Source organism: Martes martes (assembly GCF_963455335.1).
Source record: "Martes martes genome assembly, chromosome: 16".
Classification (NCBI taxonomy): domain Eukaryota; kingdom Metazoa; phylum Chordata; class Mammalia; order Carnivora; family Mustelidae; genus Martes; species Martes martes.
Genome location: NC_137904.1, coordinates 4,106,217 through 4,173,844, shown reverse-complemented (window position 1 = coordinate 4,173,844; position 67,628 = coordinate 4,106,217).

The following is a 67,628-nucleotide window of genomic DNA, read 5'->3' as shown; positions in this document are numbered from 1 at the left end:
GCAAGGCTGCCAGCCGGGCCTCGGGTGGGGGGCCGTCCTAGAAGGGGGCCCCCGACCTCGGCCTCGGCGAAGCACACGCGAGCACGTGGGAAGCAGCTTCTGCGGGGACCGAGAGGCCGGACCCCCAGCAGAGCGAACACACACGGTCTGAGGCTGCGGGAGGCCTTCTGACAGCAGCCCCGCTTCGCTGAGCCGGGCGCCCGCCCGCAGTCGAGCCCAGCGGGGCCGGCGTTCAGCGGGCACCGTGCTGCACACCCGGCTCGCGGGGAGGTCGGGAGGGCGACGCCGGCCTGCAGGCCCACCTCTCTGGGGGCGCCCGGAGCGGGGAGGCCAGCCCGAAGCGGACGGGCGAAGGGCCGAGCCCCTGCCGTGGCATTGCTTCAGGAGGACGCATTGGCCCAGCAAGCCCCACTCCGTCCCGGGAGGAGAGAAGCGGCTGTGACCCGTTCGAAGCACGGAGCAAGGCGCCCGGCCCTCAGCTCTTGAACGCGCTTCCCGGAGGGGGCTCTGTCAGCTCCACAATCCCCTATAGCAGCAGGCCTTCTCTCGGGCGCGGAGAGCGATGCAGACACCCTGCCGGCTTGGGCCTCCACCGCAGGGACCTGCGCGTGCCGCCAGCACCCCCGGGCCGGCAGCGGCTTCGGGGAGCCCGGGGCGTCCCACGCCTGGGCCTGGCAACCGAAGGAGACCGCAGGTCCCTCCATTGCGAGCCCCAGCGTGCTCCGGGGAGAACGTCCGCCCAGGGAAAGACGAGTGCGAAGAGGGAAGCCGGGAGGAGAGAGGCAGGGCGCGCTTCGGGAGGCCCGGGCGCCCAGGCTGTGGGGCCGGCTTCTCCCGGGCCGGCGCCTGGCGTCCTCCGCGGGGAAGCGGTTGGCTGACTCGCCTTGGGTGGGGACGTGGTAGGTCAGGCCCCTCGACCTCCCTGTGAGAAACCAGGCAGGGTGGAATGCCATCCCCCGTCCCCGTCCACACACACGGCGCTCCCCGGAGAAGGATGCCTCCCCGGCGCTGAGCCTGTTCACCTCGAGTGAGCACCACAGCCTCACCGCCGGGAAGCAAGCCTGAGGCCGAGCGGCCTTCCGCGTGCAGGCCTCTTTGGCGAAGAGAGAGAGCTGGGCCGCGGCAGGGTGGGGCGGAAGCCTCAGCAAGGCTGCCAGCCGGGCCTCGGGTGGGGGGCCGTCCTAGAAGGGGGCCCCCGACCTCGGCCTCGGCGAAGCACACGCGAGCACGTGGGAAGCAGCTTCTGCGGGGACCGAGAGGCCGGACCCCCAGCAGAGCGAACACACACGGTCTGAGGCTGCGGGAGGCCTTCTGACAGCAGCCCCGCTTCGCTGAGCCGGGCGCCCGCCCGCAGTCGAGCCCAGCGGGGCCGGCGTTCAGCGGGCACCGTGCTGCACACCCGGCTCGCGGGGAGGTCGGGAGGGCGACGCCGGCCTGCAGGCCCACCTCTCTGGGGGCGCCCGGAGCGGGGAGGCCAGCCCGAAGCGGACGGGCGAAGGGCCGAGCCCCTGCCGTGGCATTGCTTCCGGAGGACGCATTGGCCCAGCAAGCCCCACTCCGTCCCGGGAGGAGAGAAGCGGCTGTGACCCGTTCGAAGCACGGAGCAAGGCGCCCGGCCCTCAGCTCTTGAACGCGCTTCCCGGAGGGGGCTCTGTCAGCTCCACATTCGCCTATAGCACCAGGCCTTCTCTCGGGCGAGGAGAGCGATGCAGAGACCCTGCCGGCTTGGGCCTCCACCGCAGGGACCTGCGCGTGCCGCCAGCACCCCCGGGCCGGCAGCGGCTTCGGGGAGCCCGGGGCGTCCCACGCCTGGGCCTGGCAACCGAAGGAGACCGCAGGTCCCTCCATTCCGAGCCCCAGCGTGCTCCGGGGAGAACGTCCGCCCAGGGAAAGACGAGTGCGAAGAGGGAAGCCGGGAGGAGAGAGGCAGGGCGCGCTTCGGGAGGCCCGGGCGCCCAGGCTGTGGGGCTGGCTTCTCCCGGGCCGGCGCCTGGCGTCCTCCGCGGGGAAGCGGTTGGCTGACTCGCCTTGGGTGGGGACGTGGTAGGTCAGGCCCCTCGACCTCCCTGTGAGAAACCAGGCAGGGTGGAATGCCATCCCCCGTCCCCGTCCACACACACGGCGCTCCCCGGAGAAGGATGCCTCCCCGGCGCTGAGCCTGTTCACCTCGAGTGAGCACCACAGCCTCACCGCCGGGAAGCAAGCCTGAGGCCGAGCGGCCTTCCGCGTGCAGGCCTCTTTGGCGAAGAGAGAGAGCTGGGCCGCGGCAGGGTGGGGCGGAAGCCTCAGCAAGGCTGCCAGCCGGGCCTCGGGTGGGGGGCCGTCCTAGAAGGGGGCCCCCGACCTCGGCCTCGGCGAAGCACACGCGAGCACGTGGGAAGCAGCTTCTGCGGGGACCGAGAGGCCGGACCCCCAGCAGAGCGAACACACACGGTCTGAGGCTGCGGGAGGCCTTCTGACAGCAGCCCCGCTTCGCTGAGCCAGGCGCCCGCCCGCAGTCGAGCCCAGCGGGGCCGGCGTTCAGCGGGCACCGTGCTGCACACCCGGCTCGCGGGGAGGTCGGGAGGGCGACGCCGGCCTGCAGGCCCACCTCTCTGGGGGCGCCCGGAGCGGGGAGGCCAGCCCGAAGCGGACGGGCGAAGGGCCGAGCCCCTGCCGTGGCATTGCTTCTGGAGGACGCATTGGCCCAGCAAGCCCCACTCCGTCCCGGGAGGAGAGAAGCGGCTGTGACCCGTTCGAAGCACGGAGCAAGGCGCCCGGCCCTCAGCTCTTGAACGCGCTTCCCGGAGGGGGCTCTGTCAGCTCCACATTCCCCTATAGCAGCAGGCCTTCTCTCGGGCGCGGAGAGCGATGCAGACACCCTGCCGGCTTGGGCCTCCACCGCAGGGACCTGCGCGTGCCGCCAGCACCCCCGGGCCGGCAGCGGCTTCGGGGAGCCCGGGGCGTCCCACGCCTGGGCCTGGCAACCGAAGGAGACCGCAGGTCCCTCCATTGCGAGCCCCAGCGTGCTCCGGGGAGAACGTCCGCCCAGGGAAAGACGAGTGCGAAGAGGGAAGCCGGGAGGAGAGAGGCAGGGCGCGCTTCGGGAGGCCCGGGCGCCCAGGCTGTGGGGCCGGCTTCTCCCGGGCCGGCGCCTGGCGTCCTCCGCGGGGAAGCGGTTGGCTGACTCGCCTTGGGTGGGGACGTGGTAGGTCAGGCCCCTCGACCTCCCTGTGAGAAACCAGGCAGGGTGGAATGCCATCCCCCGTCCCCGTCCACACACACGGCGCTCCCCGGAGAAGGATGCCTCCCCGGCGCTGAGCCTGTTCACCTCGAGTGAGCACCACAGCCTCACCGCCGGGAAGCAAGCCTGACGCCGAGCGGCCTTCCGCGTGCAGGCCTCTTTGGCGAAGAGAGAGAGCTGGGCCGCGGCAGGGTGGGGCGGAAGCCTCAGCAAGGCTGCCAGCCGGGCCTCGGGTGGGGGGCTGTCCTAGAAGGGGGCCCCCGACCTCGGCCTCGGCGAAGCACACGCGAGCACGTGGGAAGCAGCTTCTGCGGGGACCGAGAGGCCGGACCCCCAGCAGAGCGAACACACACGGTCTGAGGCTGCGGGAGGCCTTCTGACAGCAGCCCCGCTTCGCTGAGCCGGGCGCCCGCCCGCAGTCGAGCCCAGCGGGGCCGGCGTTCAGCGGGCACCGTGCTGCACACCCGGCTCGCGGGGAGGTCGGGAGGGCGACGCCGGCCTGCAGGCCCACCTCTCTGGGGGCGCCCGGAGCGGGGAGGCCAGCCCGAAGCGGACGGGCGAAGGGCCGAGCCCCTGCCGTGGCATTGCTTCAGGAGGACGCATTGGCCCAGCAAGCCCCACTCCGTCCCGGGAGGAGAGAAGCGGCTGTGACCCGTTCGAAGCACGGAGCAAGGCGCCCGGCCCTCAGCTCTTGAACGCGCTTCCCGGAGGGGGCTCTGTCAGCTCCACAATCCCCTATAGCAGCAGGCCTTCTCTCGGGCGCGGAGAGCGATGCAGACACCCTGCCGGCTTGGGCCTCCACCGCAGGGACCTGCGCGTGCCGCCAGCACCCCCGGGCCGGCAGCGGCTTCGGGGAGCCCGGGGCGTCCCACGCCTGGGCCTGGCAACCGAAGGAGACCGCAGGTCCCTCCATTGCGAGCCCCAGCGTGCTCCGGGGAGAACGTCCGCCCAGGGAAAGACGAGTGCGAAGAGGGAAGCCGGGAGGAGAGAGGCAGGGCGCGCTTCGGGAGGCCCGGGCGCCCAGGCTGTGGGGCCGGCTTCTCCCGGGCCGGCGCCTGGCGTCCTCCGCGGGGAAGCGGTTGGCTGACTCGCCTTGGGTGGGGACGTGGTAGGTCAGGCCCCTCGACCTCCCTGTGAGAAACCAGGCAGGGTGGAATGCCATCCCCCGTCCCCGTCCACACACACGGCGCTCCCCGGAGAAGGATGCCTCCCCGGCGCTGAGCCTGTTCACCTCGAGTGAGCACCACAGCCTCACCGCCGGGAAGCAAGCCTGACGCCGAGCGGCCTTCCGCGTGCAGGCCTCTTTGGCGAAGAGAGAGAGCTGGGCCGCGGCAGGGTGGGGCGGAAGCCTCAGCAAGGCTGCCAGCCGGGCCTCGGGTGGGGGGCCGTCCTAGAAGGGGGCCCCCGACCTCGGCCTCGGCGAAGCACACGCGAGCACGTGGGAAGCAGCTTCTGCGGGGACCGAGAGGCCGGACCCCCAGCAGAGCGAACACACACGGTCTGAGGCTGCGGGAGGCCTTCTGACAGCAGCCCCGCTTCGCTGAGCCGGGCGCCCGCCCGCAGTCGAGCCCAGCGGGGCCGGCGTTCAGCGGGCACCGTGCTGCACACCCGGCTCGCGGGGAGGTCGGGAGGGCGACGCCGGCCTGCAGGCCCACCTCTCTGGGGGCGCCCGGAGCGGGGAGGCCAGCCCGAAGCGGACGGGCGAAGGGCCGAGCCCCTGCCGTGGCATTGCTTCAGGAGGACGCATTGGCCCAGCAAGCCCCACTCCGTCCCGGGAGGAGAGAAGCGGCTGTGACCCGTTCGAAGCACGGAGCAAGGCGCCCGGCCCTCAGCTCTTGAACGCGCTTCCCGGAGGGGGCTCTGTCAGCTCCACAATCCCCTATAGCAGCAGGCCTTCTCTCGGGCGCGGAGAGCGATGCAGACACCCTGCCGGCTTGGGCCTCCACCGCAGGGACCTGCGCGTGCCGCCAGCACCCCCGGGCCGGCAGCGGCTTCGGGGAGCCCGGGGCGTCCCACGCCTGGGCCTGGCAACCGAAGGAGACCGCAGGTCCCTCCATTGCGAGCCCCAGCGTGCTCCGGGGAGAACGTCCGCCCAGGGAAAGACGAGTGCGAAGAGGGAAGCCGGGAGGAGAGAGGCAGGGCGCGCTTCGGGAGGCCCGGGCGCCCAGGCTGTGGGGCCGGCTTCTCCCGGGCCGGCGCCTGGCGTCCTCCGCGGGGAAGCGGTTGGCTGACTCGCCTTGGGTGGGGACGTGGTAGGTCAGGCCCCTCGACCTCCCTGTGAGAAACCAGGCAGGGTGGAATGCCATCCCCCGTCCCCGTCCACACACACGGCGCTCCCCGGAGAAGGATGCCTCCCCGGCGCTGAGCCTGTTCACCTCGAGTGAGCACCACAGCCTCACCGCCGGGAAGCAAGCCTGACGCCGAGCGGCCTTCCGCGTGCAGGCCTCTTTGGCGAAGAGAGAGAGCTGGGCCGCGGCAGGGTGGGGCGGAAGCCTCAGCAAGGCTGCCAGCCGGGCCTCGGGTGGGGGGCCGTCCTAGAAGGGGGCCCCCGACCTCGGCCTCGGCGAAGCACACGCGAGCACGTGGGAAGCAGCTTCTGCGGGGACCGAGAGGCCGGACCCCCAGCAGAGCGAACACACACGGTCTGAGGCTGCGGGAGGCCTTCTGACAGCAGCCCCGCTTCGCTGAGCCGGGCGCCCGCCCGCAGTCGAGCCCAGCGGGGCCGGCGTTCAGCGGGCACCGTGCTGCACACCCGGCTCGCGGGGAGGTCGGGAGGGCGACGCCGGCCTGCAGGCCCACCTCTCTGGGGGCGCCCGGAGCGGGGAGGCCAGCCCGAAGCGGACGGGCGAAGGGCCGAGCCCCTGCCGTGGCATTGCTTCAGGAGGACGCATTGGCCCAGCAAGCCCCACTCCGTCCCGGGAGGAGAGAAGCGGCTGTGACCCGTTCGAAGCACGGAGCAAGGCGCCCGGCCCTCAGCTCTTGAACGCGCTTCCCGGAGGGGGCTCTGTCAGCTCCACAATCCCCTATAGCAGCAGGCCTTCTCTCGGGCGCGGAGAGCGATGCAGACACCCTGCCGGCTTGGGCCTCCACCGCAGGGACCTGCGCGTGCCGCCAGCACCCCCGGGCCGGCAGCGGCTTCGGGGAGCCCGGGGCGTCCCACGCCTGGGCCTGGCAACCGAAGGAGACCGCAGGTCCCTCCATTGCGAGCCCCAGCGTGCTCCGGGGAGAACGTCCGCCCAGGGAAAGACGAGTGCGAAGAGGGAAGCCGGGAGGAGAGAGGCAGGGCGCGCTTCGGGAGGCCCGGGCGCCCAGGCTGTGGGGCCGGCTTCTCCCGGGCCGGCGCCTGGCGTCCTCCGCGGGGAAGCGGTTGGCTGACTCGCCTTGGGTGGGGACGTGGTAGGTCAGGCCCCTCGACCTCCCTGTGAGAAACCAGGCAGGGTGGAATGCCATCCCCCGTCCCCGTCCACACACACGGCGCTCCCCGGAGAAGGATGCCTCCCCGGCGCTGAGCCTGTTCACCTCGAGTGAGCACCACAGCCTCACCGCCGGGAAGCAAGCCTGACGCCGAGCGGCCTTCCGCGTGCAGGCCTCTTTGGCGAAGAGAGAGAGCTGGGCCGCGGCAGGGTGGGGCGGAAGCCTCAGCAAGGCTGCCAGCCGGGCCTCGGGTGGGGGGCCGTCCTAGAAGGGGGCCCCCGACCTCGGCCTCGGCGAAGCACACGCGAGCACGTGGGAAGCAGCTTCTGCGGGGACCGAGAGGCCGGACCCCCAGCAGAGCGAACACACACGGTCTGAGGCTGCGGGAGGCCTTCTGACAGCAGCCCCGCTTCGCTGAGCCGGGCGCCCGCCCGCAGTCGAGCCCAGCGGGGCCGGCGTTCAGCGGGCACCGTGCTGCACACCCGGCTCGCGGGGAGGTCGGGAGGGCGACGCCGGCCTGCAGGCCCACCTCTCTGGGGGCGCCCGGAGCGGGGAGGCCAGCCCGAAGCGGACGGGCGAAGGGCCGAGCCCCTGCCGTGGCATTGCTTCCGGAGGACGCATTGGCCCAGCAAGCCCCACTCCGTCCCGGGAGGAGAGAAGCGGCTGTGACCCGTTCGAAGCACGGAGCAAGGCGCCCGGCCCTCAGCTCTTGAACGCGCTTCCCGGAGGGGGCTCTGTCAGCTCCACATTCGCCTATAGCAGCAGGCCTTCTCTCGGGCGAGGAGAGCGATGCAGAGACCCTGCCGGCTTGGGCCTCCACCGCAGGGACCTGCGCGTGCCGCCAGCACCCCGGGCCGGCAGCGGCTTCGGGGAGCCCGGGGCGTCCCACGCCTGGGCCTGGCAACCGAAGGAGACCGCAGGTCCCTCCATTCCGAGCCCCAGCGTGCTCCGGGGAGAACGTCCGCCCAGGGAAAGACGAGTGCGAAGAGGGAAGCCGGGAGGAGAGAGGCAGGGCGCGCTTCGGGAGGCCCGGGCGCCCAGGCTGTGGGGCTGGCTTCTCCCGGGCCGGCGCCTGGCGTCCTCCGCGGGGAAGCGGTTGGCTGACTCGCCTTGGGTGGGGACGTGGTAGGTCAGGCCCCTCGACCTCCCTGTGAGAAACCAGGCAGGGTGGAATGCCATCCCCCGTCCCCGTCCACACACACGGCGCTCCCCGGAGAAGGATGCCTCCCCGGCGCTGAGCCTGTTCACCTCGAGTGAGCACCACAGCCTCACCGCCGGGAAGCAAGCCTGAGGCCGAGCGGCCTTCCGCGTGCAGGCCTCTTTGCCGAAGAGAGAGAGCTGGGCCGCGGCAGGGTGGGGCGGAAGCCTCAGCAAGGCTGCCAGCCGGGCCTCGGGTGGGGGGCCGTCCTAGAAGGGGGCCCCCGACCTCGGCCTCGGCGAAGCACACGCGAGCACGTGGGAAGCAGCTTCTGCGGGGACCGAGAGGCCGGACCCCCAGCAGAGCGAACACACACGGTCTGAGGCTGCGGGAGGCCTTCTGACAGCAGCCCCGCTTCGCTGAGCCGGGCGCCCGCCCGCAGTCGAGCCCAGCGGGGCCGGCGTTCAGCGGGCACCGTGCTGCACACCCGGCTCGCGGGGAGGTCGGGAGGGCGACGCCGGCCTGCAGGCCCACCTCTCTGGGGGCGCCCGGAGCGGGGAGGCCAGCCCGAAGCGGACGGGCGAAGGGCCGAGCCCCTGCCGTGGCATTGCTTCTGGAGGACGCATTGGCCCAGCAAGCCCCACTCCGTCCCGGGAGGAGAGAAGCGGCTGTGACCCGTTCGAAGCACGGAGCAAGGCGCCCGGCCCTCAGCTCTTGAACGCGCTTCCCGGAGGGGGCTCTGTCAGCTCCACATTCCCCTATAGCAGCAGGCCTTCTCTCGGGCGCGGAGAGCGATGCAGACACCCTGCCGGCTTGGGCCTCCACCGCAGGGACCTGCGCGTGCCGCCAGCACCCCCGGGCCGGCAGCGGCTTCGGGGAGCCCGGGGCGTCCCACGCCTGGGCCTGGCAACCGAAGGAGACCGCAGGTCCCTCCATTCCGAGCCCCAGCGTGCTCCGGGGAGAACGTCCGCCCAGGGAAAGACGAGTGCGAAGAGGGAAGCCGGGAGGAGAGAGGCAGGGCGCGCTTCGGGAGGCCCGGGCGCCCAGGCTGTGGGGCCGGCTTCTCCAGGGCCGGCGCCTCGCGTCCTCCGCGGGGAAGCGGTTGGCTGACTCGCCTTGGGTGGGGACGTGGTAGGTCAGGCCCCTCGACCTCCCTGTGAGAAACCAGGCAGGGTGGAATGCCATCCCCCGTCCCCGTCCACACACACGGCGCTCCCCGGAGAAGGATGCCTCCCCGGCGCTGAGCCTGTTCACCTCGAGTGAGCACCACAGCCTCACCGCCGGGAAGCAAGCCTGACGCCGAGCGGCCTTCCGCGTGCAGGCCTCTTTGGCGAAGAGAGAGAGCTGGGCCGCGGCAGGGTGGGACGGAAGCCTCAGCAAGGCTGCCAGCCGGGCCTCGGGTGGGGGGCCGTCCTAGAAGGAGGCCCCCGACCTCGGCCTCGGCGAAGCACACGCGAGCACGTGGGAAGCAGCTTCTGCGGGGACCGAGAGGCCGGACCCCCAGCAGAGCGAACACACACGGTCTGAGGCTGCGGGAGGCCTTCTGACAGCAGCCCCGCTTCGCTGAGCCGGGCGCCCGCCCGCAGTCGAGCCCAGCGGGGCCGGCGTTCAGCGGGCACCGTGCTGCACACCCGGCTCGCGGGGAGGTCGGGAGGGCGACGCCGGCCTGCAGGCCCACCTCTCTGGGGGCGCCCGGAGCGGGGAGGCCAGCCCGAAGCGGACGGGCGAAGGGCCGAGCCCCTGCCGTGGCATTGCTTCCGGAGGACGCATTGGCCCAGCAAGCCCCACTCCGTCCCGGGAGGAGAGAAGCGGCTGTGACCCGTTCGAAGCACGGAGCAAGGCGCCCGGCCCTCAGCTCTTGAACGCGCTTCCCGGAGGGGGCTCTGTCAGCTCCACATTCGCCTATAGCAGCAGGCCTTCTCTCGGGCGAGGAGAGCGATGCAGAGACCCTGCCGGCTTGGGCCTCCACCGCAGGGACCTGCGTGTGCCGCCAGCACCCCCGGGCCGGCAGCGGCTTCGGGGAGCCCGGGGCGTCCCACGCCTGGGCCTGGCAACCGAAGGAGACCGCAGGTCCCTCCATTCCGAGCCCCAGCGTGCTCCGGGGAGAACGTCCGCCCAGGGAAAGACGAGTGCGAAGAGGGAAGCCGGGAGGAGAGAGGCAGGGCGCGCTTCGGGAGGCCCGGGCGCCCAGGCTGTGGGGCCGGCTTCTCCCGGGCCGGCGCCTGGCGTCCTCCGCGGGGAAGCGGTTGGCTGACTCGCCTTGGGTGGGGACGTGGTAGGTCAGGCCCCTCGACCTCCCTGTGAGAAACCAGGCAGGGTGGAATGCCATCCCCCGTCCCCGTCCACACACACGGCGCTCCCCGGAGAAGGATGCCTCCCCGGCGCTGAGCCTGTTCACCTCGAGTGAGCACCACAGCCTCACCGCCGGGAAGCAAGCCTGACGCCGAGCGGCCTTCCGCGTGCAGGCCTCTTTGGCGAAGAGAGAGAGCTGGGCCGCGGCAGGGTGGGGCGGAAGCCTCGGCAAGGCTGCCAGCCGGGCCTCGGGTGGGGGGCCGTCCTAGAAGGGGGCCCCCGACCTCGGCCTCGGCGAAGCACACGCGAGCACGTGGGAAGCAGCTTCTGCGGGGACCGAGAGGCCGGACCCCCAGCAGAGCGAACACACACGGTCTGAGGCTGCGGGAGGCCTTCTGACAGCAGCCCCGCTTCGCTGAGCCGGGCGCCCGCCCGCAGTCGAGCCCAGCGGGGCCGGCGTTCAGCGGGCACCGTGCTGCACACCCGGCTCGCGGGGAGGTCGGGAGGGCGACGCCGGCCTGCAGGCCCACCTCTCTGGGGGCGCCCGGAGCGGGGAGGCCAGCCCGAAGCGGACGGGCGAAGGGCCGAGCCCCTGCCGTGGCATTGCTTCCGGAGGACGCATTGGCCCAGCAAGCCCCACTCCGTCCCGGGAGGAGAGAAGCGGCTGTGACCCGGTCGAAGCACGGAGCAAGGCGCCCGGCCCTCAGCTCTTGAACGCGCTTCCCGGAGGGGGCTCTGTCAGCTCCACATTCGCCTATAGCAGCAGGCCTTCTCTCGGGCGAGGAGAGCGATGCAGACACCCTGCCGGCTTGGGCCTCCACCGCAGGGACCTGCGCGTGCCGCCAGCACCCCCGGGCCGGCAGCGGCTTCGGGGAGCCCGGGGCGTCCCACGCCTGGGCCTGGCAACCGAAGGAGACCGCAGGTCCCTCCATTCCGAGCCCCAGCGTGCTCCGGGGAGAACGTCCGCCCAGGGAAAGACGAGTGCAAAGAGGGAAGCCGGGAGGAGAGAGGCAGGGCGCGCTTCGGGAGGCCCGGGCGCCCAGGCTGTGGGGCCGGCTTCTCCCGGGCCGGCGCCTGGCGTCCTCCGCGGGGAAGCGGTTGGCTGACTCGCCTTGGGTGGGGACGTGGTAGGTCAGGCCCCTCGACCTCCCTGTGAGAAACCAGGCAGGGTGGAATGCCATCCCCCGTCCCCGTCCACACACACGGCGCTCCCCGGAGAAGGATGCCTCCCCGGCGCTGAGCCTGTTCACCTCGAGTGAGCACCACAGCCTCACCGCCGGGAAGCAAGCCTGACGCCGAGCGGCCTTCCGCGTGCAGGCCTCTTTGGCGAAGAGAGAGAGCTGGGCCGCGGCAGGGTGGGGCGGAAGCCTCAGCAAGGCTGCCAGCCGGGCCTCGGGTGGGGGGCCGTCCTAGAAGGGGGCCCCCGACCTCGGCCTCGGCGAAGCACACGCGAGCACGTGGGAAGCAGCTTCTGCGGGGACCGAGAGGCCGGACCCCCAGCAGAGCGAACACACACGGTCTGAGGCTGCGGGAGGCCTTCTGACAGCAGCCCCGCTTCGCTGAGCCGGGCGCCCGCCCGCAGTCGAGCCCAGCGGGGCCGGCGTTCAGCGGGCACCGTGCTGCACACCCGGCTCGCGGGGAGGTCGGGAGGGCGACGCCGGCCTGCAGGCCCACCTCTCTGGGGGCGCCCGGAGCGGGGAGGCCAGCCCGAAGCGGACGGGCGAAGGGCCGAGCCCCTGCCGTGGCATTGCTTCAGGAGGACGCATTGGCCCAGCAAGCCCCACTCCGTCCCGGGAGGAGAGAAGCAGCTGTGACCCGTTCGAAGCACGGAGCAAGGCGCCCGGCCCTCAGCTCTTGAACGCGCTTCCCGGAGGGGGCTCTGTCAGCTCCACATTCCCCTATAGCAGCAGGCCTTCTCTCGGGCGCGGAGAGCGATGCAGACACCCTGCCGTCTTGGGCCTCCACCGCAGGGACCTGCGCGTGCCGCCAGCACCCCCGGGCCGGCAGCGGCTTCGGGGAGCCCGGGGCGTCCCACGCCTGGGCCTGGCAACCGAAGGAGACCGCAGGTCCCTCCATTCCGAGCCCCAGCGTGCTCCGGGGAGAACGTCCGCCCAGGGAAAGACGAGTGCGAAGAGGGAAGCCGGGAGGAGAGAGGCAGGGCGCGCTTCGGGAGGCCCGGGCGCCCAGGCTGTGGGGCCGGCTTCTCCCAGGGCCGGCGCCTCGCGTCCTCCGCGGGGAAGCGGTTGGCTGACTCGCCTTGGGTGGGGACGTGGTAGGTCAGGCCCCTCGACCTCCCTGTGAGAAACCAGGCAGGGTGGAATGCCATCCCCCGTCCCCGTCCACACACACGGCGCTCCCCGGAGAAGGATGCCTCCCCGGCGCTGAGCCTGTTCACCTCGAGTGAGCACCACAGCCTCACCGCCGGGAAGCAAGCCTGACGCCGAGCGGCCTTCCGCGTGCAGGCCTCTTTGGCGAAGAGAGAGAGCTGGGCCGCGGCAGGGTGGGGCGGAAGCCTCGGCAAGGCTGCCAGCCGGGCCTCGGGTGGGGGGCCGTCCTAGAAGGGGGCCCCCGACCTCGGCCTCGGCGAAGCACACGCGAGCACGTGGGAAGCAGCTTCTGCGGGGACCGAGAGGCCGGACCCCCAGCAGAGCGAACACACACGGTCTGAGGCTGCGGGAGGCCTTCTGACAGCAGCCCCGCTTCGCTGAGCCGGGCGCCCGCCCGCAGTCGAGCCCAGCGGGGCCGGCGTTCAGCGGGCACCGTGCTGCACACCCGGCTCGCGGGGAGGTCGGGAGGGCGACGCCGGCCTGCAGGCCCACCTCTCTGGGGGCGCCCGGAGCGGGGAGGCCAGCCCGAAGCGGACGGGCGAAGGGCCGAGCCCCTGCCGTGGCATTGCTTCAGGAGGACGCATTGGCCCAGCAAGCCCCACTCCGTCCCGGGAGGAGAGAAGCAGCTGTGACCCGTTCGAAGCACGGAGCAAGGCGCCCGGCCCTCAGCTCTTGAACGCGCTTCCCGGAGGGGGCTCTGTCAGCTCCACATTCCCCTATAGCAGCAGGCCTTCTCTCGGGCGCGGAGAGCGATGCAGACCCCCTGCCGGCTTGGGCCTCCACCGCAGGGACCTGCGCGTGCCGCCAGCACCCCCGGGCCGGCAGCGGCTTCGGGGAGCCCGGGGCGTCCCACGCCTGGGCCTGGCAACCGAAGGAGACCGCAGGTCCCTCCATTGCGAGCCCCAGCGTGCTCCGGGGAGAAGGTCCGCCCAGGGAAAGACGAGTGCGAAGAGGGAAGCCGGGAGGAGAGAGGCAGGGCGCGCTTCGGGAGGCCCGGGCGCCCAGGCTGTGGGGCCGGCTTCTCCCGGGCCGGCGCCTGGCGTCCTCCGCGGGGAAGCGGTTGGCTGACTCGCCTTGGGTGGGGACGTGGTAGGTCAGGCCCCTCGACCTCCCTGTGAGAAACCAGGCAGGGTGGAATGCCATCCCCCGTCCCCGTCCACACACACGGCGCTCCCCGGAGAAGGATGCCTCCCCGGCGCTGAGCCTGTTCACCTCGAGTGAGCACCACAGCCTCACCGCCGGGAAGCAAGCCTGACGCCGAGCGGCCTTCCGCGTGCAGGCCTCTTTGGCGAAGAGAGAGAGCTGGGCCGCGGCAGGGTGGGGCGGAAGCCTCAGCAAGGCTGCCAGCCGGGCCTCGGGTGGGGGGCCGTCCTAGAAGGGGGCCCCCGACCTCGGCCTCGGCGAAGCACACGCGAGCACGTGGGAAGCAGCTTCTGCGGGGACCGAGAGGCCGGACCCCCAGCAGAGCGAACACACACGGTCTGAGGCTGCGGGAGGCCTTCTGACAGCAGCCCCGCTTCGCTGAGCTGGCGCCCGCCCGCAGTGGAGCCCGTCGGGGCCGGCGTTCAGCGGGCACCGTGCTGCACACCCGGCTCGCGGGGAGGTCGGGAGGGCGACGCCGGCCTGCAGGCCCACCTCTCTGGGGGCGCCCGGAGCGGGGAGGCCAGCCCGAAGCGGACGGGCGAAGGGCCGAGCCCCTGCCGTGGCATTGCTTCAGGAGGACGCATTGGCCCAGCAAGCCCCACTCCGTCCCGGGAGGAGAGAAGCGGCTGTGACCCGTTCGAAGCACGGAGCAAGGCGCCCGGCCCTCAGCTCTTGAACGCGCTTCCCGGAGGGGGCTCTGTCAGCTCCACAATCCCCTATAGCAGCAGGCCTTCTCTCGGGCGCGGAGAGCGATGCAGACACCCTGCCGGCTTGGGCCTCCACCGCAGGGACCTGCGCGTGCCGCCAGCACCCCCGGGCCGGCAGCGGCTTCGGGGAGCCCGGGGCGTCCCACGCCTGGGCCTGGCAACCGAAGGAGACGGCAGGTCCCTCCATTGCGAGCCCCAGCGTGCTCCGGGGAGAACGTCCGCCCAGGGAAAGACGAGTGCGAAGAGGGAAGCCGGGAGGAGAGAGGCAGGGCGCGCTTCGGGAGGCCCGGGCGCCCAGGCTGTGGGGCCGGCTTCTCCCGGGCCGGCGCCTGGCGTCCTCCGCGGGGAAGCGGTTGGCTGACTCGCCTTGGGTGGGGACGTGGTAGGTCAGGACCCTCGACCTCCCTGTGAGAAACCAGGCAGGGTGGAATGCCATCCCCCGTCCCCGTCCACACACACGGCGCTCCCCGGAGAAGGATGCCTCCCCGGCGCTGAGCCTGTTCACCTCGAGTGAGCACCACAGCCTCACCGCCGGGAAGCAAGCCTGACGCCGAGCGGCCTTCCGCGTGCAGGCCTCTTTGGCGAAGAGAGAGCTGGGCCGCGGCAGGGTGGGGCGGAAGCCTCAGCAAGGCTGCCAGCCGGGCCTCGGGTGGGGGGCCGTCCTAGAAGGGGGCCCCCGACCTCGGCCTCGGCGAAGCACACGCGAGCACGTGGGAAGCAGCTTCTGCGGGGACCGAGAGGCCGGACCCCCAGCAGAGCGAACACACACGGTCTGAGGCTGCGGGAGGCCTTCTGACAGCAGCCCCGCTTCGCTGAGCCGGGCGCCCGCCCGCAGTCGAGCCCAGCGGGGCCGGCGTTCAGCGGGCAACGTGCTGCACACCCGGCTCGCGGGGAGGTCGGGAGGGCGACGCCGGCCTGCAGGCCCACCTCTCTGGGGGCGCCCGGAGCGGGGAGGCCAGCCCGAAGCGGACGGGCGAAGGGCCGAGCCCCTGCCGTGGCATTGCTTCAGGAGGACGCATTGGCCCAGCAAGCCCCACTCCGTCCCGGGAGGAGAGAAGCGGCTGTGACCCGTTCGAAGCACGGAGCAAGGCGCCCGGCCCTCAGCTCTTGAACGCGCTTCCCGGAGGGGGCTCTGTCAGCTCCACATTCGCCTATAGCAGCAGGCCTTCTCTCGGGCGAGGAGAGCGATGCAGACACCCTGCCGGCTTGGGCCTCCACCGCAGGGACCTGCGCGTGCCGCCAGCACCCCCGGGCCGGCAGCGGCTTCGGGGAGCCCGGGGCGTCCCACGCCTGGGCCTGGCAACCGAAGGAGACGGCAGGTCCCTCCATTCCGAGCCCCAGCGTGCTCCGGGGAGAACGTCCGCCCAGGGAAAGACGAGTGCGAAGAGGGAAGCCGGGAGGAGAGAGGCAGGGCGCGCTTCGGGAGGCCCGGGCGCCCAGGCTGTGGGGCCGGCTTCTCCCGGGCCGGCGCCTGGCGTCCTCCGCGGGGAAGCGGTTGGCTGACTCGCCTTGGGTGGGGACGTGGTAGGTCAGGCCCCTCGACCTCCCTGTGAGAAACCAGGCAGGGTGGAATGCCATCCCCCGTCCCCGTCCACACACACGGCGCTCCCCGGAGAAGGATGCCTCCCCGGCGCTGAGCCTGTTCACCTCGAGTGAGCACCACAGCCTCACCGCCGGGAAGCAAGCCTGACGCCGAGCGGCCTTCCGCGTGCAGGCCTCTTTGGCGAAGAGAGAGAGCTGGGCCGCGGCAGGGTGGGGCGGAAGCCTCAGCAAGGCTGCCAGCCGGGCCTCGGGTGGGGGGCTGTCCTAGAAGAGGCCCCCGACCTCGGCCTCGGCGAAGCACACGCGAGCACGTGGGAAGCAGCTTCTGCGGGGACCGAGAGGCAGGACCCCCAGCAGAGCGAACACACTCGGTCGGAGGCTGCGGGAGGCCTTCCGACAGCAGCCCCGCTTCGCTGAGCCGGGCGCCCGCCCGCCGTCGAGCCCAGCGGGGCCGGCGTTCAGAGGGCACCGTGCTGCACACCCGGCTCGCGGGGAGGTCGGGAGGGCGACGCCGGCCTGCAGGCCCACCTCTGTGGGGCGCCCGGAGCGGGGAGGCCAGCCCGAAGTGGACGGGGGAAGGGCCGAGCCCCTGCCGTGGCATTGCTTCAGGAGGACGCCTTGGCCCAGCAAGCCCCACTCCGTCGCGGGCGGAGAGAAGCGGCTGTGACCCGCTCGAAGCACGGAGCAAGGCGCCTGGCCCTAGGCTCTTGAACGCGCTTCCCGGAGGGGGCTCTGGCAGCTCCACATTCCCCTAAAGCACCAGGCCTTCTCTCGGGCGCGGAGAGCGATGCAGACACCCTGCCGGCTTGGTACTCCACCGCAGACACCTGCGGGTGCCGCCGGCAACCCCGGGCCGGCAGCGGCTTCGGGGAGCCCGGGGCGTCCCACGCCTGGGCCTGGCAACCGAAGGAGACCGCATGTCCCTCCAATCCGAGCCCCAGCCTGCTCCGGGGAGAACGTCCGCCCAGGGAAAGACGAGTGCGAAGAGGGAAGCCGGGAGGAGAGAGGCAGGGCGTGCTTCGGGACGCACGGGCGCCCAGGCGGTGGGGCCGGCTTCTCCCGGGCCGGCGCCTCGCGTCCTCCGCGGGGAAGCGGTTGGCTGACTCGCCTTGGGTGGGGACGTGGTAGGTCAGGCCCCTCGACCTCCCTGTGAGAAACCAGGCAGGGGGGAATGCCATCCCACCTCCCCGTCCACACACACGGCGCTCCCCGGAGAAGGATGCCTTCCCGGTGCTGAGCCTGTTCACCTCGAGTGAGCACCACGGCTTCACCGCCGGGAAGCAAGCCTGACGCCGAGCGGCCTTCCGCGTGCAGGCCTCTTTGGCGAAGAGAGAGAGCTGGGCCGCGGCAGGGTGGGGCGGAAGTCTCGGCAAGGCTGCCTGCCGGGCCTCGGGTGGGGGGGCCGTCCTAGAAGGGGGCCCCCGACCTCGGCCTCGGCGAAGCCCACGCGAGCACGTGGGAAGCAGCTTCTGCGGGGACCGAGAGGCAGGACCCCCAGCAGAGCGAACACACTCGGTCGGAGGCTGCGGGAGGCCTTCCGACAGCAGCCCCGCTTCGATGAGCCGGGCGCCCGCCCGCCGTCGAGCCCAGCGGGGCCGGCGTTCAGAGGGCACCGTGCTGCACACCCGGCTCGCGGGGAGGTCGGGAGGGCGACGCCGGCCTGCAGGCCCACCTCTCTGGGGCGCCCGGAGCGGGGAGGCCAGCCCGAAGCGGACAGGCGAGGGGCCGAGCCCCTGACGTGGCATTGCTTCAGTAGGACGCCTTGGCCCAGCAAGCCACACTCCGTCGCGGGCGGAGAGAAGCGGCTGTGACCCGCTCGAAGCACGGTGCAAGGCACCCGGCCCTCACCTCTTGAACGCGCTTCCCGGAGGGGGCTCAGGCAGCTCCACATTCCCCTAAAGCACCAGGCCTTCTCTCGGGCGCGGAGAGCGATGCAGACACCCTGCCAGCTTGGTACTCCACCGCAGGGACCTGCGGGTGCCGCCGGCACCCCCGGGCCGGCAGCGGCTTCGGGGAGCCCGGGGCGTCCCACGCCTGGGCCTGGCAACCGAAGCAGACCGCAGGTCCCTCCATTCCGAGCCCCAGCCTGCTCCGGGGAGAAGGTCCGCCCAGGGAAAGACGAGTGCGAAGAGGGAAGCCGGGAGGAGAGAGGCAGGGCGCGCTTCAGGAGGCCCGGGCGCCAGGCGGTGGGGCCGGCTTCTCCCGGTCCGACGCCTCGCGTCCTCTGCGGGGAAGCGGTTGGCTGACTCGCCTGGGTGGGGACGCGGGAGGTCAGGCCCCTCGACCTCCCGGTGAGAAACCAGGCAGGGTGGAATGCCATCCCACCTCCCCGTCCACACACACGGCGATCCCCGGAGAAGGATGCCTTCCCGGCGCTGAGCCTGTTCACCTCGAGTGAGCACCACGGCCTCACCGCCGGGAAGCAAGCCTGACGCCGAGCGGCCTTCCGCGTGCAGGCCTCTTTGGCGAAGAGAGAGAGCTGGGCCGCGGCAGGGTGGGGCGGAAGCCTCGGCAAGGCTGCCAGCCGGGCCTCGGGTGGGGGGGCCGTCCTAGAAGGGGGCCCCCGACCTCGGCCTCGGCGAAGCCCACGCGAGCACGTGGGAAGCAGCTTCTGCGGGGACCGAGAGGCAGGACCCCCAGCAGAGCGAACACACTCGGTCGGAGGCTGCGGGAGGCCTTCCAACAGCAGCCCCGCTTCGAAGAGCCGGGCGCCCCCCCGCCGTCGAGCCCAGCGGGGCCGGCGTTCAGAGGGCACCCTGCTGCACACCCGGCTCGCGGGGAGGTCGGGAGGGCGACGCCGGCCTGCAGGCCCACCTCTCTGGGGCGCCCGGAGCGGGGAGGCCAGCCCGAAGCGGACGGGCGAAGGGCCGAGCCCCTGCCGTGGCATTGCTTCAGTAGGACGCCTTGGCCCAGCAAGCCACACTCCGTCGCGGGCGGAGAGAAGCGGCTGTGACCCGCTCGAAGCACGGAGCAAGGCGCCCGGCCCTCAGCGCTTGAACGCGCTTCCCGGAGGGGGCTCTGGCAGCTCCACATTCCCCTAAAGCACCAGGCCTTCTCTCGGGCGCGGAAAGCGATGCAGACACCCTGCCGGCTTGGGCCACCACCGCAGGGACCTGCGCGTGCCGCCAGCACCCCCGGGCCGGCAGCGGCTTCGGGGAGCCCGGGGCGTCCCACGCCTGGGCCTGGCAACCGAAGGAGACCGCAGGTCCCTCCATTCTGAGCCCCAGCCTGCTCCGGGGAGAACGTCCGCCCAGGGAAAGACGAGTGGGAAGAGGGAAGCCAGGAGGAGAGAGGCAGGGGGCGCTTCGGGAGGCCCGGGCGCCCAGGCGGTTGGGCCGGCTTCTCCCGGGCCGGCGCCTCGCGTCCTCCGCGGGGAAGCGGTTGGCTGACTCGCCTTGGGTGGGGACGTGGTAGGTCAGGCCCCTCGACCTCCCTGTGAGAAACCAGGCAGGGTGGAATGCCATCCCCCGTCCCCGTCCACACACACGGCGCTCCCCGGAGAAGGATGCCTCCCCGGCGCTGAGCCTGTTCACCTCGAGTGAGCACCACAGCCTCACCGCCGGGAAGCAAGCCTGAGGCCGAGCGGCCTTCCGCGTGCAGGCCTCTTTGGCGAAGAGAGAGAGCTGGGCCGCGGCAGGGTGGGGCGGAAGCCTCAGCAAGGCTGCCAGCCGGGCCTCGGGTGGGGGGCCGTCCTAGAAGGGGGCCCCCGACCTCGGCCTCGGCGAAGCACACGCGAGCACGTGGGAAGCAGCTTCTGCGGGGACCGAGAGGCCGGACCCCCAGCAGAGCGAACACACACGGTCTGAGGCTGCGGGAGGCCTTCTGACAGCAGCCCCGCTTCGCTGAGCCGGGCGCCCGCCCGCAGTCGAGCCCAGCGGGGCCGGCGTTCAGCGGGCACCGTGCTGCACACCCGGCTCGCGGGGAGGTCGGGAGGGCGACGCCGGCCTGCAGGCCCACCTCTCTGGGGGCGCCCGGAGCGGGGAGGCCAGCCCGAAGCGGACGGGCGAAGGGCCGAGCCCCTGCCGTGGCATTGCTTCCGGAGGACGCATTGGCCCAGCAAGCCCCACTCCGTCCCGGGAGGAGAGAAGCGGCTGTGACCCGGTCGAAGCACGGAGCAAGGCGCCCGGCCCTCAGCTCTTGAACGCGCTTCCCGGAGGGGGCTCTGTCAGCTCCACATTCGCCTATAGCAGCAGGCCTTTTCTCGGGCGAGGAGAGCGATGCAGAGACCCTGCCGGCTTGGGCCTCCACCGCAGGGACCTGCGTGTGCCGCCAGCACCCCCGGGCCGGCAGCGGCTTCGGGGAGCCCGGGGCGTCCCACGCCTGGGCCTGGCAACCGAAGGAGACCGCAGGTCCCTCCATTCCGAGCCCCAGCGTGCTCCGGGGAGAACGTCCGCCCAGGGAAAGACGAGTGCGAAGAGGGAAGCCGGGAGGAGAGAGGCAGGGCGCGCTTCGGGAGGCCCGGGCGCCCAGGCTGTGGGGCCGGCTTCTCCCGGGCCGGCGCCTGGCGTCCTCCGCGGGGAAGCGGTTGGCTGACTCGCCTTGGGTGGGGACGTGGTAGGTCAGGCCCCTCGACCTCCCTGTGAGAAACCAGGCAGGGTGGAATGCCATCCCCCGTCCCCGTCCACACACACGGCGCTCCCCGGAGAAGGATGCCTCCCCGGCGCTGAGCCTGTTCACCTCGAGTGAGCACCACAGCCTCACCGCCGGGAAGCAAGCCTGAGGCCGAGCGGCCTTCCGCGTGCAGGCCTCTTTGCCGAAGAGAGAGAGCTGGGCCGCGGCAGGGTGGGGCGGAAGCCTCAGCAAGGCTGCCAGCCGGGCCTCGGGTGGGGGGCCGTCCTAGAAGGGGGCCCCCGACCTCGGCCTCGGCGAAGCACACGCGAGCACGTGGGAAGCAGCTTCTGCGGGGACCGAGAGGCCGGACCCCCAGCAGAGCGAACACACACGGTCTGAGGCTGCGGGAGGCCTTCTGACAGCAGCCCCGCTTCGCTGAGCCGGGCGCCCGCCCGCAGTCGAGCCCAGCGGGGCCGGCGTTCAGCGGGCACCGTGCTGCACACCCGGCTCGCGGGGAGGTCGGGAGGGCGACGCCGGCCTGCAGGCCCACCTCTCTGGGGGCGCCCGGAGCGGGGAGGCCAGCCCGAAGCGGACGGGCGAAGGGCCGAGCCCCTGCCGTGGCATTGCTTCTGGAGGACGCATTGGCCCAGCAAGCCCCACTCCGTCCCGGGAGGAGAGAAGCGGCTGTGACCCGTTCGAAGCACGGAGCAAGGCGCCCGGCCCTCAGCTCTTGAACGCGCTTCCCGGAGGGGGCTCTGTCAGCTCCACATTCCCCTATAGCAGCAGGCCTTCTCTCGGGCGCGGAGAGCGATGCAGACACCCTGCCGGCTTGGGCCTCCACCGCAGGGACCTGCGCGTGCCGCCAGCACCCCCGGGCCGGCAGCGGCTTCGGGGAGCCCGGGGCGTCCCACGCCTGGGCCTGGCAACCGAAGGAGACCGCAGGTCCCTCCATTCCGAGCCCCAGCGTGCTCCGGGGAGAACGTCCGCCCAGGGAAAGACGAGTGCGAAGAGGGAAGCCGGGAGGAGAGAGGCAGGGCGCGCTTCGGGAGGCCCGGGCGCCCAGGCTGTGGGGCCGGCTTCTCCAGGGCCGGCGCCTCGCGTCCTCCGCGGGGAAGCGGTTGGCTGACTCGCCTTGGGTGGGGACGTGGTAGGTCAGGCCCCTCGACCTCCCTGTGAGAAACCAGGCAGGGTGGAATGCCATCCCCCGTCCCCGTCCACACACACGGCGCTCCCCGGAGAAGGATGCCTCCCCGGCGCTGAGCCTGTTCACCTCGAGTGAGCACCACAGCCTCACCGCCGGGAAGCAAGCCTGACGCCGAGCGGCCTTCCGCGTGCAGGCCTCTTTGGCGAAGAGAGAGAGCTGGGCCGCGGCAGGGTGGGACGGAAGCCTCAGCAAGGCTGCCAGCCGGGCCTCGGGTGGGGGGCCGTCCTAGAAGGAGGCCCCCGACCTCGGCCTCGGCGAAGCACACGCGAGCACGTGGGAAGCAGCTTCTGCGGGGACCGAGAGGCCGGACCCCCAGCAGAGCGAACACACACGGTCTGAGGCTGCGGGAGGCCTTCTGACAGCAGCCCCGCTTCGCTGAGCCGGGCGCCCGCCCGCAGTCGAGCCCAGCGGGGCCGGCGTTCAGCGGGCACCGTGCTGCACACCCGGCTCGCGGGGAGGTCGGGAGGGCGACGCCGGCCTGCAGGCCCACCTCTCTGGGGGCGCCCGGAGCGGGGAGGCCAGCCCGAAGCGGACGGGCGAAGGGCCGAGCCCCTGCCGTGGCATTGCTTCCGGAGGACGCATTGGCCCAGCAAGCCCCACTCCGTCCCGGGAGGAGAGAAGCGGCTGTGACCCGTTCGAAGCACGGAGCAAGGCGCCCGGCCCTCAGCTCTTGAACGCGCTTCCCGGAGGGGGCTCTGTCAGCTCCACATTCGCCTATAGCAGCAGGCCTTCTCTCGGGCGAGGAGAGCGATGCAGAGACCCTGCCGGCTTGGGCCTCCACCGCAGGGACCTGCGTGTGCCGCCAGCACCCCCGGGCCGGCAGCGGCTTCGGGGAGCCCGGGGCGTCCCACGCCTGGGCCTGGCAACCGAAGGAGACCGCAGGTCCCTCCATTCCGAGCCCCAGCGTGCTCCGGGGAGAACGTCCGCCCAGGGAAAGACGAGTGCGAAGAGGGAAGCCGGGAGGAGAGAGGCAGGGCGCGCTTCGGGAGGCCCGGGCGCCCAGGCTGTGGGGCCGGCTTCTCCCGGGCCGGCGCCTGGCGTCCTCCGCGGGGAAGCGGTTGGCTGACTCGCCTTGGGTGGGGACGTGGTAGGTCAGGCCCCTCGACCTCCCTGTGAGAAACCAGGCAGGGTGGAATGCCATCCCCCGTCCCCGTCCACACACACGGCGCTCCCCGGAGAAGGATGCCTCCCCGGCGCTGAGCCTGTTCACCTCGAGTGAGCACCACAGCCTCACCGCCGGGAAGCAAGCCTGACGCCGAGCGGCCTTCCGCGTGCAGGCCTCTTTGGCGAAGAGAGAGAGCTGGGCCGCGGCAGGGTGGGGCGGAAGCCTCGGCAAGGCTGCCAGCCGGGCCTCGGGTGGGGGGCCGTCCTAGAAGGGGGCCCCCGACCTCGGCCTCGGCGAAGCACACGCGAGCACGTGGGAAGCAGCTTCTGCGGGGACCGAGAGGCCGGACCCCCAGCAGAGCGAACACACACGGTCTGAGGCTGCGGGAGGCCTTCTGACAGCAGCCCCGCTTCGCTGAGCCGGGCGCCCGCCCGCAGTCGAGCCCAGCGGGGCCGGCGTTCAGCGGGCACCGTGCTGCACACCCGGCTCGCGGGGAGGTCGGGAGGGCGACGCCGGCCTGCAGGCCCACCTCTCTGGGGGCGCCCGGAGCGGGGAGGCCAGCCCGAAGCGGACGGGCGAAGGGCCGAGCCCCTGCCGTGGCATTGCTTCCCGAGGACGCATTGGCCCAGCAAGCCCCACTCCGTCCCGGGAGGAGAGAAGCGGCTGTGACCCGGTCGAAGCACGGAGCAAGGCGCCCGGCCCTCAGCTCTTGAACGCGCTTCCCGGAGGGGGCTCTGTCAGCTCCACATTCGCCTATAGCAGCAGGCCTTCTCTCGGGCGAGGAGAGCGATGCAGACACCCTGCCGGCTTGGGCCTCCACCGCAGGGACCTGCGCGTGCCGCCAGCACCCCCGGGCCGGCAGCGGCTTCGGGGAGCCCGGGGCGTCCCACGCCTGGGCCTGGCAACCGAAGGAGACCGCAGGTCCCTCCATTCCGAGCCCCAGCGTGCTCCGGGGAGAACGTCCGCCCAGGGAAAGACGAGTGCAAAGAGGGAAGCCGGGAGGAGAGAGGCAGGGCGCGCTTCGGGAGGCCCGGGCGCCCAGGCTGTGGGGCCGGCTTCTCCCGGGCCGGCGCCTGGCGTCCTCCGCGGGGAAGCGGTTGGCTGACTCGCCTTGGGTGGGGACGTGGTAGGTCAGGCCCCTCGACCTCCCTGTGAGAAACCAGGCAGGGTGGAATGCCATCCCCCGTCCCCGTCCACACACACGGCGCTCCCCGGAGAAGGATGCCTCCCCGGCGCTGAGCCTGTTCACCTCGAGTGAGCACCACAGCCTCACCGCCGGGAAGCAAGCCTGACGCCGAGCGGCCTTCCGCGTGCAGGCCTCTTTGGCGAAGAGAGAGAGCTGGGCCGCGGCAGGGTGGGGCGGAAGCCTCAGCAAGGCTGCCAGCCGGGCCTCGGGTGGGGGGCCGTCCTAGAAGGGGGCCCCCGACCTCGGCCTCGGCGAAGCACACGCGAGCACGTGGGAAGCAGCTTCTGCGGGGACCGAGAGGCCGGACCCCCAGCAGAGCGAACACACACGGTCTGAGGCTGCGGGAGGCCTTCTGACAGCAGCCCCGCTTCGCTGAGCCGGGCGCCCGCCCGCAGTCGAGCCCAGCGGGGCCGGCGTTCAGCGGGCACCGTGCTGCACACCCGGCTCGCGGGGAGGTCGGGAGGGCGACGCCGGCCTGCAGGCCCACCTCTCTGGGGGCGCCCGGAGCGGGGAGGCCAGCCCGAAGCGGACGGGCGAAGGGCCGAGCCCCTGCCGTGGCATTGCTTCAGGAGGACGCATTGGCCCAGCAAGCCCCACTCCGTCCCGGGAGGAGAGAAGCAGCTGTGACCCGTTCGAAGCACGGAGCAAGGCGCCCGGCCCTCAGCTCTTGAACGCGCTTCCCGGAGGGGGCTCTGTCAGCTCCACATTCCCCTATAGCAGCAGGCCTTCTCTCGGGCGCGGAGAGCGATGCAGACACCCTGCCGTCTTGGGCCTCCACCGCAGGGACCTGCGCGTGCCGCCAGCACCCCCGGGCCGGCAGCGGCTTCGGGGAGCCCGGGGCGTCCCACGCCTGGGCCTGGCAACCGAAGGAGACCGCAGGTCCCTCCATTCCGAGCCCCAGCGTGCTCCGGGGAGAACGTCCGCCCAGGGAAAGACGAGTGCGAAGAGGGAAGCCGGGAGGAGAGAGGCAGGGCGCGCTTCGGGAGGCCCGGGCGCCCAGGCTGTGGGGCCGGCTTCTCCCAGGGCCGGCGCCTCGCGTCCTCCGCGGGGAAGCGGTTGGCTGACTCGCCTTGGGTGGGGACGTGGTAGGTCAGGCCCCTCGACCTCCCTGTGAGAAACCAGGCAGGGTGGAATGCCATCCCCCGTCCCCGTCCACACACACGGCGCTCCCCGGAGAAGGATGCCTCCCCGGCGCTGAGCCTGTTCACCTCGAGTGAGCACCACAGCCTCACCGCCGGGAAGCAAGCCTGACGCCGAGCGGCCTTCCGCGTGCAGGCCTCTTTGGCGAAGAGAGAGAGCTGGGCCGCGGCAGGGTGGGGCGGAAGCCTCGGCAAGGCTGCCAGCCGGGCCTCGGGTGGGGGGCCGTCCTAGAAGGGGGCCCCCGACCTCGGCCTCGGCGAAGCACACGCGAGCACGTGGGAAGCAGCTTCTGCGGGGACCGAGAGGCCGGACCCCCAGCAGAGCGAACACACACGGTCTGAGGCTGCGGGAGGCCTTCTGACAGCAGCCCCGCTTCGCTGAGCCGGGCGCCCGCCCGCAGTCGAGCCCAGCGGGGCCGGCGTTCAGCGGGCACCGTGCTGCACACCCGGCTCGCGGGGAGGTCGGGAGGGCGACGCCGGCCTGCAGGCCCACCTCTCTGGGGGCGCCCGGAGCGGGGAGGCCAGCCCGAAGCGGACGGGCGAAGGGCCGAGCCCCTGCCGTGGCATTGCTTCAGGAGGACGCATTGGCCCAGCAAGCCCCACTCCGTCCCGGGAGGAGAGAAGCAGCTGTGACCCGTTCGAAGCACGGAGCAAGGCGCCCGGCCCTCAGCTCTTGAACGCGCTTCCCGGAGGGGGCTCTGTCAGCTCCACATTCCCCTATAGCAGCAGGCCTTCTCTCGGGCGCGGAGAGCGATGCAGACCCCCTGCCGGCTTGGGCCTCCACCGCAGGGACCTGCGCGTGCCGCCAGCACCCCCGGGCCGGCAGCGGCTTCGGGGAGCCCGGGGCGTCCCACGCCTGGGCCTGGCAACCGAAGGAGACCGCAGGTCCCTCCATTGCGAGCCCCAGCGTGCTCCGGGGAGAAGGTCCGCCCAGGGAAAGACGAGTGCGAAGAGGGAAGCCGGGAGGAGAGAGGCAGGGCGCGCTTCGGGAGGCCCGGGCGCCCAGGCTGTGGGGCCGGCTTCTCCCGGGCCGGCGCCTGGCGTCCTCCGCGGGGAAGCGGTTGGCTGACTCGCCTTGGGTGGGGACGTGGTAGGTCAGGCCCCTCGACCTCCCTGTGAGAAACCAGGCAGGGTGGAATGCCATCCCCCGTCCCCGTCCACACACACGGCGCTCCCCGGAGAAGGATGCCTCCCCGGCGCTGAGCCTGTTCACCTCGAGTGAGCACCACAGCCTCACCGCCGGGAAGCAAGCCTGACGCCGAGCGGCCTTCCGCGTGCAGGCCTCTTTGGCGAAGAGAGAGCTGGGCCGCGGCAGGGTGGGGCGGAAGCCTCAGCAAGGCTGCCAGCCGGGCCTCGGGTGGGGGGCCGTCCTAGAAGGGGGCCCCCGACCTCGGCCTCGGCGAAGCACACGCGAGCACGTGGGAAGCAGCTTCTGCGGGGACCGAGAGGCCGGACCCCCAGCAGAGCGAACACACACGGTCTGAGGCTGCGGGAGGCCTTCTGACAGCAGCCCCGCTTCGCTGAGCCGGGCGCCCGCCCGCAGTCGAGCCCAGCGGGGCCGGCGTTCAGCGGGCAACGTGCTGCACACCCGGCTCGCGGGGAGGTCGGGAGGGCGACGCCGGCCTGCAGGCCCACCTCTCTGGGGGCGCCCGGAGCGGGGAGGCCAGCCCGAAGCGGACGGGCGAAGGGCCGAGCCCCTGCCGTGGCATTGCTTCAGGAGGACGCATTGGCCCAGCAAGCCCCACTCCGTCCCGGGAGGAGAGAAGCGGCTGTGACCCGTTCGAAGCACGGAGCAAGGCGCCCGGCCCTCAGCTCTTGAACGCGCTTCCCGGAGGGGGCTCTGTCAGCTCCACATTCGCCTATAGCAGCAGGCCTTCTCTCGGGCGAGGAGAGCGATGCAGACACCCTGCCGGCTTGGGCCTCCACCGCAGGGACCTGCGCGTGCCGCCAGCACCCCCGGGCCGGCAGCGGCTTCGGGGAGCCCGGGGCGTCCCACGCCTGGGCCTGGCAACCGAAGGAGACGGCAGGTCCCTCCATTCCGAGCCCCAGCGTGCTCCGGGGAGAACGTCCGCCCAGGGAAAGACGAGTGCGAAGAGGGAAGCCGGGAGGAGAGAGGCAGGGCGCGCTTCGGGAGGCCCGGGCGCCCAGGCTGTGGGGCCGGCTTCTCCCGGGCCGGCGCCTGGCGTCCTCCGCGGGGAAGCGGTTGGCTGACTCGCCTTGGGTGGGGACGTGGTAGGTCAGGCCCCTCGACCTCCCTGTGAGAAACCAGGCAGGGTGGAATGCCATCCCCCGTCCCCGTCCACACACACGGCGCTCCCCGGAGAAGGATGCCTCCCCGGCGCTGAGCCTGTTCACCTCGAGTGAGCACCACAGCCTCACCGCCGGGAAGCAAGCCTGACGCCGAGCGGCCTTCCGCGTGCAGGCCTCTTTGGCGAAGAGAGAGAGCTGGGCCGCGGCAGGGTGGGGCGGAAGCCTCAGCAAGGCTGCCAGCCGGGCCTCGGGTGGGGGGCTGTCCTAGAAGAGGCCCCCGACCTCGGCCTCGGCGAAGCACACGCGAGCACGTGGGAAGCAGCTTCTGCGGGGACCGAGAGGCAGGACCCCCAGCAGAGCGAACACACTCGGTCGGAGGCTGCGGGAGGCCTTCCGACAGCAGCCCCGCTTCGCTGAGCCGGGCGCCCGCCCGCCGTCGAGCCCAGCGGGGCCGGCGTTCAGAGGGCACCGTGCTGCACACCCGGCTCGCGGGGAGGTCGGGAGGGCGACGCCGGCCTGCAGGCCCACCTCTGTGGGGCGCCCGGAGCGGGGAGGCCAGCCCGAAGTGGACGGGGGAAGGGCCGAGCCCCTGCCGTGGCATTGCTTCAGGAGGACGCCTTGGCCCAGCAAGCCCCACTCCGTCGCGGGCGGAGAGAAGCGGCTGTGACCCGCTCGAAGCACGGAGCAAGGCGCCTGGCCCTAGGCTCTTGAACGCGCTTCCCGGAGGGGGCTCTGGCAGCTCCACATTCCCCTAAAGCACCAGGCCTTCTCTCGGGCGCGGAGAGCGATGCAGACACCCTGCCGGCTTGGTACTCCACCGCAGACACCTGCGGGTGCCGCCGGCAACCCCGGGCCGGCAGCGGCTTCGGGGAGCCCGGGGCGTCCCACGCCTGGGCCTGGCAACCGAAGGAGACCGCATGTCCCTCCAATCCGAGCCCCAGCCTGCTCCGGGGAGAACGTCCGCCCAGGGAAAGACGAGTGCGAAGAGGGAAGCCGGGAGGAGAGAGGCAGGGCGTGCTTCGGGACGCACGGGCGCCCAGGCGGTGGGGCCGGCTTCTCCCGGGCCGGCGCCTCGCGTCCTCCGCGGGGAAGCGGTTGGCTGACTCGCCTTGGGTGGGGACGTGGTAGGTCAGGCCCCTCGACCTCCCTGTGAGAAACCAGGCAGGGGGGAATGCCATCCCACCTCCCCGTCCACACACACGGCGCTCCCCGGAGAAGGATGCCTTCCCGGTGCTGAGCCTGTTCACCTCGAGTGAGCACCACGGCTTCACCGCCGGGAAGCAAGCCTGACGCCGAGCGGCCTTCCGCGTGCAGGCCTCTTTGGCGAAGAGAGAGAGCTGGGCCGCGGCAGGGTGGGGCGGAAGTCTCGGCAAGGCTGCCTGCCGGGCCTCGGGTGGGGGGGCCGTCCTAGAAGGGGGCCCCCGACCTCGGCCTCGGCGAAGCCCACGCGAGCACGTGGGAAGCAGCTTCTGCGGGGACCGAGAGGCAGGACCCCCAGCAGAGCGAACACACTCGGTCGGAGGCTGCGGGAGGCCTTCCGACAGCAGCCCCGCTTCGATGAGCCGGGCGCCCGCCCGCCGTCGAGCCCAGCGGGGCCGGCGTTCAGAGGGCACCGTGCTGCACACCCGGCTCGCGGGGAGGTCGGGAGGGCGACGCCGGCCTGCAGGCCCACCTCTCTGGGGCGCCCGGAGCGGGGAGGCCAGCCCGAAGCGGACAGGCGAGGGGCCGAGCCCCTGACGTGGCATTGCTTCAGTAGGACGCCTTGGCCCAGCAAGCCACACTCCGTCGCGGGCGGAGAGAAGCGGCTGTGACCCGCTCGAAGCACGGTGCAAGGCACCCGGCCCTCACCTCTTGAACGCGCTTCCCGGAGGGGGCTCAGGCAGCTCCACATTCCCCTAAAGCACCAGGCCTTCTCTCGGGCGCGGAGAGCGATGCAGACACCCTGCCAGCTTGGTACTCCACCGCAGGGACCTGCGGGTGCCGCCGGCACCCCCGGGCCGGCAGCGGCTTCGGGGAGCCCGGGGCGTCCCACGCCTGGGCCTGGCAACCGAAGCAGACCGCAGGTCCCTCCATTCCGAGCCCCAGCCTGCTCCGGGGAGAAGGTCCGCCCAGGGAAAGACGAGTGCGAAGAGGGAAGCCGGGAGGAGAGAGGCAGGGCGCGCTTCAGGAGGCCCGGGCGCCAGGCGGTGGGGCCGGCTTCTCCCGGTCCGACGCCTCGCGTCCTCTGCGGGGAAGCGGTTGGCTGACTCGCCTGGGTGGGGACGCGGGAGGTCAGGCCCCTCGACCTCCCGGTGAGAAACCAGGCAGGGTGGAATGCCATCCCACCTCCCCGTCCACACACACGGCGATCCCCGGAGAAGGATGCCTTCCCGGCGCTGAGCCTGTTCACCTCGAGTGAGCACCACGGCCTCACCGCCGGGAAGCAAGCCTGACGCCGAGCGGCCTTCCGCGTGCAGGCCTCTTTGGCGAAGAGAGAGAGCTGGGCCGCGGCAGGGTGGGGCGGAAGCCTCGGCAAGGCTGCCAGCCGGGCCTCGGGTGGGGGGGCCGTCCTAGAAGGGGGCCCCCGACCTCGGCCTCGGCGAAGCCCACGCGAGCACGTGGGAAGCAGCTTCTGCGGGGACCGAGAGGCAGGACCCCCAGCAGAGCGAACACACTCGGTCGGAGGCTGCGGGAGGCCTTCCAACAGCAGCCCCGCTTCGAAGAGCCGGGCGCCCCCCCGCCGTCGAGCCCAGCGGGGCCGGCGTTCAGAGGGCACCCTGCTGCACACCCGGCTCGCGGGGAGGTCGGGAGGGCGACGCCGGCCTGCAGGCCCACCTCTCTGGGGCGCCCGGAGCGGGGAGGCCAGCCCGAAGCGGACGGGCGAAGGGCCGAGCCCCTGCCGTGGCATTGCTTCAGTAGGACGCCTTGGCCCAGCAAGCCACACTCCGTCGCGGGCGGAGAGAAGCGGCTGTGACCCGCTCGAAGCACGGAGCAAGGCGCCCGGCCCTCAGCGCTTGAACGCGCTTCCCGGAGGGGGCTCTGGCAGCTCCACATTCCCCTAAAGCACCAGGCCTTCTCTCGGGCGCGGAAAGCGATGCAGACACCCTGCCGGCTTGGGCCACCACCGCAGGGACCTGCGCGTGCCGCCAGCACCCCCGGGCCGGCAGCGGCTTCGGGGAGCCCGGGGCGTCCCACGCCTGGGCCTGGCAACCGAAGGAGACCGCAGGTCCCTCCATTCTGAGCCCCAGCCTGCTCCGGGGAGAACGTCCGCCCAGGGAAAGACGAGTGGGAAGAGGGAAGCCAGGAGGAGAGAGGCAGGGGGCGCTTCGGGAGGCCCGGGCGCCCAGGCGGTTGGGCCGGCTTCTCCCGGGCCGGCGCCTCGCGTCCTCCGCGGGGAAGCGGTTGGCTGACTCGCCTTGGGTGGGGACGTGGTAGGTCAGGCCCCTCGACCTCCCTGTGAGAAACCAGGCAGGGTGGAATGCCATCCCCCGTCCCCGTCCACACACACGGCGCTCCCCGGAGAAGGATGCCTCCCCGGCGCTGAGCCTGTTCACCTCGAGTGAGCACCACAGCCTCACCGCCGGGAAGCAAGCCTGAGGCCGAGCGGCCTTCCGCGTGCAGGCCTCTTTGGCGAAGAGAGAGAGCTGGGCCGCGGCAGGGTGGGGCGGAAGCCTCAGCAAGGCTGCCAGCCGGGCCTCGGGTGGGGGGCCGTCCTAGAAGGGGGCCCCCGACCTCGGCCTCGGCGAAGCACACGCGAGCACGTGGGAAGCAGCTTCTGCGGGGACCGAGAGGCCGGACCCCCAGCAGAGCGAACACACACGGTCTGAGGCTGCGGGAGGCCTTCTGACAGCAGCCCCGCTTCGCTGAGCCGGGCGCCCGCCCGCAGTCGAGCCCAGCGGGGCCGGCGTTCAGCGGGCACCGTGCTGCACACCCGGCTCGCGGGGAGGTCGGGAGGGCGACGCCGGCCTGCAGGCCCACCTCTCTGGGGGCGCCCGGAGCGGGGAGGCCAGCCCGAAGCGGACGGGCGAAGGGCCGAGCCCCTGCCGTGGCATTGCTTCCGGAGGACGCATTGGCCCAGCAAGCCCCACTCCGTCCCGGGAGGAGAGAAGCGGCTGTGACCCGGTCGAAGCACGGAGCAAGGCGCCCGGCCCTCAGCTCTTGAACGCGCTTCCCGGAGGGGGCTCTGTCAGCTCCACATTCGCCTATAGCAGCAGGCCTTTTCTCGGGCGAGGAGAGCGATGCAGAGACCCTGCCGGCTTGGGCCTCCACCGCAGGGACCTGCGTGTGCCGCCAGCACCCCCGGGCCGGCAGCGGCTTCGGGGAGCCCGGGGCGTCCCACGCCTGGGCCTGGCAACCGAAGGAGACCGCAGGTCCCTCCATTCCGAGCCCCAGCGTGCTCCGGGGAGAACGTCCGCCCAGGGAAAGACGAGTGCGAAGAGGGAAGCCGGGAGGAGAGAGGCAGGGCGCGCTTCGGGAGGCCCGGGCGCCCAGGCTGTGGGGCCGGCTTCTCCCGGGCCGGCGCCTGGCGTCCTCCGCGGGGAAGCGGTTGGCTGACTCGCCTTGGGTGGGGACGTGGTAGGTCAGGCCCCTCGACCTCCCTGTGAGAAACCAGGCAGGGTGGAATGCCATCCCCCGTCCCCGTCCACACACACGGCGCTCCCCGGAGAAGGATGCCTCCCCGGCGCTGAGCCTGTTCACCTCGAGTGAGCACCACAGCCTCACCGCCGGGAAGCAAGCCTGACGCCGAGCGGCCTTCCGCGTGCAGGCCTCTTTGGCGAAGAGAGAGAGCTGGGCCGCGGCAGGGTGGGGCGGAAGCCTCAGCAAGGCTGCCAGCCGGGCCTCGGGTGGGGGGCCGTCCTAGAAGGGGGCCCCCGACCTCGGCCTCGGCGAAGCACACGCGAGCACGTGGGAAGCAGCTTCTGCGGGGACCGAGAGGCCGGACCCCCAGCAGAGCGAACACACACGGTCTGAGGCTGCGGGAGGCCTTCTGACAGCAGCCCCGCTTCGCTGAGCCGGGCGCCCGCCCGCAGTCGAGCCCAGCGGGGCCGGCGTTCAGCGGGCACCGTGCTGCACACCCGGCTCGCGGGGAGGTCGGGAGGGCGACGCCGGCCTGCAGGCCCACCTCTCTGGGGGCGCCCGGAGCGGGGAGGTCAGCCCGAAGCGGACGGGCGAAGGGCCGAGCCCCTGCCGTGGCATTGCTTCCGGAGGACGCATTGGCCCAGCAAGCCCCACTCCGTCCCGGGAGGAGAGAAGCGGCTGTGACCCGGTCGAAGCACGGAGCAAGGCGCCCGGCCCTCAGCTCTTGAACGCGCTTCCCGGAGGGGGCTCTGTCAGCTCCACATTCGCCTATAGCAGCAGGCCTTCTCTCGGGCGAGGAGAGCGATGCAGAGACCCTGCCGGCTTGGGCCTCCACCGCAGGGACCTGCGCGTGCCGCCAGCACCCCCGGGCCGGCAGCGGCTTCGGGGAGGCTGGGGCGTCCCACGCCTGGGCCTGGCAACCGAAGGAGACCGCAGGTCCCTCCATTCCGAGCCCCAGCGTGCTCCGGGGAGCACGTCCGCCCAGGGAAAGACGAGTGCGAAGAGGGAAGCCGGGAGGAGAGAGGCAGGGCGCGCTTCGGGAGGCCCGGGCGCCCAGGCTGTAGGGCCGGCTTCTCCCGGGCCGGCGCCTGGCGTCCTCCGCGGGGAAGCGGTTGGCTGACTCGCCTTGGGTGGGGACGTGGTAGGTCAGGCCCCTCGACCTCCCTGTGAGAAACCAGGCAGGGTGGAATGCCATCCCCCGTCCCCATCCACACACACGGCGCTCCCCGGAGAAGGATGCCTCCCCGGCGCTGAGCCTGTTCACCTCGAGTGAGCACCACAGCCTCACCGCCGGGAAGCAAGCCTGACGCCGAGCGGCCTTCCGCGTGCAGGCCTCTTTGGCGAAGAGAGAGAGCTGGGCCGCGGCAGGGTGGGGCGGAAGCCTCAGCAAGGCTGCCAGCCGGGCCTCGGGTGGGGGGCCGTCCTAGAATGGGGCTCCCGACCTCGGCCTCGGCGAAGCACACGCGAGCACGTGGGAAGCAGCTTCTGCGGGGACCGAGAGGCCGGACCCCCAGCAGAGCGAACACACACGGTCTGAGGCTGCGGGAGGCCTTCTGACAGCAGCCCCGCTTCGCTGAGCCGGGCGCCCGCCCGCAGTCGAGCCCAGCGGGGCCGGCGTTCAGCGGGCACCGTGCTGCACACCCGGCTCGCGGGGAGGTCGGGAGGGCGACGCCGGCCTGCAGGCCCACCTCTCTGGGGGCGCCCGGAGCGGGGAGGCCAGCCCGAAGCGGACGGGCGAAGGGCCGAGCCCCTGCCGTGGCATTGCTTCCGGAGGACGCATTGGCCCAGCAAGCCCCACTCCGTCCCGGGAGGAGAGAAGCGGCTGTGACCCGGTCGAAGCACGGAGCAAGGCGCCCGGCCCTCAGCTCTTGAACGCGCTTCCCGGAGGGGGCTCTGTCAGCTCCACATTCGCCTATAGCAGCAGGCCTTCTCTCGGGCGAGGAGAGCGATGCAGAGACCCTGCCGGCTTGGGCCTCCACCGCAGGGACCTGCGCGTGCCGCCAGCACCCCCGGGCCGGCAGCGGCTTCGGGGAGCCCGGGGCGTCCCACGCCTGGGCCTGGCAACCGAAGGAGACCGCAGGTCCCTCCATTCCGAGCCCCAGCGTGCTCCGGGGAGAACGTCCGCCCAGGGAAAGACGAGTGCGAAGAGGGAAGCCGGGAGGAGAGAGGCAGGGCGCGCTTCGGGAGGCCCGGGCGCCCAGGCTGTGGGGCCGGCTTCTCCCGGGCCGGCGCCTGGCGTCCTCCGCGGGGAAGCGGTTGGCTGACTCGCCTTGGGTGGGGACGTGGTAGGTCAGGCCCCTCGACCTCCCTGTGAGAAACCAGGCAGGGTGGAATGCCATCCCCCGTCCCCGTCCACACACACGGCGCTCCCCGGAGAAGGATGCCTCCCCGGCGCTGAGCCTGTTCACCTCGAGTGAGCACCACAGCCTCACCGCCGGGAAGCAAGCCTGACGCCGAGCGGCCTTCCGCGTGCAGGCCTCTTTGGCGAAGAGAGAGAGCTGGGCCGCGGCAGGGTGGGGCGGAAGCCTCAGCAAGGCTGCCAGCCGGGCCTCGGGTGGGGGGCCGTCCTAGAAGGGGGCCCCCGACCTCGGCCTCGGCGAAGCACACGCGAGCACGTGGGAAGCAGCTTCTGCGGGGACCGAGAGGCCGGACCCCCAGCAGAGCGAACACACACGGTCTGAGGCTGCGGGAGGCCTTCTGACAGCAGCCCCGCTTCGCTGAGCCGGGCGCCCGCCCGCAGTCGAGCCCAGCGGGGCCGGCGTTCAGCGGGCACCGTGCTGCACACCCGGCTCGCGGGGAGGTCGGGAGGGCGACGCCGGCCTGCAGGCCCACCTCTCTGGGGGCGCCCGGAGCGGGGAGGCCAGCCCGAAGCGGACGGGCGAAGGGCCGAGCCCCTGCCGTGGCATTGCTTCAGGAGGACGCATTGGCCCAGCAAGCCCCACTCCGTCCCGGGAGGAGAGAAGCGGCTGTGACCCGGTCGAAGCACGGAGCAAGGCGCCCGGCCCTCAGCTCTTGAACGCGCTTCCCGGAGGGGGCTCTGTCAGCTCAACATTCCCCTATAGCAGCAGGCCTTCTCTCGGGCGCGGAGAGCGATGCAGAGACCCTGCCGGCTTGGGCCTCCACCGCAGGGACCTGCGCGTGCCGCCAGCACCCCCGGGCCGGCAGCGGCTTCGGGGAGCCCGGGGCGTCCCACGCCGGGGCCTGGCAACCGAAGGAGACAGCAGGTCCCTCCATTCCGAGCCCCAGCGTGCTCCGGGGAGAACGTCCGCCCAGGGAAAGACGAGTGCGAAGAGGGAAGCCGGGAGGAGAGAGGCAGGGCGCGCTTCGGGAGGCCCGGGCGCCCAGGCTGTGGGGCCGGCTTCTCCCGGGCCGGCGCCTGGCGTCCTCCGCGGGGAAGCGGTTGGCTGACTCGCCTTGGGTGGGGACGTGGTAGGTCAGGCCCCTCGACCTCCCTGTGAGAAACCAGGCAGGGTGGAATGCCATCCCCCGTCCCCGTCCACACACACGGCGCTCCCCGGAGAAGGATGCCTCCCCGGCGCTGAGCCTGTTCACCTCGAGTGAGCACCACAGCCTCACCGCCGGGAAGCAAGCCTGACGCCGAGCGGCCTTCCGCGTGCAGGCCTCTTTGGCGAAGAGAGAGAGCTGGGCCGCGGCAGGGTGGGGCGGAAGCCTCAGCAAGGCTGCCAGCCGGGCCTCGGGTGGGGGGCCGTCCTAGAAGGGGGCCCCCGACCTCGGCCTCGGCGAAGCACACGCGAGCACGTGGGAAGCAGCTTCTGCGGGGACCGAGAGGCCGGACCCCCAGCAGAGCGAACACACACGGTCTGAGGCTGCGGGAGGCCTTCTGACAGCAGCCCCGCTTCGCTGAGCCGGGCGCCCGCCCGCAGTCGAGCCCAGCGGGGCCGGCGTTCAGCGGGCACCGTGCTGCACACCCGGCTCGCGGGGAGGTCGGGAGGGCGACGCCGGCCTGCAGGCCCACCTCTCTGGGGGCGCCCGGAGCGGGGAGGCCAGCCCGAAGCGGACGGGCGAAGGGCCGAGCCCCTGCCGTGGCATTGCTTCAGGAGGACGCATTGGCCCAGCAAGCCCCACTCCGTCCCGGGAGGAGAGAAGCGGCTGTGACCCGTTCGAAGCACGGAGCAAGGCGCCCGGCCCTCAGCTCTTGAACGCGCTTCCCGGAGGGGGCTCTGTCAGCTCCACATTCCCCTATAGCAGCAGGCCTTCTCTCGGGCGCGGAGAGCGATGCAGACACCCTGCCGTCTTGGGCCTCCACCGCAGGGACCTGCGCGTGCCGCCAGCACCCCCGGGCCGGCAGCGGCTTCGGGGAGCCCGGGGCGTCCCACGCCTGGGCCTGGCAACCGAAGGAGACCGCAGGTCCCTCCATTCCGAGCCCCAGCGTGCTCCGGGGAGAACGTCCGCCCAGGGAAAGACGAGTGCGAAGAGGGAAGCCGGGAGGAGAGAGGCAGGGCGCGCTTCGGGAGGCCCGGGCGCCCAGGCTGTGGGGCCGGCTTCTCCCGGGCCGGCGCCTGGCGTCCTCCGCGGGGAAGCGGTTGGCTGACTCGCCTTGGGTGGGGACGTGGTAGGTCAGGCCCCTCGACCTCCTTGTGAGAAACCAGGCAGGGTGGAATGCCATCCCCCGTCCCCGTCCACACACACGGCGCTCCCCGGAGAAGGATGCCTCCCTGGCGCTGAGCCTGTTCACCTCGAGTGAGCACCACAGCCTCACCGCCGGGAAGCAAGCCTGACGCCGAGCGGCTTTCCGCGTGCAGGCCTCTTTGGCGAAGAGAGAGAGCTGGGCCGCGGCAGGGTGGGGCGGAAGCCTCGGCAAGGCTGCCAGCCGGGCCTCGGGTGGGGGGCCGTCCTAGAAGGGGGCCCCCGACCTCGGCCTCGGCGAAGCACACGCGAGCACGTGGGAAGCAGCTTCTGCGGGGACCGAGAGGCCGGACCCCCAGCAGAGCGAACACACACGGTCTGAGGCTGCGGGAGGCCTTCTGACAGCAGCCCCGCTTCGCTGAGCCGGGCGCCCGCCCGCAGTCGAGCCCAGCGGGGCCGGCGTTCAGCGGGCACCGTGCTGCACACCCGGCTCGCGGGGAGGTCGGGAGGGCGACGCCGGCCTGCAGGCCCACCTCTCTGGGGGCGCCCGGAGCGGGGAGGTCAGCCCGAAGCGGACGGGCGAAGGGCCGAGCCCCTGCCGTGGCATTGCTTCCGGAGGACGCATTGGCCCAGCAAGCCCCACTCCGTCCCGGGAGGAGAGAAGCGGCTGTGACCCGTTCGAAGCACGGAGCAAGGCGCCCGGCCCTCAGCTCTTGAACGCGCTTCCCGGAGGGGGCTCTGTCAGCTCCACATTCGCCTATAGCAGCAGGCCTTCTCTCGGGCGAGGAGAGCGATGCAGAGACCCTGCCGGCTTGGGCCTCCACCGCAGGGACCTGCGTGTGCCGCCAGCACCCCCGGGCCGGCAGCGGCTTCGGGGAGCCCGGGGCGTCCCACGCCTGGGCCTGGCAACCGAAGGAGACCGCAGGTCCCTCCATTCCGAGCCCCAGCGTGCTCCGGGGAGAACGTCCGCCCAGGGAAAGACGAGTGCGAAGAGGGAAGCCGGGAGGAGAGAGGCAGGGCGCGCTTCGGGAGGCCCGGGCGCCCAGGCTGTGGGGCCGGCTTCTCCCGGGCCGGCGCCTGGCGTCCTCCGCGGGGAAGCGGTTGGCTGACTCGCCTTGGGTGGGGACGTGGTAGGTCAGGCCCCTCGACCTCCCTGTGAGAAACCAGGCAGGGTGGAATGCCATCCCCCGTCCCCGTCCACACACACGGCGCTCCCCGGAGAAGGATGCCTCCCCGGCGCTGAGCCTGTTCACCTCGAGTGAGCACCACAGCCTCACCGCCGGGAAGCAAGCCTGACGCCGAGCGGCCTTCCGCGTGCAGGCCTCTTTGGCGAAGAGAGAGAGCTGGGCCGCGGCAGGGTGGGGCGGAAGCCTCAGCAAGGCTGCCAGCCGGGCCTCGGGTGGGGGGCCGTCCTAGAAGGGGGCCCCCGACCTCGGCCTCGGCGAAGCACACGCGAGCACGTGGGAAGCAGCTTCTGCGGGGACCGAGAGGCCGGACCCCCAGCAGAGCGAACACACACGGTCTGAGGCTGCGGGAGGCCTTCTGACAGCAGCCCCGCTTCGCTGAGCCGGGCGCCCGCCCGCAGTCGAGCCCAGCGGGGCCGGCGTTCAGCGGGCACCGTGCTGCACACCCGGCTCGCGGGGAGGTCGGGAGGGCGACGCCGGCCTGCAGGCCCACCTCTCTGGGGGCGCCCGGAGCGGGGAGGTCAGCCCGAAGCGGACGGGCGAAGGGCCGAGCCCCTGCCGTGGCATTGCTTCCGGAGGACGCATTGGCCCAGCAAGCCCCACTCCGTCCCGGGAGGAGAGAAGCGGCTGTGACCCGGTCGAAGCACGGAGCAAGGCGCCCGGCCCTCAGCTCTTGAACGCGCTTCCCGGAGGGGGCTCTGTCAGCTCCACATTCGCCTATAGCAGCAGGCCTTCTCTCGGGCGAGGAGAGCGATGCAGAGACCCTGCCGGCTTGGGCCTCCACCGCAGGGACCTGCGCGTGCCGCCAGCACCCCCGGGCCGGCAGCGGCTTCGGGGAGCCCGGGGCGTCCCACGCCGGGGCCTGGCAACCGAAGGAGACAGCAGGTCCCTCCATTCCGAGCCCCAGCGTGCTCCGGGGAGAACGTCCGCCCAGGGAAAGACGAGTGCGAAGAGGGAAGCCGGGAGGAGAGAGGCAGGGCGCGCTTCGGGAGGCCCGGGCGCCCAGGCGGTGGGGCCGGCTTCTCCCGGGCCGGCGCCTGGCGTCCTCCGCGGGGAAGCGGTTGGCTGACTCGCCTTGGGTGGGGACGTGGTAGGTCAGGCCCCTCGACCTCCCTGTGAGAAACCAGGCAGGGTGGAATGCCATCCCCCGTCCCCGTCCACACACACGGCGCTCCCCGGAGAAGGATGCCTCCCCGGCGCTGAGCCTGTTCACCTCGAGTGAGCACCACAGCCTCACCGCCGGGAAGCAAGCCTGACGCCGAGCGGCCTTCCGCGTGCAGGCCTCTTTGGCGAAGAGAGAGAGCTGGGCCGCGGCAGGGTGGGGCGGAAGCCTCAGCAAGGCTGCCAGCCGGGCCTCGGGTGGGGGGCCGTCCTAGAAGGGGGCCCCCGACCTCGGCCTCGGCGAAGCACACGCGAGCACGTGGGAAGCAGCTTCTGCGGGGACCGAGAGGCCGGACCCCCAGCAGAGCGAACACACACGGTCTGAGGCTGCGGGAGGCCTTCTGACAGCAGCCCCGCTTCGCTGAGCCGGGCGCCCGCCCGCAGTCGAGCCCAGCGGGGCCGGCGTTCAGCGGGCACCGTGCTGCACACCCGGCTCGCGGGGAGGTCGGGAGGGCGACGCCGGCCTGCAGGCCCACCTCTCTGGGGGCGCCCGGAGCGGGGAGGCCAGCCCGAAGCGGACGGGCGAAGGGCCGAGCCCCTGCCGTGGCATTGCTTCAGGAGGACGCATTGGCCCAGCAAGCCCCACTCCGTCCCGGGAGGAGAGAAGCGGCTGTGACCCGTTCGAAGCACGGAGCAAGGCGCCCGGCCCTCAGCTCTTGAACGCGCTTCCCGGAGGGGGCTCTGTCAGCTCCACATTCCCCTATAGCAGCAGGCCTTCTCTCGGGCGCGGAGAGCGATGCAGACACCCTGCCGTCTTGGGCCTCCACCGCAGGGACCTGCGCGTGCCGCCAGCACCCCCGGGCCGGCAGCGGCTTCGGGGAGCCCGGGGCGTCCCACGCCTGGGCCTGGCAACCGAAGGAGACCGCAGGTCCCTCCATTCCGAGCCCCAGCGTGCTCCGGGGAGAACGTCCGCCCAGGGAAAGACGAGTGCGAAGAGGGAAGCCGGGAGGAGAGAGGCAGGGCGCGCTTCGGGAGGCCCGGGCGCCCAGGCTGTGGGGCCGGCTTCTCCCGGGCCGGCGCCTGGCGTCCTCCGCGGGGAAGCGGTTGGCTGACTCGCCTTGGGTGGGGACGTGGTAGGTCAGGCCCCTCGACCTCCCTGTGAGAAACCAGGCAGGGTGGAATGCCATCCCCCGTCCCCGTCCACACACACGGCGCTCCCCGGAGAAGGATGCCTCCCCGGCGCTGAGCCTGTTCACCTCGAGTGAGCACCACAGCCTCACCGCCGGGAAGCAAGCCTGACGCCGAGCGGCCTTCCGCGTGCAGGCCTCTTTGGCGAAGAGAGAGAGCTGGGCCGCGGCAGGGTGGGGCGGAAGCCTCGGCAAGGCTGCCAGCCGGGCCTCGGGTGGGGGGCCGTCCTAGAAGGGGGCCCCCGACCTCGGCCTCGGCGAAGCACACGCGAGCACGTGGGAAGCAGCTTCTGCGGGGACCGAGAGGCCGGACCCCCAGCAGAGCGAACACACACGGTCTGAGGCTGCGGGAGGCCTTCTGACAGCAGCCCCGCTTCGCTGAGCCGGGCGCCCGCCCGCAGTCGAGCCCAGCGGGGCCGGCGTTCAGCGGGCACCGTGCTGCACACCCGGCTCGCGGGGAGGTCGGGAGGGCGACGCCGGCCTGCTGGCCCACCTCTCTGGGGGCGCCCGGAGCGGGGAGGCCAGCCCGAAGCGGACGGGCGAAGGGCCGAGCCCCTGCCGTGGCATTGCTTCAGGAGGACGCATTGGCCCAGCAAGCCCCACTCCGTCCCGGGAGGAGAGAAGCAGCTGTGACCCGTTCGAAGCACGGAGCAAGGCGCCCGGCCCTCAGCTCTTGAACGCGCTTCCCGGAGGGGGCTCTGTCAGCTCCACATTCCCCTATAGCAGCAGGCCTTCTCTCGGGCGCGGAGAGCGATGCAGACCCCCTGCCGGCTTGGGCCTCCACCGCAGGGACCTGCGCGTGCCGCCAGCACCCCCGGGCCGGCAGCGGCTTCGGGGAGCCCGGGGCGTCCCACGCCTGGGCCTGGCAACCGAAGGAGACCGCAGGTCCCTCCATTGCGAGCCCCAGCGTGCTCCGGGGAGAACGTCCGCCCAGGGAAAGACGAGTGCGAAGAGGGAAGCCGGGAGGAGAGAGGCAGGGCGCGCTTCGGGAGGCCCGGGCGCCCAGGCTGTGGGGCCGGCTTCTCCCGGGCCGGCGCCTGGCGTCCTCCGCGGGGAAGCGGTTGGCTGACTCGCCTTGGGTGGGGACGTGGTAGGTCAGGCCCCTCGACCTCCCGGTGAGAAACCAGGCAGGGTGGAATGCCATCCCCCGTCCCCGTCCACACACACGGCCCTCCCCGGAGAAGGATGCCTTCCCGGCGCTGAGCCTGTTCATCTCGAGTGAGCACCACGGCCTCACCGCCGGGAAGCAAGCCTGACGCCGAGCGGCCTTCCGCGTGCAGGCCTCTTTGGCGAAGAGAGAGAGCTGGGCCGCGGCAGGGTGGGGCGGAGCCTCGGCAAGGCTGCCAGCCGGGCCTCGGGTGGGGGCCGTCCTAGAAGGGGGCCCCAGACCTCGGCCTCGGCGAAGCCCACGCGAGCACGTGGGAAGCAGCTTCTGCGGGGACCGAGAGGCCGGACCCCCAGCAGAGCGAACACACTCGGTCGGAGGCTGCGGGAGGCCTTCCGACAGCAGCCCCGCTTCGCTGAGCCGGGCGCCCGCCCGCCGTCGAGCCCAGCGGGGCCGGCGTTCAGAGGGCACCGTGCTGCACACCCGGCTCGCGGGGAGGCCGGGAGGGCGACGCCGGCCTGCAGGCCCACCTCTCTGGGGCGCCCGGAGCGGGGAGGCCAGCCCGAAGCGGACGGGCGAAGGGCCGAGCCCCTGCCGTGGCATTGCTTCAGGAGGACGCCTTGGTCCAGCAAGCCCCACTCCGTCCCGGGCGGAGAGAAGTGGCTGTGACCCGCTCGAAGCACGGAGCAAGGCGCCCGGCCCTCAGCGCTTGAACGCGCTTCCCGGAGGGGGCTCTGGCAGCTCCACATTCACCTAAAGCACCAGGCCTTCTCTCGGGCGCGGAAAGCGATGCAGACACCCTGCCGGCTTGGGCCTCCACCGCAGGGACCTGCGGGTGCCGCCGAAACCCCCGGGCCGGCAGCGGCTTCGGGGAGCCCGGGGCGTCCCACGCCTGGGCCTGGCAACCGAAGGAGACCGCAGGTCCCTCCATTCCGAGCCCCAGCGTGCTCCGGGGAGAAGGTCCGCCCAGGGAAAGACGAGTGCGAAGAGGGAAGCCGGGAGGAGAGAGGCAGGGTGCGCTTCGGGAGGCCCGGGCGCCCAGGCGGTGGGGCCGGCTTCTCCCGGGACGGCGCCTCGCGTCCTCCGCGGGGAAGCGGTTGGCTGACTCGCCGTGGGTGGGGACGCGGGAGGTCAGGCCCCTCGACTTCCCGGTGAGAAACCAGGCAGGGTGGAATGCCAACCCCCGTCCCCGTCCACACACACGGCGCTCCCCGGAGAAGGATGCCTTCCCGGCGCTGAGACTGTTCACCTCGAATGAGCACCACGGCCTCACCGCCGGGAAGCAAGCCTGACGCCGAGCGGCCTTCCGCGTGCAGGCCTCTTTGGCGAAGAGAGAGAGCTGGGCCGCGGCAGGGTGGGGCGGAAGCCTCGGCAAGGCTGCCAGCCGGGCCTCGGGTGGGGGGGCCGTCCTAGAAGGGGGCCCCCGACCTCGGCCTCGGCGAAGCACACGCGAGCACGTGGGAAGCAGCTTCTGCGGGGACCGAGAGGCAGGACCCCCAGCAGAGCGAACACACTCGGTCGGAGGCTGCGGGAGGCCTTCCGACAGCAGCCCCTCTTCGCTGAGCCGGGCGCCCGCCCGCCGTCGAGCGCAGCGGGGCCGGCATTCAGAGGGCACCGTGCTGCACACCCGGCTCGCGGGGAGGTCGGGAGGGAGACGCCGGCCTGCAGGCCCACCTCTCTGGGGCGCCCGGAGCGGGGAGGCCAGCCCGAAGCGGACGGGCGAAGGGCCGAGCCCCTGCCGTGGCATTGCTTCAGGAGGACGCCTTGGCCCAGCAAGCCCCACTCCGTCGGGGGCGGAGAGAAGCGGCTGTGACCCGCTCGAATCACGGAGCAAGGCGCCCGGCCCTCAGCTCTTGAACGCGCTTCCCGGAGGGGGCTCTGGCAGCTCCACATTCCCCTAAAGCACCAGGCCTTCTCTCAGGCGCGGAGAGCGATGCAGACCCCCTGCCGGCTTGGTACTCCACCGCAGGGACCTGCGGGTGCCGCCGGCACCCCCGGGCCCGCAGCGGCTTCGGGGAGCCCGGGGCGTCCCACGCCTGGGCCTGGCAACCGAAGGAGACCGCATGTCCCTCCAATCCGAGCCCCAGCGTGCTCCGGGGAGAAGGTCCGCCCAGGGAAAGACGAGTGCGAAGAGGGAAGCCGGGAGGAGAGAGGCAGGGCGTGCTTCGGGACGCCGGGCGCCCAGGCGGTGGGGCCGGCTTCTCCCGGGCCGGCGCCTCGCGTCCTCCGCGGGGAAGCGGTTGGCTGACTCGCCTTGGGTGGGGACGTGGTAGGTCAGGCCCCTCGACCTCCCTGTGAGAAACCAGGCAGGGGGGAATGCCATCCCACCTCCCCGTCCACACACACGGCGCTCCCCGGAGAAGGATGCCTTCCCGGTGCTGAGCCTGTTCACCTCGAGTGAGCACCACGGCTTCACCGCCGGGAAGCAAGCCTGACGCCGAGCGGCCTTCCGCGTGCAGGCCTCTTTGGCGAAGAGAGAGAGCTGGGCCGCGGCAGGGTGGGGCGGAAGTCTCGGCAAGGCTGCCAGCCGGGCCTCGGGTGGGGGGGCCGTCCTAGAAGGGGGCCCCCGACCTCGGCCTCGGCGAAGCCCACGCGAGCACGTGGGAAGCAGCTTCTGCGGGGACCGAGAGGCAGGACCCCCAGCAGAGCGAACACACTCGGTCGGAGGCTGCGGGAGGCCTTCCGACAGCAGCCCCGCTTCGATGAGCCGGGCGGCCGCCCGCCGTCGAGCCCAGCGGGGCCGGCGTTCAGAGGGCACCGTGCTGCACACCCGGCTCGCGGGGAGGTCGGGAGGGCGACGCCGGCCTGCAGGCCCACCTCTCTGGGGCGCCCGGAGCGGGGAGGCCAGCCCGAAGCGGACAGGCGAGGGGCCGAGCCCCTGACGTGGCATTGCTTCAGTAGGACGCCTTGGCCCAGCAAGCCCCACTCCGTCGCGGGCGGAGAGAAGCGGCTGTGACAAGCTCGAAGCACGGAGCAAGGCGCCCGGCCCTCAGCTCTTGAACGCGCTTCCCGGAGGGGGCTCTGGCAGCTCCACATTCCCCTAAAGCACCAGGCCTTCTCTCGGGCGAGGAGAGCGATGCAGACACCCTGCCAGCTTGGTACTCCACCGCAGGGACCTGCGGGTGCCGCCGGCACCCCCGGGCCGGCAGCGGCTTCGGGGAGCCCGGGGCGTCCCACGCCTGGGCCTGGCAACCGAAGGAGACCGCAGGTCCCTCCATTCCGAGCCCCAGCCTGCTCCGGGGAGAAGGTCCGCCCAGGAAAGACGAGTGCGAAGAGGGAAGCCCGGAGGAGAGAGGCAGGACACGCTTCGGGAGGCCCGGGCGCCCAGGCTGTGGGGCCGGCTTCTCCCGGGCCGGCGCCTGGCGTCCTCCGCGGGGAAGCGGTTGGCTGACTCGCCTTGGGTGGGGACGTGGTAGGTCAGGCCCCTCGACCTCCCTGTGAGAAACCAGGCAGGGTGGAATGCCATCCCCCGTCCCCGTCCACACACACGGCGCTCCCCGGAGAAGGATGCCTCCCCGGCGCTGAGCCTGTTCACCTCGAGTGAGCACCACAGCCTCACCGCCGGGAAGCAAGCCTGACGCCGAGCGGCCTTCCGCGTGCAGGCCTCTTTGGCGAAGAGAGAGAGCTGGGCCGCGGCAGGGTGGGGCGGAAGCCTCGGCAAGGCTGCCAGCCGGGCCTCGGGTGGGGGGCCGTCCTAGAAGGGGGCCCCCGACCTCGGCCTCGGCGAAGCACACGCGAGCACGTGGGAAGCAGCTTCTGCGGGGACCGAGAGGCCGGACCCCCAGCAGAGCGAACACACACGGTCTGAGGCTGCGGGAGGCCTTCTGACAGCAGCCCCGCTTCGCTGAGCCGGGCGCCCGCCCGCAGTCGAGCCCAGCGGGGCCGGCGTTCAGCGGGCACCGTGCTGCACACCCGGCTCGCGGGGAGGTCGGGAGGGCGACGCCGGCCTGCAGGCCCACCTCTCTGGGGGCGCCCGGAGCGGGGAGGCCAGCCCGAAGCGGACGGGCGAAGGGCCGAGCCCCTGCCGTGGCATTGCTTCAGGAGGACGCATTGGCCCAGCAAGCCCCACTCCGTCCCGGGAGGAGAGAAGCAGCTGTGACCCGTTCGAAGCACGGAGCAAGGCGCCCGGCCCTCAGCTCTTGAACGCGCTTCCCGGAGGGGGCTCTGTCAGCTCCACATTCCGCTATAGCAGCAGGCCTTCTCTCGGGCGCGGAGAGCGATGCAGACCCCCTGCCGGCTTGGGCCTCCACCGCAGGGACCTGCGCGTGCCGCCAGCACCCCCGGGCCGGCAGCGGCTTCGGGGAGCCCGGGGCGTCCCACGCCTGGGCCTGGCAACCGAAGGAGACCGCAGGTCCCTCCATTCCGAGCCCCAGCGTGCTCCGGGGAGAACGTCCGCCCAGGGAAAGACGAGTGCGAAGAGGGAAGCCGGGAGGAGAGAGGCAGGGCGCGCTTCGGGAGGCCCGGGCGCCCAGGCTGTGGGGCCGGCTTCTCCCGGGCCGGCGCCTGGCGTCCTCCGCGGGGAAGCGGTTGGCTGACTCGCCTTGGGTGGGGACGTGGTAGGTCAGGCCCCTCGACCTCCCGGTGAGAAACCAGGCAGGGTGGAATGCCATCCCCCGTCCCCGTCCACACACACGGCCCTCCCCGGAGAAGGATGCCTTCCCGGCGCTGAGCCTGTTCATCTCGAGTGAGCACCACGGCCTCACCGCCGGGAAGCAAGCCTGACGCCGAGCGGCCTTCCGCGTGCAGGCCTCTTTGGCGAAGAGAGAGAGCTGGGCCTCGGCAGGGTGGGGCGGAGCCTCGGCAAGGCTGCCAGCCGGGCCTCGGGTGGGGGCCGTCCTAGAAGGGGGCCCCAGACCTCGGCCTCGGCGAAGCCCACGCGAGCACGTGGGAAGCAGCTTCTGCGGGGACCGAGAGGCCGGACCCCCAGCAGAGCGAACACACTCGGTCGGAGGCTGCGGGAGGCCTTCCGACAGCAGCCCCGCTTCGCTGAGCCGGGCGCCCGCCCGCCGTCGAGCCCAGCGGGGCCGGCGTTCAGAGGGCACCGTGCTGCACACCCGGCTCGCGGGGAGGCCGGGAGGGCGACGCCGGCCTGCAGGCCCACCTCTCTGGGGCGCCCGGAGCGGGGAGGCCAGCCCGAAGCGGACGGGCGAAGGGCCGAGCCCCTGCCGTGGCATTGCTTCAGGAGGACGCCTTGGTCCAGCAAGCCCCACTCCGTCCCGGGCGGAGAGAAGTGGCTGTGACCCGCTCGAAGCACGGAGCAAGGCGCCCGGCCCTCAGCGCTTGAACGCGCTTCCCGGAGGGGGCTCTGGCAGCTCCACATTCACCTAAAGCACCAGGCCTTCTCTCGGGCGCGGAAAGCGATGCAGACACCCTGCCGGCTTGGGCCTCCACCGCAGGGACCTGCGGGTGCCGCCGAAACCCCCGGGCCGGCAGCGGCTTCGGGGAGCCCGGGGCGTCCCACGCCTGGGCCTGGCAACCGAAGGAGACCGCAGGTCCCTCCATTCCGAGCCCCAGCGTGCTCCGGGGAGAAGGTCCGCCCAGGGAAAGACGAGTGCGAAGAGGGAAGCCGGGAGGAGAGAGGCAGGGCGTGCTTCGGGACGCCGGGCGCCCAGGCGGTGGGGCCGGCTTCTCCCGGGCCGGCGCCTCGCGTCCTCCGCGGGGAAGCGGTTGGCTGACTCGCCTTGGGTGGGGACGTGGTAGGTCAGGCCCCTCGACCTCCCTGTGAGAAACCAGGCAGGGGGGAATGCCATCCCACCTCCCCGTCCACACACACGGCGCTCCCCGGAGAAGGATGCCTTCCCGGTGCTGAGCCTGTTCACCTCGAGTGAGCACCACGGCTTCACCGCCGGGAAGCAAGCCTGACGCCGAGCGGCCTTCCGCGTGCAGGCCTCTTTGGCGAAGAGAGAGAGCTGGGCCGCGGCAGGGTGGGGCGGAAGTCTCGGCAAGGCTGCCAGCCGGGCCTCGGGTGGGGGGGCCGTCCTAGAAGGGGGCCCCCGACCTCGGCCTCGGCGAAGCCCACGCGAGCACGTGGGAAGCAGCTTCTGCGGGGACCGAGAGGCAGGACCCCCAGCAGAGCGAACACACTCGGTCGGAGGCTGCGGGAGGCCTTCCGACAGCAGCCCCGCTTCGATGAGCCGGGCGCCCGCCCGCCGTCGAGCCCAGCGGGGCCGGCGTTCAGAGGGCACCGTGCTGCACACCCGGCTCGCGGGGAGGTCGGGAGGGCGACGCCGGCCTGCAGGCCCACCTCTCTGGGGCGCCCGGAGCGGGGAGGCCAGCCCGAAGCGGACAGGCGAGGGGCCGAGCCCCTGACGTGGCATTGCTTCAGTAGGACGCCTTGGCCCAGCAAGCCCCACTCCGTCGCGGGCGGAGAGAAGCGGCTGTGACAAGCTCGAAGCACGGAGCAAGGCGCCCGGCCCTCAGCTCTTGAACGCGCTTCCCGGAGGGGGCTCTGGCAGCTCCACATTCCCCTAAAGCACCAGGCCTTCTCTCGGGCGAGGAGAGCGATGCAGACACCCTGCCAGCTTGGTACTCCACCGCAGGGACCTGCGGGTGCCGCCGGCACCCCCGGGCCGGCAGCGGCTTCGGGGAGCCCAGGGCGTCCCACGCCTGGGCCTGGCAACCGAAGGAGACCGCAGGTCCCTCCATTCCGAGCCCCAGCCTGCTCCGGGGAGAAGGTCCGCCCAGGAAAGACGAGTGCGAAGAGGGAAGCCCGGAGGAGAGAGGCAGGACACGCTTCGGGAGGCCCGGGCGCCCAGGCGGTGGGGCCGGCTTCTCCCGGGCCGGCGCCTCGCGTCCTCCGCGGGGAAGCGGTTGGCTGACTCGCCGTGGGTGGGGACGCGGGAGGTCAGGCCCCTCGACTTCCCGGTGAGAAACCAGGCAGGGTGGAATGCCAACCCCCGTCCCCGTCCACACACACGGCGCTCCCCGGAGAAGGATGCCTTCCCGGCGCTGAGACTGTTCACCTCGAATGAGCACCACGGCCTCACCGCCGGGAAGCAAGCCTGACGCCGAGCGGCCTTCCGCGTGCAGGCCTCTTTGGCGAAGAGAGAGAGCTGGGCCGCGGCAGGGTGGGGCGGAAGCCTCGGCAAGGCTGCCAGCCGGGCCTCGGGTGGGGGGGCCGTCCTAGAAGGGGGCCCCCGACCTCGGCCTCGGCGAAGCACACGCGAGCACGTGGGAAGCAGCTTCTGCGGGGACCGAGAGGCAGGACCCCCAGCAGAGCGAACACACTCGGTCGGAGGCTGCGGGAGGCCTTCCGACAGCAGCCCCTCTTCGCTGAGCCGGGCGTCCGCCCGCCGTCGAGCGCAGCGGGGCCGGCGTTCAGAGGGCACCGTGCTGCACACCCGGCTCGCGGGGAGGTCGGGAGGGAGACGCCGGCCTGCAGGCCCACCTCTCTGGGGCGCCCGGAGCGGGGAGGCCAGCCCGAAGCGGACGGGCGAAGGGCCGAGTCCCTGCCGTGGCATTGCTTCAGGAGGACGCCTTGGCCCAGCAAGCCCCACTCCGTCGCGGGCGGAGAGAAGCGGCTGTGACCCGCTCGAATCACGGAGCAAGGCGCCCGGCCCTCAGCTCTTGAACGAGCTTCCCGGAGGGGGCTCTGGCAGCTCCACATTCCCCTAAAGCACCAGGCCTTCTCTCGGGCGCGGAGAGCGATGCAGACCCCCTGCCGGCTTGGTACTCCACCGCAGGGACCTGCGGGTGCCGCCGGCACCCCCGGGCCGGCAGCGGCTTCGGGGAGCCCGGGGCGTCCCACGCCTGGGCCTGGCAACCGAATGAGACCGCAGGTCCCTCCATTCCGAGCCCCAGCCTGTTCCGGGGAGAAGGTCCGCCCAGGAAAGACGAGTGCGAAGACGGAAGCCGGGAGGAGAGAGGCAGGGCGCGCTTCGGGACGCCGGGCGCCCAGGCGGTGGGGCCGGCTTCTCCCGGGCCGGCGCCTCGCGTCCTCCGCGGGGAAGCGGTTGGCTGACTCGCCTTGGGTGGGGACGTGGTAGGTCAGGCCCCTCGACCTCCCTGTGAGAAACCAGGCAGGGGGGAATGCCATCCCACCTCCCCGTCCACACACACGGCGCTCCCCGGAGAAGGATGCCTTCCCGGTGCTGAGCCTGTTCACCTCGAGTGAGCACCACGGCTTCACCGCCGGGAAGCAAGCCTGACGCCGAGCGGCCTTCCGCGTGCAGGCCTCTTTGGCGAAGAGAGAGAGCTGGGCCGCGGCAGGGTGGGGCGGAAGTCTCGGCAAGGCTGCCAGCCGGGCCTCGGGTGGGGGGGCCGTCCTAGAAGGGGGCCCCCGACCTCGGCCTCGGCGAAGCCCACGCGAGCACGTGGGAAGCAGCTTCTGCGGGGACCGAGAGGCAGGACCCCCAGCAGAGCGAACACACTCGGTCGGAGGCTGCGGGAGGCCTTCCGACAGCAGCCCCGCTTCGATGAGCCGGGCGCCCGCCCGCCGTCGAGCCCAGCGGGGCCGGCGTTCAGAGGGCACCGTGCTGCACACCCGGCTCGCGGGGAGGTCGGGAGGGCGACGCCGGCCTGCAGGCCCACCTCTCTGGGGCGCCCGGAGCGGGGAGGCCAGCCCGAAGCGGACAGGCGAGGGGCCGAGCCCCTGACGTGGCATTGCTTCAGTAGGACGCCTTGGCCCAGCAAGCCCCACTCCGTCGCGGGCGGAGAGAAGCGGCTGTGACAAGCTCGAAGCACGGAGCAAGGCGCCCGGCCCTCAGCTCTTGAACGCGCTGCCCGGAGGGGGCTCTGGCAGCTCCACATTCCCCTAAAGCACCAGGCCTTCTCTCGGGCGCGGAGAGCGATGCAGACACCCTGCCAGCTTGGTACTCCACCGCAGGGACCTGCGGGTGCCGCCGGCACCCCCGGGCCGGCAGCGGCTTCGGGGAGCCCGGGGCGTCCCACGCCTGGGCCTGGCAACCGAAGGAGACCGCAGGTCCCTCCATTCCGAGCCCCAGCCTGCTCCGGGGAGAAGGTCCGCCCAGGAAAGACGAGTGCGAAGAGGGAAGCCCGGAGGAGAGAGGCAGGACACGCTTCGGGAGGCCCGGGCGCCCAGGCGGTGGGGCCGGCTTCTCCCGGGCCGGCGCCTCGCGTCCTCCGCGGGGAAGCGGTTGGCTGACTCGCCGTGGGTGGGGACGCGGGAGGTCAGGCCCCTCGACCTCCCGGTGAGAAACCAGGCAGGGTGGAATGCCATCCCCCGTCCCCGTCCACACACACGGCCCTCCCCGGAGAAGGATGCCTTCCCGGCGCTGAGCCTGTTCATCTCGAGTGAGCACCACGGCCTCACCGCCGGGAAGCAAGCCTGACGCCGAGCGGCCTTCCGCGTGCAGGCCTCTTTGGCGAAGAGAGAGAGCTGGGCCGCGGCAGGGTGGGGCGGAAGTCTCGGCAAGGCTGCCAGCCGGGCCTCGGGTGGGGGGGCCGTCCTAGAAGGGGGCCCCCGACCTCGGCCTCGGCGAAGCCCACGCGAGCACGTGGGAAGCAGCTTCTGCGGGGACCGAGAGGCCGGACCCCCAGCAGAGCGAACACACACGGTCTGAGGCTGCGGGAGGCCTTCTGACAGCAGCCCCGCTTCGCTGAGCTGGCGCCCGCCCGCAGTCGAGCCCAGCGGGGCCGGCGTTCAGCGGGCACCGTGCTGCACACCCGGCTCGCGGGGAGGTCGGGAGGGCGACGCCGGCCTGCAGGCCCACCTCTCTGGGGGCGCCCGGAGCGGGGAGGCCAGCCCGAAGCGGACGGGCGAAGGGCCGAGCCCCTGCCGTGGCATTGCTTCAGGAGGACGCATTGGCCCAGCAAGCCCCACTCCGTCCCGGGAGGAGAGAAGCGGCTGTGACCCGTTCGAAGCACGGAGCAAGGCGCCCGGCCCTCAGCTCTTGAACGCGCTTCCCGGAGGGGGCTCTGTCAGCTCCACAATCCCCTATAGCAGCAGGCCTTCTCTCGGGCGCGGAGAGCGATGCAGACACCCTGCCGGCTTGGGCCTCCACCGCAGGGACCTGCGCGTGCCGCCAGCACCCCCGGGCCGGCAGCGGCTTCGGGGAGCCCGGGGCGTCCCACGCCTGGGCCTGGCAACCGAAGGAGACCGCAGGTCCCTCCATTCCGAGCCCCAGCGTGCTCCGGGGAGAACGTCCGCCCAGGGAAAGACGAGTGCGAAGAGGGAAGCCGGGAGGAGAGAGGCAGGGCGCGCTTCGGGAGGCCCGGGCGCCCAGGCTGTGGGGCCGGCTTCTCCCGGGCCGGCGCCTGGCGTCCTCCGCGGGGAAGCGGTTGGCTGACTCGCCTTGGGTGGGGACGTGGTAGGTCAGGACCCTCGACCTCCCTGTGAGAAACCAGGCAGGGTGGAATGCCATCCCCCGTCCCCGTCCACACACACGGCGCTCCCCGGAGAAGGATGCCTCCCCGGCGCTGAGCCTGTTCACCTCGAGTGAGCACCACAGCCTCACCGCCGGGAAGCAAGCCTGACGCCGAGCGGCCTTCCGCGTGCAGGCCTCTTTGGCGAAGAGAGAGCTGGGCCGCGGCAGGGTGGGGCGGAAGCCTCAGCAAGGCTGCCAGCCGGGCCTCGGGTGGGGGGCCGTCCTAGAAGGGGGCCCCCGACCTCGGCCTCGGCGAAGCACACGCGAGCACGTGGGAAGCAGCTTCTGCGGGGACCGAGAGGCCGGACCCCCAGCAGAGCGAACACACACGGTCTGAGGCTGCGGGAGGCCTTCTGACAGCAGCCCCGCTTCGCTGAGCCGGGCGCCCGCCCGCAGTCGAGCCCAGCGGGGCCGGCGTTCAGCGGGCAACGTGCTGCACACCCGGCTCGCGGGGAGGTCGGGAGGGCGACGCCGGCCTGCAGGCCCACCTCTCTGGGGGCGCCCGGAGCGGGGAGGCCAGCCCGAAGCGGACGGGCGAAGGGCCGAGCCCCTGCCGTGGCATTGCTTCAGGAGGACGCATTGGCCCAGCAAGCCCCACTCCGTCCCGGGAGGAGAGAAGCGGCTGTGACCCGTTCGAAGCACGGAGCAAGGCGCCCGGCCCTCAGCTCTTGAACGCGCTTCCCGGAGGGGGCTCTGGCAGCTCCACATTCGCCTATAGCAGCAGGCCTTCTCTCGGGCGAGGAGAGCGATGCAGACACCCTGCCGGCTTGGGCCTCCACCGCAGGGACCTGCGCGTGCCGCCAGCACCCCCGGGCCGGCAGCGGCTTCGGGGAGCCCGGGGCGTCCCACGCCTTGGCCTGGCAACCGAAGGAGACCGCATGTCCCTCCAATCCGAGCCCCAGCGTGCTCCGGGGAGAAGGTCCACCCAGGGAAAGACGAGTGCGAAGAGGGAAGCCGGGAGGAGAGAGGCAGGGCGTGCTTCGGGACGCCCGGGCGCCCAGGCGGTGGGGCCGGCTTCTCCCGGGCCGGCGCCTCGCGTCCTCCGCGGGGAAGCGGTTGGCTGACTCGCCTTGGGTGGGGACGTGGTAGGTCAGGCCCCTCGACCTCCCTGTGAGAAACCAGGCAGGGGGGAATGCCATCCCACCTCCCCGTCCACACACACGGCGCTCCCCGGAGAAGGATGCCTTCCCGGTGCTGAGCCTGTTCACCTCGAGTGAGCACCACGGCTTCACCGCCGGGAAGCAAGCCTGACGCCGAGCGGCCTTCCGCGTGCAGGCCTCTTTGGCGAAGAGAGAGAGCTGGGCCGCGGCAGGGTGGGGCGGAAGTCTCGGCAAGGCTGCCTGCCGGGCCTCGGGTGGGGGGGCCGTCCTAGAAGGGGGCCCCCGACCTCGGCCTCGGCGAAGCCCACGCGAGCACGTGGGAAGCAGCTTCTGCGGGGACCGAGAGGCAGGACCCCCAGCAGAGCGAACACACTCGGTCGGAGGCTGCGGGAGGCCTTCCGACAGCAGCCCCGCTTCGATGATCCGGGCGCCCGCCCGCCGTCGAGCCCAGCGGGGCCGGCGTTCAGAGGGCACCGTGCTGCACACCCGGCTCGCGGGGAGGTCGGAAGGGCGACGCCGGCCTGCAGGCCCACCTCTCTGGGGCGCCCGGAGCGGGGAGGCCAGCCCGAAGCGGACAGGCGAGGGGCAGAGCCCCTGACGTGGCATTGCTTCAGTAGGACGCCTTGGCCCAGCAAGCCACACTCCGTCGCGGGCGGAGAGAAGCGGCTGTGACCCGCTCGAAGCACGGTGCAAGGCACCCGGCCCTCACCTCTTGAACGCGCTTCCCGGAGGGGGCTCAGGCAGCTCCACATTCCCCTAAAGCACCAGGCCTTCTCTCGGGCGCGGAGAGCGATGCAGACACCCTGCCAGCTTGGTACTCCACCGCAGGGACCTGCGGGTGCCGCCGGCACCCCCGGGCCGGCAGCGGCTTCGGGGAGCCCGGGGCGTCCCACGCCTGGGCCTGGCAACCGAAGCAGACCGCAGGTCCCTCCATTCCGAGCCCCAGCCTGCTCCGGGGAGAAGGTCCGCCCAGGGAAAGACGAGTGCGAAGAGGGAAGCCGGGAGGAGAGAGGCAGGGCGCGCTTCAGGAGGCCCGGGCGCCCAGGCGGTGGGGCCGGCTTCTCCCGGTCCGACGCCTCGCGTCCTCTGCGGGGAAGCGGTTGGCTGACTCGCCTGGGTGGGGACGCGGGAGGTCAGGCCCCTCGACCTCCCGGTGAGAAACCAGGCAGGGTGGAATGCCATCCCACCTCCCCGTCCACACACACGGCGATCCCCGGAGAAGGATGCCTTCCCGGCGCTGAGCCTGTTCACCTCGAGTGAGCACCACGGCCTCACCGCCGGGAAGCAAGCCTGACGCCGAGCGGCCTTCCGCGTGCAGGCCTCTTTGGCGAAGAGAGAGAGCTGGGCCGCGGCAGGGTGGGGCGGAAGCCTCGGCAAGGCTGCCAGCCGGGCCTCGGGTGGGGGGGCCGTCCTAGAAGGGGGCCCCCGACCTCGGCCTCGGCGAAGCCCACGCGAGCACGTGGGAAGCAGCTTCTGCGGGGACCGAGAGGCCGGACCCCCAGCAGAGCGAACACACTCGGTCGGAGGCTGCGGGAGGCCTTCCGACAGCAGCCCCGCTTCGCTGAGCCGGGCGCCCGCCCGCCGTCGAGCCCAGCGGGGCCGGCGTTCAGAGGGCACCGTGCTGCACACCCGGCTCGCGGGGAGGCCGGGAGGGCGACGCCGGCCTGCAGGCCCACCTCTCTGGGGCGCCCGGAGCGGGGAGGCCAGCCCGAAGCGGACGGGCGAAGGGCCGAGCCCCTGCCGTGGCATTGCTTCAGGAGGACGCCTTGGTCCAGCAAGCCCCACTCCGTCCCGGGCGGAGAGAAGTGGCTGTGACCCGCTCGAAGCACGGAGCAAGGCGCCCGGCCCTCAGCGCTTGAACGCGCTTCCCGGAGGGGGCTCTGGCAGCTCCACATTCACCTAAAGCACCAGGCCTTCTCTCGGGCGCGGAAAGCGATGCAGACACCCTGCCGGCTTGGGCCTCCACCGCAGGGACCTGCGGGTGCCGCCGAAACCCCCGGGCCGGCAGCGGCTTCGGGGAGCCCGGGGCGTCCCACGCCTGGGCCTGGCAACCGAAGGAGACCGCAGGTCCCTCCATTCCGAGCCCCAGCGTGCTCCGGGGAGAAGGTCCGCCCAGGGAAAGACGAGTGCGAAGAGGGAAGCCGGGAGGAGAGAGGCAGGGCGCGCTTCGGGAGGCCCGGGCGCCCAGGCGGTGGGGCCGGCTTCTCCCGGGCTGGCGCCTCGCGTCCTCCGCGGGGAAGCGGTTGGCTGACTCGCCGTGGGTGGGGACGCGGGAGGTCAGGCCCCTCGACCTCCCGGTGAGAAACCAGGCAGGGTGGAATGCCATCCCCCGTCCCCGTCCACACACACGGCGATCCCCGGAGAAGGATGCCTTCCCTGCGGTGAGCCTGTTCACCTCGAGTGAGCACCACGGCCTCACCGCCGGGAAGCAAGCCTGACGCCGAGCGGCCTTCCGCGTGCACGCCTCTTTGGCGAAGAGAGAGAGCTGGGCCGAGGCAGGGTGGGGCGGAAGCCTCGGCAAGGCTGCCAGCCGGGCCACGGGTGGGGGGGCCGTCCTAGAAGGGGACCCCCGGCCTCGGCCTCGGCGAAGCACACGCGAGCACGTGGGAAGCAGCTTCTGCGGGGACCGAGAGGCAGGACCCCCAGCAGAGCGTACACACTAGGTCGGAGGCTGCGGGAGGCCTTCCGACAGCAGCCCCGCTTCGCTGAGCCGGGCGCCCGCCCGCCGTCGAGCCCAGCGGGGCCGGCGTTCAGAGGGCACCGTGCTGCACACCCGGCTCGCGGGGAGGTCGGGAGGGCGACGCCGGCCTGCAGGCCCACCTCTCTGGGGCGCCCGGAGAGGGGAGGCCAGCCCGAAGCGGACAGGCGAGGGGCCGAGCCCCTGACGTGGCATTGCTTCAGGAGGACGCCTTGGCCCAGCAAGCCCCACTCCGTCGTGGGCGGAGAGAAGCGGCTGTGACCTGCTCGAAGCACGGAGCAAGGCACCCGGCCCTCAGCTCTTGAACGCGCTTCCCGGAGGGGGCTCTGGCAGCTCCACATTCCCCTAAAGCACCAGGCCTTCTCTCGGGCGCGGAGAGCGATGCAGACACCCTGCCAGCTTGGTACTCCACCGCAGGGACCTGCGGGTGCCGCCGGCACCCCCGGGCCGGCAGCGGCTTCGGGGAGCCCGGGGCGTCCCACGCCTGGGCCTGGCACCCGAAGGAGACCGCAGGTCCCTCCATTCCGAGCCCCAGCCTGCTCCGGGGAGAAGGTCCGCCCAGGAAAACGAGTGCGAAGAGGGAAGCCCGGAGGAGAGAGGCAGGGCACGCTTCGGGAGGCCCGGGCGCCCAGGCGGTGGGGCCGGCTTCTCCCGGGCCGGCGCCTCGCGTCTTCCGCGGGGAAGCGGTTGGCTGACTCGCCGTGGGTGGGGACGCGGGAGGTCAGGCCCCTCGACCTCCCTGTGAGAAACCAGGCAGGGTGGAATGCCATCCCCCGTCCCCGTCCACACACACGGCGCTCCCCGGAGAGGGATGCCTTCCCGGCGCTGAGCCTGTTCACCTCGAATGAGCACCACGGCCTCACTGCCGGGAAGCAAGCCTGACGCCGAGCGGCCTTCCGCGTGCAGGCCTCTTTGGCGAAGAGAGAGAGCTGGGCCGCGGCAGGGTGGGGCGGAAGCCTCGGCAAGGCTGCCAGCCGGGCCTCGGGTGGGGGGGCCGTCCTAGAAGGGGGCCCCTGACCTCGGCCTCGGCGAAGCACACGCGAGCAAGTGGGAAGCAGCTTCTGCGGGGACCGAGAGGCCGGACCCCCAGCAGAGCGAACACACTCGGTCGGAGGCTGCGGGAGGCCTTCCGACAGCAGCCCCGCTTCGCTGAGCCGGGCGCCCGACCGCCGTCGAGCCCAGCGGGGCCGGCGTTCAGAGGGCACCGTGCTGCACACCCGGCTCGCGGGGAGGCCGGGAGGGCGACGCCGGCCTGCAGGCCCACCTCTCTGGGGCGCCCGGAGCGGGGAGGCCAGCCCGACGCGGACGGGCGAAGGGCCGAGCCCCTGCCGTGGCATTGCTTCAGGAGGACGCCTTGGCCCAGCAAGCCCCACTCCGTCGCGGGCGGAGAGAAGCGGCTGTGACCCGCTGGAATCACGGAGCAAGGCGCCCGGCCCTCAGCTCCTGAACGCGCTTCCCGGAGGGGGCTCTGGCAGCTCCACATTCCCCTAAAGCACCAGGCCTTCTCTCGGGCGCGGAACGCGATGCAGACACCCTGCCGGCTTGGGCCTCCACCGCAGGGACCTGCGCGTGCCGCCGGCACCCTCGGGCCGGCAGCGGCTTCGGGGAGCCCGGGGCGTCCCACGCCTGGGCCTGGCAACCGAAGGAGACCGCAGGTCCCTCCATTCCGAGCCCCAGCGTGCTCCGGGGAGAAGGTCCGCCCAGGGAAAGACGAGTGCGAAGAGGGAAGCCGGGAGGAGAGAGGCAGGGCGCGCTTCGGGAGGCCCGGGCGCCCAGGCGGTGGGGCCGGCTTCTCCCGGGCCGGCGCCTCGCGTCCCCCGCGGGGAAGCGGTTGGCTGACTCGCCTGGGTGGGGACGCGGGAGTTTAGGCCCCTCGACCTCCCGGTGAGAAACCCGGCAGGGTGGAATGCCATCTCCCCTCCCCATCCACACACACGGCGCTCCCCGGAGAAGGATGCCTTCCCGGCGCTGAGCCTGTTCACCTCGAGTGAGCACCACGGCCTCACCGCCGGGAAGCAAGCCTGACGCCGAGCGGCCTTCCGCGTGCAGGCCTCTTTGGCGAAGAGAGAGAGCTGGGCCGCGGCAGGGTGGGGCGAAAGCCTCGACAAGGCTGCCAGCCGGGCCTCGGGTGGGGGGGCCGTCCTAGAAGGGGGCCCCCGACCTCGGCCTCGGCGAAGCCCACGCGAGCACGTGGGAAGCAGCTTCTGCGGGGACCGAGAGGCAGGACCCCCAGCAGAGTGAACACACTCGGTCGGAGGCTGCGGGAGGCCTTCCGACAGCAGCCCCGCTTCGCTGAGCCGGGCGCCCGCCCGCCGACGAGCCCAGCGGTGCCGGCGTTCAGAGGGCACCGTGCTGCACACCCGGCTCGCGGGGAGGTCGGGAGGGCGACGCCGGCCTGCAGGCCCACCCCTCTGGGGCGCCCGGAGCGGGGAGGCCAGCCCGAAGCGGACGGGCGAAGGGCCGAGCCCCTGCCGTGGCATTGCTTCAGGAGGACGCCTTGGCCCAGCAAGCCCCACTCCGTCGCGGGCGGAGAGAAGCGGCTGTGACCCGCTCGAAGCACGGAGCAAGGCGCCCGGCCCTCAGCTCTTGAACGCGCTTCCCGGAGGGGGCTCTGGCAGCTCCACATTCCCCTAAAGCACCAGGCCTTCTCTCGGGCGCGGAGAGCGATGCAGACACCCTGCCGGCTTGGGTCTCCACCGCAGGGACCTGCGGGTGCCGCCGGCACCCCCGGGCCGGCAGCGGCTTCGGGGAGCCCGGGGCGTCCCACGCCTGGTCCTGGCACCCGAAGGAGACCGCAGGTCCCTCCATTCCGAGCCCCAGCGTGCTCCGGGGAGAAGGTCCGCCCAGGGAAAGACGAGTGCGAAGAGGGAAGCCGGGAGGAGAGAGGCAGGGCGCGCTTCAGGAGGCCCGGGCGCCCAGGCGGTGGGGCCGGCTTCTCCCGGGCCGGCGCCTCGCGTCCTCCGCGGGGAAGCGGTTGGCTGACTCGCCTGGGTGGGGACGCGGGAGGTCAGGCCCCTCGACCTCCCTGTGAGAAACCAGGCAGGGTGGAATGCCATCCCCCGTCCCCGTCGACACACACGGCGCTCCCCGGAGAAGGATGCCTCCCCGGCGCTGAGCCTGTTCACCTCGAGTGAGCACCACAGCCTCACCGCCGGGAAGCAAGCCTGACGCCGAGCGGCCTTCCGCGTGCAGGCCTCTTTGGCGAAGAGAGAGAGCTGGGCCGCGGCAGGGTGGGGCGGAAGCCTCGGCAAGGCTGCCAGCCGGGCCTCGGGTGGGGGGGCCGTCCTAGAAGGGGGCCCCCGACCTCGGCCTCGGCGAAGCACACGCGAGCACGTGGGAAGCAGCTTCTGCGGGGACTGAGAGGCCGGACCCCCAGCAGAGCGAACACACTCGGTCGGAGGCTGCGGGAGGCCTTCCGACAGCAGCCCCGCTTCGCTGAGCCGGGCGCCCGCCCGCCGTCGAGCCCAGCGGGGCCGGCGTTCAGCGGGCACCGTGCTGCACACCCGGCTCGCGGGGAGGTCGGGAGGGCGACGCCGGCCTGCAGGCCCACCTCTCTGGGGGCGCCCGGAGCGGGGAGGCCAGCCCGAAGCGGACGGGCGAAGGGCCGAGCCCCTGCCGTGGCATTGCTTCAGGAGGACGCATTGGCCCAGCAAGCCCCACTCCGTCCCGGGAGGAGAGAAGCGGCTGTGACCCGTTCGAAGCACGGAGCAAGGCGCCCGGCCCTCAGCTCTTGAACGCGCTTCCCGGAGGGGGCTCTGTCAGCTCCACATTCGCCTATAGCAGAGGCCTTCTCTCCGGCGAGGAGAGCGATGCAGACACCCTGCCGGCTTGGGCCTCCACCGCAGGGACCTGCGCGTGCCGCCAGCACCCCCGGGCCGGCAGCGGCTTCGGGGAGCCCGGGGCGTCCCACGCCTGGGCCTGGCAACCGAAGGAGACCGCAGGTCCCTCCATTCCGAGCCCCAGCGTGCTCCGGGGAGAACGTCCGCCCAGGGAAAGACGAGTGCGAAGAGGGAAGCCAGGAGGAGAGAGGCAGGGCGCGCTTCGGGAGGCCCGGGCGCCCAGGCTGTGGGGCCGGCTTCTCCCGGGCCGGCGCCTCGCGTCCTCCGCGGGGAAGCGGTTGGCTGACTCGCCTTGGGTGGGGACGTGGTAGGTCAGGCCCCTCGACCTCCCTGTGAGAAACCAGGCAGGGTGTCATGCCATCCCACCTCCCCGTCCACTCACACGGCGCTCCCCGGAGAAGGATGCCTCCCCGGCGCTGAGCCTGTTCACCTCGACTGAGCACCACAGCCTCACCGCCGGGAAGCAAGCCTGACGCCGAGCGGCCTTCCGCGTGCAGGCCTCTTTGGCGCAGAGAGAGAGCTGGGCCGCGGCAGGGTGGAGCGGAAGCCTCAGCAAGGCTGCCAGCCGGGCCTCGGGTGGGGGGCCGTCCTAGAAGGGGGCCCCCGACCTCGGCCTCGGCGAAGCCCACGCGAGCACGTGGGAAGCAGCTTCTGCGGGGACCGAGAGGCCGGACCCCCAGCAGAGCGAACACACACGGTCTGAGGCTGCGGGAGGCCTTCTGACAGCAGCCCCGCTTCGCTGAGCCGGGCGCCCGCCCGCAGTCGAGCCCAGCGGGGCCGGCGTTCAGCGGGCACCGTGCTGCACACCCGGCTCGCGGGGAGGTCGGGAGGGCGACGCCGGCCTGCAGGCCCACCTCTCTGGGGGCGCCCGGAGCGGGGAGGCCAGCCCGAAGCGGACGGGCGAAGGGCCGAGCCCCTGCCGTGGCATTGCTTCAGGAGGACGCATTGGCCCAGCAAGCCCCACTCCGTCCCGGGAGGAGAGAAGCGGCTGTGACCCGTTCGAAGCACGGAGCAAGGCGCCCGGCCCTCAGCTCTTGAACGCGCTTCCCGGAGGGGGCTCTGTCAGCTCCACATTCCCCTATAGCAGCAGGCCTTCTCTCGGGCATGGAGAGCGATGCAGACACCCTGCCGGCTTGGGCCTCCACCGCAGGGACCTGCTCGTGCCGCCAGCACCCCCGGGCCGGCAGCGGCTTCGGGGAGCCCGGGGCGTCCCACGCCTGGGCCTGGCAACCGAAGGAGACCGCAGGTCCCTCCATTCCGAGCCCCAGCGTGCTCCGGTGAGAACGTCCGCCCAGGGAAAGACGAGTGCGAAGAGGGAAGCCGGGAGGAGAGAGGCAGGGCGCGCTTCGGGAGGCCCGGGCGCCCAGGCTGTGGGGCCGGCTTCTCCCGGGCCGGCGCCTGGCGTCCTCCGCGGGGAAGCGGTTGGCTGACTCGCCTTGGGTGGGGACGTGGTAGGTCAGGCCCCTCGACCTCCCTGTGAGAAACCAGGCAGGGTGGAATGCCATCCCCCGTCCCCGTCCACACACACGGCGCTCCCCGGAGAAGGATGCCTCCCCGGCGCTGAGCCTGTTCACCTCGAGTGAGCACCACAGCCTCACCGCCGGGAAGCAAGCCTGACGCCGAGCGGCCTTCCGCGTGCAGGCCTCTTTGGCGCAGAGAGAGAGCTGGGCCGCGGCAGGGTGGGGCGGAAGCCTCAGCAAGGCTGCCAGCCGGGCCTCGGGTGGGGGGCCGTCCTAGAAGGGGGCCCCCGACCTCGGCCTCGGCGAAGCACACGCGAGCACGTGGGAAGCAGCTTCTGCGGGGACCGAGAGGCCGGACCCCCAGCAGAGCGAACACACACGGTCTGAGGCTGCGGGAGGCCTTCTGACAGCAGCCCCGCTTCGCTGAGCCGGGCGCCCGCCCGCAGTGGAGCCCAGCGGGGCCGGCGTTCAGCGGGCACCGTGCTGCACACCCGGCTCGCGGGGAGGTCGGGAGGGCGACGCCGGCCTGCAGGCCCACCTCTCTGGGGGCGCCCGGAGCGGGGAGGCCAGCCCGAAGCGGACGGGCGAAGGGCCGAGCCCCTGCCGTGGCATTGCTTCAGGAGGACGCATTGGCCCAGCAAGCCCCACTCCGTCCCGGGAGGAGAGAAGCGGCTGTGACCCGTTCGAAGCACGGAGCAAGGCGCCCGGCCCTCAGCTCTTGAACGCGCTTCCCGGAGGGGGCTCTGTCAGCTCCACATTCGCCTATAGCAGCAGGCCTTCTCTCGGGCGAGGAGAGCGATGCAGACACCCTGCCGGCTTGGGCCTCCACCGCAGGGACCTGCGGGTGCCGCCGGCACCCCCGGGCCGGCAGCGGCTTCGGGGAGCCCGGGGCGTCCCACGCCTGGGCCTGGCAACCGAAGGAGACCGCAGGTCCCTCCATTCTGAGCCCCAGCGTGCTCCTGGGAGAAGGTCCGCCCAGGGAAAGACGAGTGCGAAGAGGGAAGCCGGGAGGAGAGAGGCAGGGCGCGCTTCGGGTGCCCGGGCGCCCAGGCGGTGGGGCCGGCTTCTCCCGTGCCGGCGCCTCGCGTCCTCCGCGGGGAAGCGGTTGGCTGACTCGCCGTGGGTGGGGACGCGGGAAGTCAGGCCCCTCGACTTCCCGGTGAGAAACCAGGCAGGGTAGAATGCCAACCCCCGTCCCCGTCCACAAACACGGCGCTCCCCGGAGAAGGATGCCTTCCCGGCGCTGAGACTGTTCACCTCGAATGAGCACCACGGCCTCACCGCCGGGAAGCAAGCCTGACGCCGAACGGCCTTCCGCGTGCAGGCCTCTTTGGCGAAGAGAGAGAGCTGGGCCGCGGCAGGGTGGGGCGGAAGCCTCGGCAAGGCTGCCAGCCGGGCCTCGGGTGGGGGGGCCGTCCTAGAAGGGGGCCCCCGGCCTCGGCCTCGGCGAAGCCCACGCGAGCACGTGGGAAGCAGCTTCTGCGGGGACCGAGAGGCAGGACCCCCAGCAGAGCGAACACACTCGGTCGGAGGCTGCGGGAGGCCTTCCGACAGCAGCCCCGCTTCGAAGAGCCGGGCGCCCCCCCGCCGTCGAGCCCAGCGGGGCCGGCGTTCAGAGGGCACCCTGCTGCACACCCGGCTCGCGGGGAGGTCGGGAGGGCGACGCCGGCCTGCAGGCCCACCTCTCTGGGGCGCCCGGAGCGGGGAGGCCAGCCCGAAGCGGACGGGCGAAGGGCCGAGCCCCTGCCGTGGCATTGCTTCAGGAGGACGCATTGGCCCAGCAAGCCACACTCCGTCGCGGGCGGAGAGAAGCGGCTGTGACCCGCTCGAAGCACGGAGCAAGGCGCCCGGCCCTTAGCTCTTGAACGCGCTTCCCGGAGGGGGCTCTGGCAGCTCCACATTCCCCTAAAGCACCAGGCCTTCTCTCGGGCGCGGAGAGCGATGCAGACACCCTGCCAGCTTGGTACTCCACCGCAGGGACCTGCGGGTGCCGCCGGCACCCCCGGGACGGCAGCGGCTTCGGGGAGCCCGCGGCGTCCCACGCCTGGGCCTGGCAACCGAAGGAGACCGCAGGTCCCTCCATTCCGAGCCCCAGCGTGCTCCGGGGAGAAGGTCCGCCCAGGGAAAGACGAGTGGGAAGAGGGAAGCCAGGAGGAGAGAGGCAGGGGGCGCTTCGGGAGGCCCGGGCGCCCAGGCGGTTGGGCCGGCTTCTCCCGGGCCGGCGCCTCGCGTCCTCCGCGGGGAAGCGGTTGGCTGACTCTCCGTGGGTGGGGACGCGGGAGGTCAGACCCCTCGACCTCCCTGTGAGAAACCAGGCAGGGTGGAATGCCATCCCCCGTCCCCGTCCACACACACGGCCCTCCCCGGAGAAGGATGCCTTCCCGGCGCTGAGCCTGTTCATCTCGAGTGAGCACCACGGCCTCACCGCCGGGAAGCAAGCCTGACGCCGAGCGGCCTTCCGCGTGCAGGCCTCTTTGGCGAAGAGAGAGAGCTGGGCCTCGGCAGGGTGGGGCGGAGCCTCGGCAAGGCTGCCAGCCGGGCCTCGGGTGGGGGCCGTCCTAGAAGGGGGCCCCCGACCTCGGCCTCGGCGAAGCCCACGCGAGCACGTGGGAAGCAGCTTCTGCGGGGACCGAGAGGCAGGACCCCCAGCAGAGCCAACACACTCGGTCGGAGGCTGCGGGAGGCCTTCCGACAGCAGCCCCGATTCGCTGAGCCGGGCGCCCGCCCGCCGTCGAGCCCAGCGGGGCCGGCGTTCAGACGGCACCGTGCTGCACACCCGGCTCGCGGGGAGGTCGGGAGGGCGACGCCGGCCTGCAGGCCCACCTCTCTGGGGCGCCCGATGAGGGGAGGCCAGCCAGAAGCGGACAGGCGAGGGGCCGAGCCCCTGACGTGGCATTGCTTCAGGAGGACGCCTTGGCCCAGCAAGCCCCACTCCGTCGTGGGCGGAGAGAAGCGGCTGTGACCCGCTCGAAGCACGGTGCAAGGCACCCGGCCCTCACCTCTTGAACGCGCTTCCCGGAGGGGGCTCAGGCAGCTCCACATTCCCCTAAAGCACCAGGCCTTCTCTCGGGCGCGGAGAGCGATGCAGACACCCTGCCAGCTTGGTACTCCACCGCAGGGACCTGCGGGTGCTGCCGGCACCCCCAGGCCGGCAGCGGCTTCGGGGAGCCCGGGGCGTCCCACGCCTGGGCCTGGCAACCGAAGGAGACCGCAGGTCCCTCCATTCCGAGCCCCAGCCTGCTCCGGGGAGAACGTCTGCCCAGGGAAAGACGAGTGCGAAGAGGGAAGCCGGGAGGAGAGAGGCAGGGCACGCTTCGGGAGGCCCGGGCGCCCAGGCGGTGGGGCCGGCTTCTCCCGGGCCGGCGCCTCGCGTCTTCCGCGGGGAAGCGGTTGGCTGACTCGCCGTGGGTGGGGACGCGGGAGGTCAGGCCCCTCGACCTCCCTGTGAGAAACCAGGCAGGGTGGAATGCCATCCCCCGTCCCCGTCCACACACACGGCGCTCCCCGGAGAAGGATGCCTTCCCGGCGCTGAGCCTGTTCACCTCGAATGAGCACCACGGCCTCACCGCCGGGAAGCAAGCCTGACGCCGAGCGGCCTTCCGCGTGCAGGCCTCTTTGGCGAAGAGAGAGAGCTGGGCCGCGGCAGGGTGGGGCGGAAGCCTCGGCAAGGCTGCCAGCCGGGCCTCGGGTGGGGGGGCCGTCCTAGAAGGGGGCCCCTGACCTCGGCCTCGGCGAAGCACACGCGAGCACTTGGGAAGCAGCTTCTGCGGGGACCGAGAGGCCGGACCCCCAGCAGAGCGAACACACTCGGTCGGAGGCTGCGGGAGGCCTTCCGACAGCAGCCCCGCTTCGCTGAGCCGGGCGCCCGCCCGCCGTCGAGCCCAGCGGGGCCGGCGTTCAGAGGGCACCGTGCTGCACACCCGGCTCGCGGGGAGGCCGGGAGGGCGACGCCGGCCTGCAGGCCCACCTCTCTGGGGCGCCCGGAGCAGGGAGGCCAGCCCGAAGCGGACGGGCGAAGGGCCGAGCCCCTGCCGTGGCATTGCTTCAGGAGGACGCCTTGGTCCAGCAAGCCCCACTCCGTCCCGGGCGGAGAGAAGCGGCTGTGACCCGCTCGAAGCACGGAGCAAGGCGCCCGGCCCTCAGCGCTTGAACGCGCTTCCCGGAGGGGGCTCTGGCAGCTCCACATTCACCTAAAGCACCAGGCCTTCTCTCGGGCGCGGAAAGCGATGCAGACACCCTGCCGGCTTGGGCCTCCACCGCAGGGACCTGCGGGTGCCGCCGAAACCCCCGGGCCGGCAGCGGCTTCGGGGAGCCCGGGGCGTCCCACGCCTGGGCCTGGCAACCGAAGGAGACCGCAGGTCCCTCCATTCCGAGCCCCAGCGTGCTCCGGGGAGAAGGTCCGCCCAGGGAAAGACGAGTGCGAAGAGGGAAGCCGGGAGGAGAGAGGCAGGGCGCGATTCGGGAGGCCCGGGCGCCCAGGCGGTGGGGCCGGCTTCTCCCGGGCCGGCGCCTCGCGTCCCCCGCGTGGAATCGGTTGGCTGACTCGCCTGGGTGGGGACGCGGGAGTTTAGGCCCCTCGACCGCCCGGTGAGAAACCAGGCAGGGTGGAATGCCATCTCCCCTCCCCGTCCACACACACGGCGCTCCCCGGAGAAGGATGCCTTCCCGGCGCTGAGCCTGTTCACCTCGAGTGAGCACCACGGCCTCACCGCCGGGAAGCAAGCCTGACGCCGAGCGGCCTTCCGCGTGCAGGCCTCATTGGCGAAGAGAGAGAGCTGGGCCGCGGCAGGGTGGGGCGGAAGCCTCGGCCAGGCTGCCAGCCGGGCCTCGGGTGGGGGGGCCGTCCTAGAAAGGGGACACCGACCTCGGCCTCGGCGAAGCCCACGCGAGCACGTGGGAAGCAGCTTCTGCGGGGACCGAGAGGCAGGACCCCCAGCAGAGCGAACACACTCGGTCGGAGGCTGCGGGAGGCCTTCCGACAGCAGCCCCGCTTCGCTGAGCCGGGCGCCCGCCCGCCGACGAGCCCAGCGGTGCCGGCGTTCAGAGGGCACCGTGCTGCACACCCGGCTCGCGGGGAGGTCGGGAGGGCGACGCCGGCCTGCAGGCCCACCTCTCTGGGGCGCCCGGAGCGGGGAGGCCAGCCCGAAGCGGACGGGCGAAGGGCCGAGCCCCTGCCGTGGCATTGCTTCAGGAGGACGCCTTGGCCCAGCAAGCCCCACTCCGTCGCGGGCGGAGAGAAGCGGCTGTGACCCGCTCGAATCACGGAGCAAGGCGCCCGGCCCTCAGCTCTTGAACGCGCTTCCCGGAGGGGGCTCTGGCAGCTCCACATTCCCCTAAAGCACCAGGCCTTCTCTCAGGCGCGGAGAGCGATGCAGACCCCCTGCCGGCTTGGTACTCCACCGCAGGGACCTGCGGGTGCCGCCGGCACCCCCGGGCCGGCAGCGGCTTCGGGGAGCCCGGGGCGTCCCACGCCTGGGCCTGGCAACCGAAGGAGACCGCAGGTCCCTCCATTCCGAGCCCCAGCCTGTTCCGGGGAGAAGGTCCGCCCAGGAAAGACGAGTGCGAAGACGGAAGCCGGGAGGAGAGAGGCAGGGCGCGCTTCAGGAGGCCCGGGCGCCCAGGCTGTGGGGCCGGCTTCTCCCGGGCCGGCGCCTCGCGTCCTCCGCGGGGAAGCGGTTGGCTGACTCGCCGTGGGTGGGGACGCGGGAGGTCAGGCCCCTCGACCTCCCGGTGAGAAACCAGGCAGGGTGGAATGCCATCCCCCGTCCCCGTCCACACACACGGCCCTCCCCGGAGAAGGATGCCTTCCCGACGCTGAGCCTGTTCATCTCGAGTGAGCACCACGGCCTCACCGCCGGGAAGCAAGCCTGACGCCGAGCGGCCTTCCGCGTGCAGGCCTCTTTGGCGAAGAGAGAGAGCTGGGCCTCGGCAGGGTGGGGCGGAGCCTCGGCAAGGCTGCCAGCCGGGCCTCGGGTGGGGGCCGTCCTAGAAGGGGGCCCCAGACCTCGGCCTCGGCGAAGCCCACGCGAGCACGTGGGAAGCAGCTTCTGCGGGGACCGAGAGGCCGGACCCCCAGCAGAGCGAACACACTCGGTCGGAGGCTGCGGGAGGCCTTCCGACAGCAGCCCCGCTTCGCTGAGCCGGGCGCCCGCCCGCCGTCGAGCCCAGCGGAGCCGGCGTTCAGAGGGCACCGTGCTGCACACCCGGCTCGCGGGGAGGCCGGGAGGGCGACGCCGGCCTGCAGGCCCACCTCTCTGGGGCGCCCGGAGCGGGGAGGCCAGCCCGAAGCGGACGGGCGAAGGGCCGAGCCCCTGCCGTGGCATTGCTTCAGGAGGACGCCTTGGTCCAGCAAGCCCCACTCCGTCCCGGGCGGAGAGAAGCGGCTGTGACCCGCTCGAAGCACGGAGCAAGGCGCCCGGCCCTCAGCGCTTGAACGCGCTTCCCGGAGGGGGCTCTGGCAGCTCCACATTCACCTAAAGCACCAGGCCTTCTCTCGGGCGCGGAAAGCGATGCAGACACCCTGCCGGCTTGGGCCTCCACCGCAGGGACCTGCGGGTGCCGCCGAAACCCCCGGGCCGGCAGCGGCTTCGGGGAGCCCGGGGCGTCCCACGCCTGGGCCTGGCAACCGAAGGAGACCGCAGGTCCCTCCATTCCGAGCCCCAGCGTGCTCCGGGGAGAAGGTCCGCCCAGGGAAAGACGAGTGCGAAGAGGGAAGCCGGGAGGAGAGAGGCAGGGCGCGCTTCGGGAGGCCCGGGCGCCCAGGCGGTGGGGCCGGCTTCTCCCGGGCCGGCGCCTCGCGTCCTCCGCGGGGAAGCGGTTGGCTCACTCGCCGTGGGTGGGGACGCGGGAGGTCAGGCCCCTCGACTTCCCGGTGAGAAACCAGGCAGTGTGGAATGCCAACCCCCGTCCCTGTCCACACACACGGCGCTCCCCGGAGAAGGATGCCTTCCCGGCGCTGAGACTGTTCACCTCGAATGAGCACCACGGCCTCACCGCCGGGAAGCAAGCCTGACGCCGAGCGGCCTTCCGCGTGCAGGCCTCTTTGGCGAAGAGAGAGAGCTGGGCCGCGGCAGGGTGGGGCGGAAGCCTCGGCAAGGCTGCCAGCCGGGCCTCGGGTGGGGGGGCCATCCTAGAAGGGGGCCCCCGACCTCGGCCTCGGCGAAGCACACGCGAGCACGTGGGAAGCAGCTTCTGCGGGGACCGAGAGGCAGGACCCCCAGCAGAGCGAACACACTCGGTCGGAGGCTGCGGGAGGCCTTCCGAC